Raw genomic sequence first — 69,325 nt, forward strand, 5'->3', positions numbered from 1 at the left:
GGATGGAGGGAATGGAGGGACAGTGTGGGGGTCCCTCACCCAGTGTGGGGGGGGGTCCCTCATCCAGTGGGGGGGTCTCTCACCCAGTGGGGGGGTCTCTCACCCAGTGTGGGCTCTGCTACATTGGGGGCTTCACCCCAAAGTTCTGCACCCAAGGAGTGGCCCCAACCCCGAAGTTCTTCCCTCTCTTAGAAGTGTCTTGGCCTGGAGGGATGGAGGGGATGGAGGCTGAGGGTGGAGGGACAGTGTGGGGGTCCCTCACCCAGTGTGTGGGGGGGTCCCTCACCCAGTGTGGGGGTCTCTCACCCAGTGTGGGGGTCCCTCACCCAGTGTGGGCTCTGCTAAATTTGGGGTGCCCCAAATCCTGGGGGCACCAACTGGCCCCTAAAACCCCCTCCCTGCTCCTCTGGGGGCAAACTCTGCATCCACTCCCCATCCTTGGCTGCTTCATCCAGGAGAAAAGAGATTTTAGAAAGGTCCAGAGGAGACAAGGGGGGCTCTGGGGGGGTCCTTGGGGACAGAATTCCCTGGGCAGGGATGCCCAGGGAGGGTCTCAGAGGGCAGAGTGTGCCTGGCACAAGCCGAGCCCTTCATTTGGTGCTCAGAGAGACAACAAATCCCCCCCCTGAACTTCCTCTGTGTGCGGTTTTCATTTGGGGCTTGGTTTGTTTTCTTCCTTTTCCCTTTCTCCCCCGTTCCTGCCTGATTTCCCAGTGGGATTGAGTAAGTGGGAGCGGTGGGATTCAGGGATGGGAGCCCAGCAGAGCTTGGCTGTGGGCAGGTTAATCCAGCCTTGAAATCCTCAGCTGCTGCACAAAACCTGCCGGGCTCCACCGAGCTCTGCATTTTTAAACTCTTCCAAAGGGTTTTGGAGGAGTGTGGGAGAAAGGGGAAGGAGCTGAGAGGTGAAAGGGAATCTTTAAAAACGAACCTTCAGCGTGGAGAGAAGGGTGAAAGTGCAAAGCCCAACCCCCTTCGCACACACCAGGCAATTCCAGCGAGGAAAACCCCAGGCTTGGAAACAGCAAACATGGAAATATTCCCACCCCCCCCACCCCCGTGGCCTTGGAGTCGCCTCTTCAGCTGGGTTTGTATCCAAAGGCTTGGGATTTAAAGAGTGTTCCGGCAGCATCTTCAAAACCTCATCTCTTAAAAACACAGCCACGTCTCCTTCCCTCCCTCCCTCCCAGTCCTGCCTTTCCCTGGCAGTTCGTGCGGAGACGACGGGGAAAAACTTCCCTGCAGTTTCTTTTCCTCCCGAGCAGGGGGAAGATGGTTCTCGTTATGCCTTTTTAATTTCCTCAAAGGGCCTTCATGGCACAGACAATAATAGTGGCTGTTCCCTCGTGGTGATGCCCAAACCCTTCGGTGCCACCCCGGAGGGGCAGAGCCGGAGGGTTCCCACCGAGGGTTGGCATTTGGGGGGATGGATTCGGTGGGAGAAGGAGATGTGGCTAAAAAGGGAAGGGTTTTAGGGGAAACAGAACAAATCCCAGGCAGTTCTGGGCTTTCAGGAAGGCATTTAAAGCAGATTTTTTTATTTTATTTTATTTTTTTTTAGGGTGTTGCTTTCAGGGAGAGAAAAGAGGAGATGAGCTGAATGGGAATGAATGAATTTCAAATTCAAAAAGGAGGACGCCCAGCAAAAGGAGCTCTTCTGCTTGAGGGGAATTGCAGAGCAGGAGCTGTTAAGGAAAAACTGGGAATTTTTCACAACGGACAGCAAATATTTCCAGTTGTATCCCGGAAAAAATCTTCTCGTTTTCTAGAAGGGAGGGAGAAAAAAAGTGCAAAATGCTCCAAATTGAGGGGGGGGGGGGGGGGGAAGCAAAATGAATTTAAATTTTTCTATGGGGATTTCTGCCTGAAATTTGGGAAGCTCCGAGGGGCAGAGAGACATTTGGCCACTGGGTTGGTGCCCTGGGATGTGGTTTGGGAGGAGGGATGGAAGGACTTTTGGGGAGGCAGGAAGAGGCTGAGAGTGGCCACAAACCCCAGGGAAGCACCTGGGGAGGAAAACAGGGATAAAAAGAGGCTTTGGAGAACCCTGAGGGCGTCCCTGGAGCATCTTCCCGAGGGAACACCCACAGCTCAGAGGCCGAACAGCCCCAGGAAGGCCATTCTGGGGCTTTGGGAGATGTGAATAAAGCGAGTGGAGGGTTTTTCTGTGGGGTTTTTGTCCCTCTGCCCCTGCCCACCCTCTCCCGACTCCTGGAGCGGCCCCAAGCGCGGCCCTTTTTCCTTGGGACGAGGCGGATGCAACAAAAAGGGGAATATCAAAATGATCTCGTTTCTGTCTCTCTCCGGTCTCATCTGGAACAAAGGACAGATGGGAACGAGAAAGGAAGAAAAAAATATCACCTGTTCCCATCCAGTCTTGGAGCGATCGCCGTCATTATCTCGGCAGCTTCACGTTTCCAAAGGGGCTTCATTTTTCTTTGAAACACTGGGATCTTTTTAAAAAAAAAACAAAAAAAAACAGGGAAAAAAAAACAAAACCCTTCAGGCATTTCAATCCCCCCTAAAGCAAAGGGGGTTTCCTTGTTTTTCCCCCAAGTTTAACACCTGGGAAAAGAAAGTGGGAAGGAAATGTAAGGAGAATAAAAGGCGAGGCCCCCCCTCCAAGGGCGGCTCTTCCCGCGGCTGGTTCTGCACCCGACAAAAGCCTTTGGTTTTCTGTCATTCTTTTCATTTCCTTGATGGCTCCCCCAATTGTCAAAGCCCTCAAGAAAATGCACTTTAGCTCTTTGTGCCCAAATGTAATTCGATAAACTCTTTGCAGAAACATTCTGGTTTCGGAGGCTTTGCAGCGAAAAGGGAAAAAAAAAATAAATAAAGGGGGGAAAGAAAAGAGGGGAGGGGGAAGGAGGGGAAAAGAAGGGGAAAGAGGGGAAATGAGGGGAAAGGGGAGAAGGAGGGGGAGAGGGAGAAAAAAGGGGGGAAGAGGGAGAAAAAAGGGGGGAAGAGGGAGAAAAAAGGGAGAAGGGAAAAAGAAGGAGAAAAAAGAGGAGAGTGAGGGAGAGAGAGGGAGAAAAAAGGGAGAAGAAGGGGGGAAAGATGGAGAAAAAGAGGAGAAGGGAAAAGGAAGGAGAAAAAGGGGGACAATGAGGGGGGAAAGGGAGGAAAAAAGGGGAGAATGAGGGAAAGAGAGGGAGAAAAAAGGGAGAAGAAGGGGGGAAAGAAGGAGAAAAAGGGAGAAGAAGGGAAAAAGGAGGAAAAAGGGAGAAGGGAAAAAGGAGGAAAAAGAGGAGAGTGAGGGGGAAAGGGGGAGAAAAAAGGGAGAAGAAGGGAAAAATGAGAAAAAAAGGAAAGAAAAAAGGGAAAAAATGGAGAAAAAGGGGAGAAGGGAAAAAGAAGGAGAAAAATGGAAAAGAAGGGAAAAAGAAGGAGAAAAAGGGGGAGAATGAGGGAAAAAAAGGGAGAAAAAAGGGGAGAAGGGAAAAGGGAGGAGAAAAAGGGGGAGAATGAGGGAAAAAGGGAGAAAAAAGGGGATAATGAGGGAAGAAGAGGAAGAAAAAAGGGGAGAAAAAGGGGAAAAGAAGGAGAAAAAGGGGAGAAGAAGAAAAAAGCAGAAAAGAAAGAAAAAAAATAAAAAGGAATGGGAAAGAAGGAAAAACTAAGGAAAAAAGAGGGGAAAAGGACGGGAAAAGGAGGGGGAAAGAAGGGAAAAAAGAGAAGAAATGTAAGAGGGAAAATAATAAAAGGAGAAGAAAGAAGATAAGGAAGAAAATGGGAAAAAGAAGGAAAAGAAGAGGGAAAAGAAGAAGGAAAAGAAGAAATAAAAAAAGAAGAAAAAGAAGAAAAAATAAGAAAAATAAGAAATATAAGGAAAAAAGAAGAAAAAGAAGAAAAATAAGGAAAAAAGAAGAAAAATAAGGAAAAAGGGGAAAAATAAGGAAAAAGGAAAAAAAGGGGGAAAAGGAAAAAATAAGGGAAAAAAGGAAAAAAATGGGAAAAAAGGAAAAAATAAAAGAGAAAAAGGAAAAAATAAAGGGAAAAAAGAAAAATAACAGAAGGAAAAATAAGGGGAAAAAGAAACTAAAGGGAAAGAAAGACAAAAATGAGGGGGGAAAAGAGGAAAATATAAGGGAAGAAAAGGAAAGAAAAGGGAAAAAAGGAAAAAAATAAGGGAAAAAAGAGAAAAATAAGGGAAAACAAGAGAAAAATAAGGGGAAAAAAGGAAAAATATCGGGGGAAAAGGAAAAAAAATAAGGGGGGGAAAGGAAAAAAGGAAGAAGGAAAAAATAAAGAAAAAAGGAAAAAAGGGAAGGAAAGGAAAAATAAGGGGAAAAGGAAAAAAATAAGGGAAAAAAAAAAGAAAAAATAAAGGGGGAAAAAGGAAAAAATAGGGGGAAAAGCAGAAAAATTAGGAAAAGGGGGGAAAGCCCCCCAGGAGCTGCTCCTGCAACGGGGGGAGAGACGGTATTTGAGGCTCCCTTCGAGCGCTTTAACTCCAACGCGGGGATTTGGGGAGCGCGGGGCCAGCCGGGCCCGGGGGGTTCGGGGGCAGCGAGGAGGGAGCCGGGACATTGTCCCCGTCCCCAAAGCCTCGGGGGGGATGCCGGGGGTGCAGCAGCTCCCGGTGGGCGGGGACCAGCCGGGTCCGAAGCGGGGCTATAAATGAAGCGCTGCGGCCGCCCCGGGAGCGCTCCCGGAGCCCGAGCCGGCCCCGAGCGCGGGGGCCGCTCCTGCCAACCCGCACTCGGCTTGGGTAAGTGGCAACAACAACAACAACAACAACAACAGCAAAAAAAAAAAAAAAAAAAGAAAAAAAATCATCATCTGGGTTTTTTTTTTTTCCTCCTCCTGCTTTGTTTTTCCACTTGAGGTTTGGAGAAGTGGGAGCTGCACCCAAGCGGCTCCCGGAATAGCCGCGTCCCGTCCCGCGCTCCCTGCGGGATTTCGGGAGCCGCTTCTCGCCCCAAGGGGGTTGTTGTTGTTCGCTTTCATCTGGAGGGGGGGAAAAAAACCAAGTGATGACAAGTTGGAAGTTTCATTGCAGGGCTTGAAAGGCTCCTGGGTTGGAAAAATAACAAGGGAAGCAAAGCAAAAACAAAGCCCTAAACCCAAAGCAGGGGCCTGTTCCCAAGTGGGGGAATTCGGCTCCGAGAGAGTCAAGCGGCTTCAGGGACCCCCCCAGGGGCTTGGAGGGGGAAAAGGATAAAAAAATGAAGTGGGAGAGTTGGGTTGGGAAGAAAGAAATTGGAGTTCAGGCGGGAAAAAATGGAATTGTTGGAGGGTTGGGTGTGAAAATTAAAGTCGGGGATTTGGATGGGAAAATTAAAGTTGAGGAGTTGGACGTGGAAATTAAAGTTGGGGGGTTGGATGTGACAAATTGGGGGGGTTGGGTGTGAAAAATTGGGGGGGTTGGATGATAAACTTGGGGGGTTGGTTGAGAAAATTAAAGTTGGAGGACTGGATGTGAACATTGAAGTTGGGGGTTTGGATGCAAAAATTAAAGTTGAGGAGTTGGATGTTGAAATTAAAGTTGGGGGGTTGGATGTGACAAATTTGGGGGGTTGGATGTGACATAAATTTCGGGGGTTGGATTTGACAAATTTGGGGGATTGGATGTGACAAATTGGGGGGTTGGATGTGACAAATTTGGGGGGTTGGATGTGACAAACTGGGGTGTTGGATGTGACAAATTGGGGGGGTTGGATGTGACAAATTTGGGGGGTTGGATGTGACAAATTTCGGGGGTTGGATGTGACAAATTGGGGGGTTGGATGTGACAAATTGGGGGGGTTGGATGTGACAAATTTGGGGGGTTGGATGTGACAAATTGGGGGGGTTGGATGTGACAGATTTGGGGGGTTGGATGTTGAAATTAAAGTTGGGGGGTTGGATGTGACAAACTGGGGGGTTGGATGTGACAAATTGGGGGGTTGGACGTGACAAATTGGGGGGATTGGATGTGACATATTGGGGGGGTTGGATGTGACAAATTGGGGGGTTGGATGTGAGAAATTGGAGGGTTGGACGTGACAAATTTGGGGGGTTGGATGTGACAAATTGGGGGGTTGGATGTGACAAATTGGGGGGTTTGGATGTGACAAATTTGGGGGGTTGGATGTGACAAATTGGGGGGGTTGGATGTGACAAATTGGGGGGTTTGGATGTGACAGATTTGGGGGGTTGGATGTGACAAATTGGGGGGTTGGATGTGACAAATTGGGGGGTTGGATGTGACAGATTGGGGGGGTTGGATGTGACAGATTTGGGGGGTTGGATGTGACAAATTGGGGGGTTGGGTGTGACAGATTGGGGGGGTTGGATGTGACAAATTGGGGGGTTTGGATGTGACAAATTTGGGGGGGTTGGATGTGACAGATTTGGGGGGTTGGATGTGACAAACTGGGGGGGTTGGATGTGACAAATTTGGGGGTTGGATGTGACAAATTGGGGGGTTGGATGTGACAGATTTGGGGGGTTGGATGTGACAAATTGGGGGGGTTGGATGTGACAGATTTGGGGGGTTGGATGTGACAAATTGGGGGGTTGGATGTGACAAATTGGGGGGGTTGGATGTGACAAATTGGGGGGTTTGGATGAGGAAATTAAAGTTGGGGGGAGTGGATGTGACAATTGAAGTTGGGGGGTTGGATGATAAGTTTAAAGTTGGGGGTTTGGATGCAAAAATTAAAGTTGAGGAGTTGGTTGTGAAAATTAAAATTGGGGAGTTGGATGTGACAGTTCAAGTGGAGGGTTTGGATGTGAAAATTAAAGTTGGGGCCTTGGATGTGAAAACTAAAACTGGGGGTGGTTTGGATGTGACAGTTCAAGTTGCAGATTCAGTTGCCCAAATTACAGAATTAGGAGAAATAGTTGTAAAAATTCAATGTTTTCCCACATAAAGGCCTGGGCTGGTGGAAGGTTCCCTGTCGTGGAATGAGAGGATATTAAAGGTCATTTCCAGTCCAAATCTGTGTGTGATTCCATGATATCAGGATTGGGGTGGGGTTTTCCAGGGTTTTCCAGGGACATGGAGAAATTCCAAAGGAGCTGGAGTTGGGATTTCTCTGGAATGGGGAAGATTCTGTGGGTTCTGCCTGAGCTTCACCTGCTCTGCAGGTGGTGGAGGGTCAGGAAGGGCCTTGTGGTGCATCCCAACTATCAAATCAGCTACAAAAGTGTTATCAGAGCAGGGAATGTTCATAAAGAGAAATAAAACAACAACCAGAATGAAAAAAAAAACGGGAGCAACATTCCTAGGGGATCATTATCTGGGAATCTGGCTCGAAAATTAAGGATATTTGAGTGAATTTGGGGGTTTAAAATGAAGTTTTTTAGATGATGCAGGAAAAAAAGTCTCTGAATGGGACATGAAAATTAAAAATTCCACTTGTGCATCCCCAGTTCTTCCCAATTCCCTCGGGGGGGGGGGTGGGATTTGCCTGGATAAAGACAGGAGGAGTCAGGATTTGCCTGGAGAAAGACAGGAGGAATCAGGATTTGCCTGGAGAAAGACAGGAGGAATCAGGATTTGCCTGGAGAAAGACAGGAGGAATCAGGATTTGCCTGGAGAAAGAGAGGAGGACTCAGGATTTGCCTGGAGAAAGAGAGGAGGACTCAGGATTTGCCTGGAGAAAGAGAGGAGGAATCAGGATTTGCCTGGAGAAAGAAAGGAGGAATCAGGATTTGCCTGGAGAAAGACAGGAGGAATCAGGATTTGCCTGGAGAAAGAAAGGAGGAATCAGGATTTGCCTGGAGAAAGACAGGAGGAATCAGGATTTGCCGGGAGAAAGACAGGAGGAATCAGGATTTGCCTGGAGAAAGACAGGAGGAATCAGGATTTGCCTGGAGAAAGACAGGAGGAATCAGGATTTGCCTGGAGAAAGACAGGAGGAATCAGGATTTGCCTGGAGAAAGACAGGAGGAATCAGGATTTGCCTGGAGAAAGAAAGGAGGAATCAGGATTTGCCTGGAGAAAGACAGGAGGAATCAGGATTTGCCTGGAGAAAGAGAGAAGGAATCAGGATTTGCCTGGATAAAGACAGAAGGAATCAGGATTTGCCTGGAGAAAGACAGGAGGAATCAGGATTTGCCTGGAGAAAGAAAGAAGGAATCAGGATTTGCCTGGATCAAGACAGGAGGAATCAGGATTTGCCTGGAGAAAGACAGGAGGAGTCAGGATTTGCCTGGAGAAAGACAGGAGGAGTCAGGATTTGCCTGGAGAAAGACAGGAGGAATCAGGATTTGCCTGGAGAAAGACAGAAGGAATCAGGATTTGCCTGGATAAAGACAGAAGGAATCAGGATTTGCCTGGAGAAAGACAGGAGGAATCAGGATTTGCCAGAATCAAGACAGGAGGAATCAGGATTTGCCAGGATCAAGACAGGAGGAGTCAGGATTTGCCTGGATAAAGACAGGAGGAATCAGGATTTGCCAGGATCAAGACAGGAGGAGTCAGGATTTGCCTGGAGAAAGAGAGAAGGAATCAGGATTTGCCTGGATCAAGACAGGAGGAGTCAGGATTTGCCTGGAGAAAAACAGGAGGAATCAGCATGTTAAAAAAAAAGGGATGGGATGGGAGGAAATGCTGAGAGAAAAAGGAAAGGTGATTTTTAGAAGTGACTGTTCCTTTGGGAAAAATATAATTAATATTAAATATTACCTGGATGTCCCTCTGGAATTTTCTCTGTCCATGCAGCCGAAGGGGACGGAGCTGCTTCTGGCAAAGGGCAGGGAAACAGGGCAGGAAAAAGGCCAGAGGGAGGTTTTGTTGTGCTGGGAGCAAATCCAGCTCCTCTTTGGGGTGCCCTGGAATGGCAGAACCATCCCGAGTTCCCCAGGAAGGAGGAGATCCCAGGAATGCAGCGTTTCACCTCCAGGACTCTCTGCTGCTCCCTCAGCTGGAACTGAACAGCACTGGAGCCCTTCAGGAGCTGCAGGACCAGCAGTGCCCACCCTGGGCGAGTCAAACCCCACTCAGATTGGGGGAAAAAGGGAATTTTAGTGCTTTGGGATCAGCTGGAGGGAGTTGGTCCTGGGGCAGGTCGTTCCCTCCTTGCACTGAATTCCCTGGTTTTTCCACAGCAGGGAAGTTCATGGTGCCATTTGTGGGGTCCAACCTCCCACGGAGAGTGGGATGGAGCTGGTTCATCGAGCCCCAAACCTGCTCCTGCATCCCAGCAGGATGAATTCCTGGCATTCTCCCATTCCCGACGGGAAATGCTCCTTGGGGTGCTTCTCCCAGTCCTGCTGCTGCCATCACCCCTCTCCTCTCAGGAATTGTTGCTCCTCTGGCTCTTTCTCCACCTCATTTGCAACTTGAGGGGCTTTTGGCTTTAATTGTGGGTGATGCTGGAATTCCCCAATCCCATTAAAGGTTTGGGCAGAGCTGGGAATGCCTGGCCAAGCCATGGCTGCATCCCAGGGACCTGATTTCAGCTCCACTCTGACCTTGGAAAAGCCCTTTCCTCTCTGGATTTGCCTCCAGAGGGTGGGATCGTGCTGGGAAAGGATCCCTTAAATAAACACAAATATTTTTTTAGCCTTTTCCCTTCTCCTTGAATTTCCACCAGCGGGAAAAGAAACAGGTTCTTATGGAAATGTGTGCTGGGGGCTCCTTCCTGCTCCTCTCCCAGCCCCTCAGAGAGGCATTTCCACACATTTGGAAGGAAGTGGGAGATGTTTTGGGATCTGAGCTCTGCTGCTCTTGGGATCTGAGAGCATCCCAGGGATGGATTGTCCCATGGGAAAGGGAAGAGAAGGCAAGGCCTCTCTCTTTGCTGGGCCCCAAGGTCTGAGGGTTCCAGGGGTGTTTTCCATGCTGGGGATGAGATTCCTTTTGGGAAGCTGTTTTGGGAAGGTGTTTCGGGAAGATGCTTTGGGAAGGAGCTTTAGGAAGACACTTTGGGAACATATTTAGGGAAGGTGTTCTGGGGAGGTGCTTTGGGAAGGTGTGAGATGCTCGGAGCAAATCCTTTGGGAAGGGGCTTTGGGAAGATACTTTGGGAAGGTATTTTGTGAAGGTGTCCAGGGAAGGGATTTGGGAACAGACTTTGGGAAGATACTTTGGGAAGGTATTTTGTGAAGGTGTCCAGGGAAGAGACTTTGGGAAGATACTTTGGGAAGATACTTTGGGAAGGTATTTTGTGAAGGTGTCCAGGGAAGGGATTTGGGAAGAGACTTTGGGAAGATACTTTGGGAAGATGCTTTGGGAAGATACTTTGGGAAGATACTTTGGGAAGGTATTTTGTGAAGGTGTCCAGGGAAGGGATTTGGGAAGAGACTTTGGGAAGATACTTTGGGAAGATACTTTGGGAAGATACTTTGGGAAGATACTTTGGGAAGGTGTCCAGGGAAGAGACTTTGGGAAGATACTTTGGGAAGATACTTTGGGAAGATGCTTTGGGAAGGTATTTTGTGAAGGTGTCCAGGGAAGGGATTTGGGAAGAGACTTTGGGAAGAGACTTTGGGAAGGTTTTTTGTGAAGGTGTCCAGGGAAGAGACTTTGGGAAGAGACTTTGGGAAGATACTTTGGGAAGATACTTTGGGAAGATACTTTGGGAAGGTATTTTGTGAAGGTGTCCAGGGAAGGGATTTGGGAAGAGACTTTGGGAAGATACTTTGGGAAGATACTTTGGGAAGATACTTTGGGAAGATACTTTGGGAAGGTATTTTGTGAAGGAGTCCAGGGAAGAGACTTTGGGAAGATACTTTGGGAAGATACTTTGGGAAGATACTTTGGGAAGGTGTCCAGGGAAGAGACTTTGGGAAGATGCTTTGGGAAGAGACTTTGGGAAGATACTTTGGGAAGATACTTTGGGAAGGTATTTTGTGAAGGTGTCCAGGGAAGGGATTTGGGAAGATACTTTGGGAAGATACTTTGGGAAGGTATTTTGGGAAGGTGTCCAGGGAAGAGACTTTGGGAAGATGCTTTGGGAAGATACTTTGGGAAGATACTTTGGGAAGATACTTTGGGAAGATACTTTGGGAAGGTATTTTGTGAAGGTGTCCAGGGAAGGGATTTGGGAAGAGACTTTGGGAAGATACTTTGGGAAGATGCTTTGGGAAGATACTTTGGGAAGATACTTTGGGAAGAGACTTTGGGAAGGTGTCCAGGGAAGAGACTTTGGGAAGATACTTTGGGAAGATACTTTGGGAAGATACTTTGGGAAGATACTTTGGGAAGGTATTTTGTGAAGGTGTCCAGGGAAGGGATTTGGGAAGAGACTTTGGGAAGATGCTTTGGGAAGGTATTTTGTGAAGGTGTCCAGGGAAGAGACTTTGGGAAGAGACTTTGGGAAGATACTTTGGGAAGATACTTTGGGAAGGTTTTTTGTGAAGGTGTCCAGGGAAGGGACTTTGGGAAGGCACTTTGGGAAGCTGAACTGGGACAGTGTGAGGCATTTTGGGAAGATGCTTTTGGGACCTGCTTTGAGTGAGTGTTTCAGGGAGATACTTTGGGAAGGAGCTTTGAGATGGTATTTAGGGCAGAGGTTTTGGTGAAGGCTCTTTGGGATGCCCGTGTGAGTCGCTTGGATTTCGGAGGACCCTTTGGGAAGGGGCTTTCAGGGGGAGACTCTGGGAAGGTGCTTCGCGAAGATGCTTCGGAGAGACGGTTCGGGCCGAGCGGGGGAGACACCCTGAGGGGCGGAATGGTCTCGGGGGTAGGACGGGGTGGGATGGGGGTGGGATGGGGGTGGGATAGAGGCGGGATTGGGGCGGGACGGGGCGTTGCGGGGCCCCCGCCACCTGCCGCCTCCTGCAGTACCAGCGGCCGCCACCGGGAGGGGCCGTTGGGCAAAGAGTGAGCGCGATGCGGGGGGTGCGGGGGATGCGGGTCCTTCCCTCGGGAATGGGGGGGCTCCAGGAGAAGGGGGGACGCGTGGATGGCAATGGGAGAATGGGGGAGTGGAGGGGGGGTGTCCCTGCAGCGGGATGTGCCCATGGCGGTGGGAAGTCTGAGCGTTTGGGGGGTCTCTGTGCGGGGATGCACCGGGAGAGGGGGCGGCCAGGATGGGGCGGTGGGACCGCCTGGATGAGATTCCCAAGGATCCAGGGATGCTCCGGAGGGCTTCGCGCCCCGCGTAAATCCCCGCACCGGGATGGAGTGGGGGGGACGCGGAAAAGGGGGCTCAAGGCCTGCCCCCCAAAAGAGAAGGAAGGTGGGGGGACACCCCCGAGCGCTCGGGGGTCGCAGCTCCGGGATGGGGGGCTCGGCCCCCTCCCTGCGCTCCCACCGCGCTCCCGGCGCGCCCCAGACCCGCAGCGGCCGCGGAGGCGGGCGGGGGGCGCGGGGCAGGGTGGGGGGCGAGGACAAGGGGGGAGCTCAATGAACTTTTGTTTTTCCTGTAATCTGAAGCAAATGCTCGGGCGAAGCGGCGGAGCAGCAGCCCGGATACCTGCCCAGCGCTGCCTGCAGCGAGGGGAGGGGGCTGCGGGGGGATCTGGGGAGGGGGCGCAGCCTCCTGGGCAAGCCTGGCATAAAGCGGGACCCCCCAACCTGGGCATCCGTGTCCTGGAAAGCACCGAGCAGGGGAGGGGCTGGAATAGCCCCCATACCCCCCAATAAAATAAAATAAAATAAAATAAAATAAAATAAAATAAAATAAAATAAAATAAAATAAAATAAAATAATAATAAAATAAAATAAAATAACAGAAAATAAAATAAAATAAAATAAAATAATAAAAAATAAAATAAAATAAAATAAAATAACAGAAAATAAAATAAAATAAAATAAAATAACAGAAAATAAAATAAAATAAAATAATAAAAAATAATAAAAAATAAAATAAAATAAAATAATAAAATAATAAAAAATAAAATAAAATAAAATAAAATAAAATAAATAAAATAAAAAAATAATAAAATAAAATAAAATAATAAAATAAAATAATAAAATAAAAAAATAAAAATAAAAAATAAAAAATAAAATAAAATAAAAAATAAAATAAAATTTAAAAAATAAAATAAAATAATAAAATAAAATAAAATAAAATTTAAAAAATAAAATAAAATAATAAAATAAAATAAAACAAAATAGGGGTGTGTGGAATAGAGCAAATCCCCCAAAATGTTGTGGGAGTAGCGAGTAAATCATTGCAGGGGGGGAGTGATTACCGGGAGCAAATAATTGGGGGGTGGTTTGCCGGAATTAATGCAATAATTGGGGAAAGGGGGTCATTGCAAGGGGTCAAATCATTGCAGGGGGTAAATCCTCAGGGGGTAAATCACTGAAGGGGCAAATCTGCAATGGGGTAAATCATCCAAGCATGAAAAGGAGGGGGGGTCAGAATCCTTGTTTGGGGGGCGGGCGGGGTGGGGGGGAATCATTGCAAGGAGCAAGTTGTGAAAGGGGCACATCAGTGGAGGGGGGAGTTATTGGGGAGGGGTAAATTAATTTGGGGCATGGGGGTAAATCATTGCACGGGGCAAATTATTGGGGCATGGGGGTGAAAGGGGAAAATAATTAGAGGGTAAATCGGGGGGAGAATCATTGCAAAAAGGGGAAATTATTTGGGGCAATTCTTGTGGAGAAGAAATTATTGCGGGGCGGGTCGTTAAGGGTTAAATATTGGGGGGTCATTGGGGGTTAAATATTGGGGGTTGTTGGGAGGGGGTTTATTTTGGAAGGGGGACATTAAGGGTTAAATATTGGGGGGATGTTGGGAGGGAGGGTCATTAAGGGTTGAATGGTGTGGGATCATCATGGGGGGATCATTAAGCATTAAATATTGGGGGGCTCATTATAAGGGCTTAAATATTGGGGGGATAATCATGGGTTAAATATTGGGGGGATCATCGCACGGGGGAATAATCAAGGGTTAATTACTGGGGGGACCCTCACATGGGGTGAATAATTAGGGGTGGGGGGTTGGGAATTCTTGTGTGTGGAAAATGATGGGGATGGAGCTGGAATTGCTGCAAGGAGCACACCAAGGGTTAAATATTGGGGGGATTCTGGCAAGAGGAAATAATAAAGGGTGAAATATTGGGGGGATTGTGGCAAGAGGAATAAAGGGTTAAATATTGGGGGGATTGTGAAAAGGGGAAATAATAAAGGGTTAAATATTGGGGGGATTGTGACAAGAAGAAATAATAAAGGGTTAAAAGGGGGGGAAAGGGGGTTGTTGCCACGGGGAAATGATCAATGGTTAAATATTTGGGGGGATCGTGGCGAGGGGGAAATAATAAAGGGTTAAATTTCGGGGGGGGGGGGGACATCGCAAGGGGGAGTCATTAAGGGTTAAATATTGGGGGGACCCTCCCATGGGGGAAATGATAACGGAGTAAATCCCGGGGGACCCTCGCGCGGGGGGGAACGATCGAGGATTAAGTATTGGGGGGAACGATCGAGGATTAAGTATTGGGGGGAACGATCGAGGATTAAGCACTGGGGGGAAACGATCGAGGATTAAGCACTGGGGGGAACGATCGAGGATTAAGTATTGGGGGGAACGATCGAGGATTAAGCACTGGGGGGAACGATCGAGGATTAAGCACTGGGGGAAACGATCGAGGATTAAGTATTGGGGGGAACGATCGAGGATTAAGCACTGGGGGGAACGATCGAGGATTAAGCACTGGGGGGAAACGATGGAGGTGGGAGGGCGGCTGGGAATCCTTGAGTGGAACCCGATGGCAGCGAGGGGCGCAGCGAGGGTTAAACCTCGGGGCGGCGGGAGAAGCATCGCGGGGAGGGCGCTGAGCAGCGCTCGACTCTCTCCGCAGGCCGAAGGTACCGCCGGAGGAGGAGGAGGAGGAGGAGGAGGAGAAGAAGGAGGAGCGGAGGAGGAGGAGGAGAAGGAGGAGGAGGAGGATGAGGCCGAGGAGCGCGGCGTGACCGAGCCGCGGGCGCGGGGCCAGCACTCGCACGCTCCAGCGCCGCGTCCCCGGCGCGCCCGCCCCCCCCGAGCCCCGAAGTGCGGGAGGGGTTGCGGGGGGAGCAGCCGCGCTGGCGGCCGGCCCAGCCCCGGCTTCCCCGCCTCTATATAAACACACATTTGACTTTCTTTTTTACTCGAACTGAACATTGGAGAGGGGCTTTGCCCGGCAGCCCTGCCTCCCTCTTTTACTGAAGTCTGTGAAACTCCGGGGCTAACAAATAAGCGGCATACAGAGAGATATATATTTATAGAGAGATATTTATATATGTATAGATAGAGATACAAACCGACCTGTCTCGCTCCGTGTGTGTAGATACATATATATAGCTATTTAATTCTTCCATCTCTCCAGGTCGTGGCTGAATTATTTTAAGATTTTTTTCAACATTTTTTTTTAAATCTCGCTCCTTTTTTTGAATTCTTTTTTCTTTCTTTTTTTTTTTCCTTTTCCTTCTGGTGTGTGTGGCTTTGCCTTGAAAGCGAGCGAGAGCCAGAGCATCTGCATTTGGACTTTTTTAGGGTCTTTTTTTTTTTTTCCACTCCAGGGTTTTTCTTTTTTTTTTTCTTTTTTTTTTCTCATTTTTGACTTTTTATCCTCGACTTTTTGGCTACTCAGTCGCCCCCACCCCCTTCTTTTGGGGTGTCTCTTATTCTTTTTTCCTTCTTTATTTTTCCTTTCCCCTCTCTTTTTTGTGCAGTGGATTTTTTTTTTTCCGCCCGTGTCACTCTGTCAAGTTTATTCCAAACAAGAACAAAGTTTTCAGAGAGAGGCAGAGGAGAAACGGCTTTTTGCCCTTTTTTTTTTTTTTCCTTTTTCCCCCCTTTTCATTCTTTCCCCCTCTTTTCCTCCGCTGTTTTTCCAACCTGCCAGCGGAGAGGGGGGCGAGCCCGGCCCCCCTCGCCAAGGACCCCCCAGGCAGCTTTTAAAGTGCGCTCCGCAATCGCCCCTTTTTTCGTGCGTGCGTGTTGTGTGTGTGGGTGCGAGTGTGGTGCCTGTCAAGGGGCTGTTTCTCTCCCCACCCTCCTCCTCCTCCTTCTTCCAAATATGCTTTTTGCAAGTTTTGATCTCGTCTCGGCACTGGCTACCCTCGCCGCGTGCTTGGTGTCACTGACTTTGCTGCTGGCCGTGTCCCAACAGCTGTGGCAGCTCCGCTGGGCTGCCACCCGCGACAAAACCTGCAAGCTACCAATCCCTAAAGGCTCTATGGGATTCCCTTTAATCGGAGAAACCTTCCACTGGCTCCTGCAGGTAAGGAGGATTCCCTTCGCTCCCCTCCCTGGAGGTGGGTTGGGATCGGCGCTTTTTTTTTTCTTTTTTTTTTTCTTTTTTCTTTTTAGGGCTTTTAAAAGATTTTTTTTCTTTCGGCTTTTTTTCCCCCCCTTCTTCTTTTCCTTTCGATTGCATCATGCGGGCTCTCGGGGAGGGAGTTGGGGCCGGGAGGCCGGTGTTGGATGCGGGGCACGGAGGGAGCCGAGCCGAGCTGAGCCGAGCCGAGCCGAGCCGAGCCGGGCTGGGCTCTCCCCGCGCTGCGCTCCCGGCTCGGCGTGCGGGGCTGTCCCGGCTGGGGCTGCCTCCAAGGCTCGGGGTCGCCCCCAGGCTGCCGAATCCCTCCTTCCCTTCCCCTTCTCGGCAGAAATTCTCGCCGAACAATCGGTTGGTGCCGCCGGAGCCGGGGGTGGGAGGCAGCCCCGGGGGGGGATGTGGCCGGCGCGGCGTGGGGGTTCCGCTGGCGTGTTCCCCCCGTGCCGTGGGCTCTGTCCCGTCCCGTCCCTGCTCCCCGGGCTGCTCCCGGAGGGTTCTCACCCCACCCGGCTCGGCTCCCACCCTGGGGGAAGCCCGCGGAGGTAATCGGTAGATTAACCCGGGATTAACCTCGCTAAATGCCGAACAGCGGCGGGCGGAGCGGGATCCCCTCGGCCCGCCAGGCGGGAAGGCGACTGCCAAAAAACCAGCAAAAATATAAAACTAAAAGAGGAGGAGAGGAGGCAGGAGGCGAGCGGGGGGTGCCCCGCTCCGGGGGGAGCCGCGGGCAGGGCTGGGGGCACCCGGGGGAGGGGAGGGGGGGTCGCAGCATCCCCAGGAGGGAACCCCCGAGGAGAACGAGCCCGAGGGTTTCCCACTCCCTCCTCCCGGAAAAAACAATCCGAATAATTATACTAATCAAATGGGAGCCTGGCGAGGATGCTCCCGCCTTTCCCTCCTTGCCGGAGCCGGCGGCGGGGCAGGGCAGGGCAGAGCCCGGTCCCGGCGGGGACAGCGGCGGCGTCTCCCGGTGTCCCCTCCCGGCGCCGGGGAAGCCCCGACACGGCGGCCCCGCTGCCCCGCCGGCCCCCGGCGCCGAAGGGGTTAACGGCACGCTCTCAATGGGGCTTTATTTTTTAAAGAAATTTATCAGATTTTTACAGGGGGACCAGAAAAGGGTTCTCGCTTTTCCACAGGCTCCGTCCAAACAGAGTCCAGGGCTAAAAATACAAAATTTTGTATAAATTGGACTCCATTCGAAACTTCTGCCACATAAAGGTCCTCTTTGTGCTGCCCTGGAAATGGTGTACAAATAACTCTTTATTAATGCCACAAAAAGGACTTTAATTATATTTACGCAGATCAAGAAACAGGGTCACCTGAACATCTGAAACTCACAACCGCGCTTTTGTTTCAAAATAAACACACGCACTCACACCCCAGCGCGGGGCTGCGGCGCTCGCAGCTCCTCTGACCCGCTCGGGATGGCGCTTTTTGGGGGGACCCCCCCGCTATTCCTGCCCCTCCGGCCGCCTCTTTGCCGACAAAAACCCCTGGAGCATGTGGGAAAGTTATTAAAGTCCCTGAAATCTGGAGATTTACTTAGGCAAATTGGAGCCTTTCGAGTAAAATCAGCCGGAGCGAGAGAGGGAAAAAAAAGAGAGAGAGACAAAAAAAAAAGAGGGGAAAAAGAGAGAGAGACAAAAAAAAAGGAGGGGGGGGGAGGGAGACGGGGAGGAGGGAAGAAGGAAAAAAGTAGGGGAGGAAAAAAGGAAAAATATGTTATAAAGTGACAGAATAAGGAGGAGGAGGAAGAGAAGGGGGGCGGAGGGCACCGACCCCCGCCGGGCTGCGGGAGGAGAGGGCGGGCAGTGCCGGGCGCCCCGTCGGAGGCGTGTGGCACCCCCGGGGTTTCCCCCGCTGCCCCCACCCCATTGCCACCCCCCCGGCCCCCTCCCCAACCACCCCCCCTGCACCCCCCCCGAGCTCCCCTCGCCGCGGGCATCCCCATGGAGGAGGTGTCGTGGGGTAACCCGGTGCCCCCCGCGCCCCGACCCTTCCCACCCCGCAGGGCTCCTGCTTCCAGTCCTCCCGGAGGGAGAAATACGGCAACGTGTTCAAGACGCACTTGCTGGGGCGGCCGCTGGTGCGGGTGACGGGCGCGGAGAACGTGCGCAAGATCTTGATGGGGGAGCACCACCTGGTGAGCACCGAGTGGCCGCGGAGCACCCGAATGCTGCTGGGCCCCAACACCGTGGCCAACTCCATCGGCGACATCCACCGCCACAAGAGGAAGGTGAGTTTTGCCACGTGAGACGGGCGGGGTGGGCGTGGGTGTGTGTGGGGAGCGCGAGTGGGGTGTGGAAACCCCTTCCCTTCTCCCCTTCTCTCCTTCTCCCCTTCTCCCCTTCTCTCCTTCTCTCCTTCTCCCCTCCTCTCCTTCTCCCCTTCTCCCCTTCTCTCCTTCTCTCCTTCTCCCCTTCTCCCCTTCTCTCCTTCTCCCCTCCTCTCCTTCTCCCCTTCTCTCCTTCTCTCCCTCTCTCCTTCTCCCCTTCTCCCCTTCTCTCCTTCTCCCCTTCTCCCCTTCTCCCCTTCTCTCCTTCTCCCCTTCTCTCCTTCTCCCCTCCTCTCCTTCTCCCCTTCTCTCCTTCTCTCCTTCTCTCCTTCTCTCCTTCTCTCTTTCTCCCCTTCTCCCCTTCTCCCCTTCTCTCCTTCTCTCCTTCTCCCCTTCTCTCCTTCTCTCCTTCTCCCCTTCTCTCCTTCTCCCCTTCTCCCCTTCTCTCCTTCTCCCCTTCTCTCCTTCTCTTCTCTCCTTCTCTCCCTCGTTTCCCCTTTTCCATTGTCTTTACCTTCCCTTCTCTCCATCATTTCCCCTTTTCCATTGTCTTTCCCTTCCCTTTCCTTTCCCCCCGGACCCCCCGTGCGTGGCGGGTCCCGCGTGGGCTCCTCCCGCGCCGTGTCCGCGCTCGGTGCCTTTGAGGAATTTAAAGGGGCGATGGGGAGGAGCGAGGGGGCCACACGGGGGGCTCTGCTGAGGGCGGAGGTGTTGCCCCTTTGCCCCCTCCATCACAATTCCCCCCGTGATGGGTGACACGCGTGGCAGGGGCCGAGGGGAGCGCGGTCCCGGCGGGCTCTTAAAAGGGCGATGAGCCGGCGAGCAGAGGGTGGGCCCCGAGGGCAGAGGGGTCCCCGGAGTGTGTGTCCCCCTACCCAATTTGCAGGGAGACCCCTCAGGGTTGGTCTTGGTGGGGGCGGTCTGGTGGTGCTGAGCGTTGGATCTCGGGGGATTTGGGGCGCTGGGGGGTCTCGGGGTGAAATGCAGGGGAGGGATTGAGTTGGTTGTGGGGGGTTGAGACCCTCTTGTGCCACCCCCTCGGTGGGTTTAGGGTAAGACCCCCCCCTTGCAGTCCCCAGGGCAGGAGGTTTTGGGGGTGCTGAGCCCAAGCAGATGTGGGGGTGGCGGTGCCAGCGGTGCCAGCCCGGGGATTTTCACAGCCAGGCTCTTTCCCAGCTGGATCCAGGCAGGGAGTGGATTTGGAATGAGGGAGGTGCGTCCCACCCCCGTCTCTGCAGTTGGAGACAGCACTGCTGGCACAGCCAGCGCGGTCCCCAAAGCCACCAGACGTGCCACCAGACGGCCCATCCCTGCCCCGAGGCCAGGTCCCCTCTCGGCTCCGGCAGGATTTCCTATTTTGGTGCCTATAAAATCCCTTACAAAGCCAATCTCTCCCTCTGTTCTCCTGGGGGAGGTGACGGGAAAACAAACAGCACATGACACCCATTAGTCACATTTTTTACAGCCGGGACTCGAGTGACACCACAAGAAACACCATCACTGTCAATCCCTACCCTGGGGCCTGGACAAACTCAGTGCCTGCAATTTGGGATTTTTTTCTTAAGGAAGGAGATATTTTTTTCCAACCTTGCTGTCCAAGAGAAAGAGTGAGAGTTCCTGGGGTTTCCTCCACCACGGAGCACAGTTTGGGGCAGGAGGGGGGTATGGGGAGTGGTGCATTTTCCTCGGCAGCAGCTTTGGCTCCTGTTTATGTCCCATCAAGGGAGGGTTGAGCAGCACCAGGCAGCGATTTGAAGGTTCCTCTGTGCTCCTTCCCTGCTTCTTTTATCCTTTTGCACAGCAAGATTATTATTTCTTGCTGCTGAAAAGTGGCCTTTGGTTGCGATGGCCTCAATAAAACCAAGGAATTCAGCCCTGAGGAACAGACAAAAGGGAGGCAAGGAGAGTGTGGGTTCTGGGAATGGGCCCATGGAAAAGGGAGGCCTGAGCTCTGGAGGGATCCTGGTGGGTTTGTAGGTTGTCCCACAGCTCGGGTATGGAGTGCCAGCTCCAGCAGTGCCAGCAGCACAGAGCAGGGAGAGCCTCCCTCCCTCCATAGTTCTACCTGATGTTCTCCCTTTGGTGGTTTTCCCTAGTGGGAATCACATCCCACCCTAAGCTGGGAAACCCACTGCTTTTGGAATTTTCAGAGTCCAAAAGCTGGTATGGATCTCCTGATCCTCCTCCTCAAAACCCTTTTTCCTTCCTGAGTAGACAATAGATACTGGGAAGGAATTGGTGGCTGGGAGGGTGGGCAGGCCCTGGCACAGGTTGGGCAGAGAAGCTGTGGCTGCCCCATCCCTGGGAGTGTCCCAGGCCAGGCTGGACAGGGCTTGGAGCAGCCTGGGCTGGTGGGAGGTGTCCCTGCCCATGGCAGGGGTGGCACTGGGTGGGCTTTGAGGTCCCTTCCCACCCAAACCATTCCATGATTCTGGAGCTCCTCTGGGCTGGAGCCAGGCTGGGAGAGCTGGGGGGTCACCTGGAGAAGAGAAGGCTCCAGAGACACCTGAGAGCCCCTGGCAGGGCCTGAAGGGGCTCCAGGAGAGCTGGAGAGGGACTGGGGACAAGGGAGGGAGGGACAGGACACAGGGAATGGCTTCCCACTGCCAGAGGGCAGGGATGGGTGGGATGTTGGAAAGGAATTGGTGACTGGGAGGGTGGGCAGGCCCTGGCACAGGTTGGGCAGAGAAGCTGTGGCTGCCCCATCCCTGGGAGTGTCCCAGGCCAGGTTGGACAGGGCTTGGAGCACCCTGGGCTGGTGGGAGGTGTCCCTGCCCATGGCAGGGGTGGCATTGGATGATCTTTAAGGTTCTTTCCAACCCAAACCATTCCATAATTCTATGGGGTTTGGCATCACACAATCCCAAACTGGCAGGGATCCTAATTCCTGTTTAAGGATTGTCTCAAAGCCTCCTGGGAACAGGTGCTCCCACAAAACCCTGGCCCAGGATGACCCTTTCTCCTGCTCACACCCCTTTGCTGCTGCTTTGAGCTCCAGCAAAACCTGAGAGCAAACACTTTCCCTGGATCAGCAGCGCTGGGAATGCTCCAGGAGCTCCTTATTCCTTAAGCTTTCCCTTTCATTGTCATGAGATTGAGGACTTGGGGCTCAGCTTTGGAAATCAGGGGATTATTCTGATTTCTTCACTTGATCTCCTCTTAATTACTGCTTTGGGGGGATGAGCATCTCCTGCATCAGTCACCTCCTTCCCTGCACAAACCATCCCTCTCCCAGGACCCAGAGCTGTGCACACAGAGATAAGGTGAACCTGCTTCTAATGGGGAGAAAAGAGGTCATTTTGTTCTTGTCCAGGTTGAGATGACCAGATTAAAGCTTTTGCCAGGCCAGGTGCCTTTTCCCTGCCTGTGCTCATTAACCCTGAGCTTTTGTTGCTGTGAAATGACACGTTGCCTTTTAACTCTCCCAGCTCTCATGTCGAGGCTCTGGGAGGTTCAAGGAGAAAGAACTCAGGTTGTATTTTAGATTTAAGCTCCTTCCAGGTACAAGTTTTTTCTCTGTACCTTCCCCATGACCTACCAGAGAACCGAGTGAGGAACTTGCAGCGTTTTTCACAAAATTCACCAACTTCCACAGTAAGGATTTGAGTCTTAAGAGAAATATTAAAGGAATCAGAGCAGTCTGAAAGCTCCAGGCAGAAGAGCAGCAGGATTTCCTGGGGAACCTTTTCAGTTTAAGGCATTGTGGGGCTTTCTGAAGCAGCAGTTCCACCCACCTCCCAAATTCTGGTCTTTACCTCATCTCTGATCTTGGGACCATCCCTTGTTCTTTTCCCCTGCTCTGATCTGGCCTGGAATGGGGGTGTAATATCTCACAAGGCACAGAATTTCAGCCACCACAAGGAAGGGTGGAGAGTGAAACCTTTTTCTCACCCTCTTCTGTCCCTCCAGCCCTTGGGGTCATCTCTAAATCTTGCCCAACCAACCCCTCCATGGCCAACACCTGTGATAAGTCCTTGTCATCTTTCCAAAACCTGGTGGAGCTGCATTTATTTGCAGCAGCCCTGGCAGACACTCTTTCATCATTCCCTGGCAAGCGAGCCGTGGTCTCCTCTTGATGGGACAGATTGTCACTGAGATGTGAAGATGAGCTCCAGCAAAGAGCTTGAAACCCAACATGTTCTTGCAGGAGGTTTCTGGGTGCTTGCCAGAAATCAGCTGCTTTGCTGCCCATGTGTTGTGGAGCTTTCCAAGAGGAGTTTCAGCTCCTCAGTGTAACTTGGGGATCAGCAAATTGCAGCTCTTGGATGTGCTGTAGGACACTTTGGGAGAGAGCTGGGTTGGATGACTCAGTCTCTGAAGTTTCCTCTCAGGTTTGAGTTCCCTGTCTCAGCTACTTCTCAGGATCTTGCATGGATTCATCATCCTATTCCATGAAGTGGGGGACCATCCTTTTCCCTGGGCTACCAGAAGTGGTAATCCCATGGCTGTGGATAAAGGACTTGGAGAAGCAGGTGTGGGAGATGCTCAGGAGGAACAAAGCCATGTTTCCATGACTGTCCCATGCCCAGTTTGTTACATCTCCCCTGCAGGAACCTGTCCAAGTTCATAGAAATGGGAGAAAACCCCTCCCTTTTGGGAAACGAACTCTCCAATGGTTAGAGAGGGTGTGGAGTCAGCTTGGAGCAGGAATGGGGTGGGATGGAGGGTGAGGGCAGGGCTGGGAGTAGGGATTGCCTGGCCAGGGGGTGACCTGGTTGCAGATGTCACCCCTGTTGGCTCCATCCTTGGCCTCAGATGGAGTTGGGAGATAAGAGCAGTTTAGGAGGAGTAAATAAAAGCAACTCCAAACTCCTCACCCTCCCTCCTGTGATAAATCTCTGCACAGAGGTGGTTGCTGCTGATGGCTCATGGAGTTTATGTTGGTGTTGGAGAAGGACCTGGGCCATCCCTGCAGCTTCTCCTTCCTCCATGGTGGGATTTCTGCCTTGAAATCACCTCACAGGTTCCTCACAGGTTCCTCCAAGGTTCCTCACAGGAGTAACCATCCTGCTCTGACTGAGCATGGACACATGTTTGGCTTTTGGTGGCAGATCCCTGTCCCTCCTCAGCACATGAAGGACACAGATCATCCCCTGGGCTCAGACATGACGTGTCCCATGGAATGGGAGCCCTCCTTGGGAAGGGCTGACCAGGGCTGGGGCCTGGCTGAGGGTGCTCCTGCTCCACTCCCCGGTGCTCTCCTCATCCTGCTCTTGTTTTGGTGGCCCAGCTGTGTCACCTCTGCCATGCCCTGGCCCATCCTGAAGGGCAGTTGTGGCCAGGTGGGGGTTGGTCTCTTCTCCCAGGCACTCAGCAATAGGACAAGGGGGCACGATGGGCTCAAGCTCTGCCAGGGGAAATTGAAGTTGGAGAGCAGCAAAAACTTCTTTGCAGAGAGAGTGCTCAGGGATTGGAATGGGCTGCCCAGAGAGGGGGTGGATTCCCCATCCCTGGAGGCTTTTCAGCTGAGCTTGGCCGTGGCACTGAGTGCCATGATCTGGTGAAGGGGCTGGAGTTGGACCAAGGGTTGGACTGGATGATCTGGGAGGTCTTTTCCAACCCAATCCATTCTGTGATTCTGTGGATGTGGCACTGAGTGAGAATCCACCACATCTTGATCCAACCCCACTGTGATCACCAACCCAGGGCACTCTGTGCCCTGGGCTGGTGATCACAGTAGGGTTGGATCAAGGGTTGGATTGATGATCTTGGAGGTCTTTTCCAACCCAATCCATTCTATGATTCTGTGATTCCATGATCCTGGCTCTTCACTTGATTCTTTTCACATCTTGCATAGACATCTCCAGCTCCCATTTCCACCCCCAAATCCCTGGTGAAATCAGTGCAGTCCCTCCAGATTTTGGGGGTGTCCCTGCCTGGATTTGGGATCTGAGGTGTAGGGAGGGCAAAGCAAAGCTGCCCTTAGGCCTGGACTGGTAGAACAGGCTCAGGTTTTATGGGCTGTAAGGCCAGTGGGGAGCTGGAATTCAGCAGAGATGGAGCCACTGCTGTGCCTGGGAGGGACCTCCCCATCCTGGGGGAGAAGGAAATGGGAATTGGAAATGGCCAGGACTCAGAGCCTGGGGCCAGGAAGGAGATTCCCAGGGCAGGAAGGTGAGACTCAGCCTTTCCTTGGGATCTTCCAGCCTTGGCAGGGGCTGTGCTGGCTCCCAACACAGCAATCCCAAAATAGGCACAGCTGCCTTAAAAAAAGGCAAAGAAAGACTAAAATGAGAGTTCTCTGTGGCCAGGGGAGACATCCCAGAGCTGGAGCCTCCAGGAGGAAGCAGACAGTGGAGTGGAGAAACGGCCTGGTTTGTCTCACTGTCCAAAACTACATCATTCATTAACACACCACAATTAATGTTCTGCCTCCGAGGCATACAAGTGTTGAGCTTATTAGCACCAAGTAGAAAGGTCTGAGGCTTTAATATCGTTTGCAAGAGGATTAAGAACACAAAAGGGGCCATAAATTTACAGGCAAATATAAACCAGCTGCTGTGGGCAGGACTGGGGGGAGGGAGGGAGGGAGGGAGGGATGGATGGATGGATGGGGGAGAGAGAGGAGGAGGAGGAGGAGGAGGAGGAGGAGGAGGAGGAGGAGGAGGAGGAGGAGGAAGCAGCAGAGGGAAGGTACCTCTCACTGCAAAAAACATGAACCCCGTTGTTAAGAAGGTTTTTAAGTGATTTTAGGGGTTTTTTTTCATTTCTATTGGAGGGAGGGAAGGACCAGGATGAGGAGAGGGATGGGAGGAGGAGGAAGGAATAGGAAGCAAGGGGAAGGTACCTCTCACTGCAAAAGAAAAAATCCATGAACCAGGTTGTTAAAAGAGTTTTTAGTGTTTTTAGGGTTATTTTTATTTCCATTGGAAAGGGGGGAAAGATGGGGATGGAGAGAGGGGTGGAGGAGGAAGGAGGGATGGGAGGAGGAAGGAGGGATGGGAGGAGGAAGGAGGGATGGAAGAAAGAAGGAGGGATGGGAGGAGGAAGGAGGGATGGGAGGAGGAAGGAGGGATGGGAGGAGGAAGGAGGGATGGAAGAAAGAAGGAGGGATGGGAGAAAGAAGGAGGGATGGGAGGAGGAAGGAGGGATGGAAGAAAGAAGGAGGGATGGGAGGAGGAAGGAGGGATGGGAGGAGGAAGGAGGGATGGGAGAAAGAAGGAGGGATGGGAGGAGGAAGGAGGGATGGGAGAAAGAAGGAGGGATGGGAGGAGGAAGGAGGGATGGGAGGAAGAAGGAGGGATGGGAAAAGGAAGGAGGGATGGGAGGAGGAAGGAGGGATGGGAGGAAGAAGGAGGGATGGGATGGAGGAAGGAGGGATGGGAGGAGGAAGGAGGGATGGGAGAAAGAAGGAGGGATGGGAGGAGGAAGGAGGGATGGGAGAAAGAAGGAGGGATGGGAGAAGGAAGGAGGGATGGAAGAAAGAAGGAGGGATGGGAGGAGGAAGGAGGGGTGGGAGGAGGAAGGAGGGATGGGAGAAAGAAGGAGGGATGGGAGAAAGAAGGAGGGATGGGAGGAGGAAGGAGGGATGGGAGGAGGAAGGAGGGGTGGGAGGAGGAAGGAGGGATGGGAGAAGAGAAGGAAGGAGGGGTGGGAGAAAGAAGGAGGGATGGGAGGAGGAAGGTGGGATGAGGAGCAGGGAAATGCACCTTTCACTGCAAAAAAATCCATGAATCAGGTTTTTAAGAGGGTTTTTTTATTGCTTTTAGGGTGTTTTTCATTTCCTTTGGATGGAGGGAAGGACCAGGATGAGGAGAGGGATGGAGGAGGAGGAAGGAGGGATGGGAAGCACAGAAGGCCATGAACCAGGTTGTTAAGAGATGGGGTTTTTTAGGGTTTTTTAAGTTTTTTCTGCCTTTCCATCCAAACCTGCCATCATACCCTGTAAATCCCACAGTGGAAAAGAAACCCACCCCTGCCCTCTGAGCCCCCCAGACTGTGCCAGTCAGCTCAGGTGGGCTGGGTCCCAGCTCCAGATTCGTGTGCCACCTCAGGCTGCTGCCCTGGGAGCTTCAATCCCTGGGAACAAGCCCCTGGATGCAGGAAAAGGCTCCCACTGAGGGAGGAGGGCTCTGCTCCAGGGCTGGGGTGAGGGTTTGGTGGCTGGGCCACCTCAGGGACCTCAGACCAAACAGCCCTGTCATGTACAGGGGTGTAAATCCAGAGTAATTCCCAGGGATTAAAAAAAGAATAAAGCAGAGCTCAGGAGCTCCTGGCTGGGAGACAAATTCAGTGGGATTTTCATGTGCCTTCCCCCCCAAAATGCCCTGAGAGCTCAGGGAGGAGCTGGGCTGGGACCCCCTGAGCTGAACAGCCTCAGGGTGGGATGTTCTGCCTTCCTGTGTCCTCCAGACTGGAAGTTTCTGAGGGCCCTGTGAGGCACAGAGAGGGTGAAACCCCTCCTGGAGCTGGATCCAGGCTCCACTTCAGAGCAGGAATGGGGGATCCCAGGAGCTAATCCTGGAGAGGGGAGGGAGATTTCACACTCAGGGTCCATCCTGCACTGTGTTTCCACAGCTTTGTGATTTACTCCACCATTCTCCATCCTTCCAAGCACTGGGGTTTGGAATGTCCTGTGGTTTGGAATGTCCTGCTCATCCCTCTGGGAAACGAGGGCTTTGGGACAACGATGTTGCTCTCAGGTGGCACTTCTGCCACTAAATATCTGTCAGCTTGTTCTTCAGCTTCCTCCTCCTGAAGGAAGGAGAAGAGGTGGCCTTAAACTGGGATCATCTTTCTGGGTGGCCTTGGGGTCACCTCAGCCCTTGTTGTCTCCTCCCTGGGCTTAGTCTGAAGCTCCAAAGGGCTTCAAACCCCACTGATGGTCTGCAGGAGCTCCTGTGTCATGGGCAGGGCTTTGGGACAACGATGTTGCTCTCAGGTGGCTCTTCTGCCACTAATTATCTGTCAGTTTGTTCTTCAGCTTCCTCCTCCTGAAGGAAGGAGAAGAGGTGGCCTTAAACTGGGATCATCTTGTTGGATAGCCCTTGTTGTCTCCTCCCTGGGCTTAGTCTGAAGCCCCGAAGGGCTTCAGACCCCACTGATGGTCTGCAGGAGCTCCTGTGTCATGGGCAGGGCCATCTCTGCACTGTCACAGGTGTGTTCATCCCCACAGAGGTCTTGCAAGGCCTCACTCAGGGGTTTGGTGTCAGAGCTGCTGGAGGAAATGTTTCTCCAAGCTTTTTTCCCCAATTTCTGCCAGGAGACCACTCAGGCTCTGGAAGGTGTGTGTGTTCCTTTGGGATGGGGTGGGATGCATCATGGAGGGGGTGAGATGCTCCTGAGGTTCTTTCTAAGCCTGGCTTTGTCTCTAGGAGAGTCCTTGCTCTGGGTTACTCAAACCCTTCCCTTGGTGCCCTCTCTGCTCTCCAGGAAATGTGTTGTGTGAGGAAAACGGGATTTTTTTCCTCATATTTCCCTCCCTTGGCTCCGTGGTAGTGGATGGGACACTGTCCTTGCCTGGGAAAGCTGCTCCTCCTCTTTAGCTCTGGGAAGACTCTCCATCTCCACACCACAGGTCTGGGATTTCCAAACCCAAGCTCATCCCAGGGAGCTTGGAACTAGATGGTCTTTAAGGGCCCTTCCAACCCAGACCATTCCATGATTCTGTGATCCCACCTCACCCAAGCCCCTGATCCTCAGAAATGGCTGCTCTGGCCTCACCTGCTGGGGTTGCAGGATGTTCCTTCTCCATGGCTCCAAGGACATCAGGCAGGCAGTGGGGGTGTGTCTTGTTGTTCCTCCTTTTGCCCAGCTGATCCCACCTTTCTGATCCCTTCTCTCCCATCCATTGAGGTGACACCTTCTTTTTCCCCACTGTGTTTGACTCCCTTCTTGAGGAGAAGGGACAGCACAGAAGGGGAATTTTACTCCCCACAAACACCCCAGTTCTCCATGAATAGATGAGGGGAGGACACCTGGAGCAGCAATTCCAAGCTGATGAATCCCAGGATCTTCTGGTGTCCCCATGAACTGGGCTAAGAAGCCTGACCTGGTTGTGTTTCACTGGAGCTGTTGGAGACACCAGGAGGTTTTGCAAGGGGGTGTTGAGCCAGATCTGGGGTGTCCTTGCTGTCCCTGGGCACAGCAGCCTCTTTACCCCAATATCCTGAAAGGCTTTGGGATCCAAAGTGAAGCCTCCCATCCATGTGGAGGGTTTGTGGGAGAGATTCCTGGACATGGAGTTTTTGAAAGGTGGGAAAATGCGACTCTTGGGCTCAGTTTTGCTCTGAGCTTGACAGGAAATCAGAACCACTGGAGTTTCCATACCCCCTTTTTTATAAATCATTGAAAAATGAGGGATCTGGGCAACCCTGAAAGGTGCACAACCATCACAATGTGACCCAAGGATGCTGAAATTATCTTTATTTTTTTTTTCCAGCATGTTTTTTTTTTGAGAACTATTCAGATTTTGTTCCTTTTGCAAAGTCACACCGTTCTTTTTCTTCAGCCTGGACACTCTGGGGTTACCCTTTGGAGACAGGTTGGAGGGTTCCTGAGGCTCTTTCATCTCTCCCTGGCTGTGTTTGTTGCCTTCAGCTCCTCCAGGACTCCTCACCTGTGCCCTGTGTGCAGTGCTGGGCTTTGCTGGGCAAACCCAGAATTCCTCCTTTTGGGTGCTTGGGATCTGAAACTTGGCTTTTCCCTGTCCCTGGGCCTGGATTCTTCCCTGAGGGAGCATGGCAGGAGAGCCTGGAGCAGTCCAGGTGTGCCCTGTTTTCAGGACTGGGAGAGAAGGAATCAATTCTTTGCTGTGAGCAAAGGCAGAACCTTTTATAAACAGGTGTCAGAGTGTCCAGGCAGCAACAGGGTTTGAGGAATTCCTCTGTAATTTGTGGTGCCCTCCCAAATATTTTGGCTGTGTTTTCCTTTGTCCCTGCCCCCAGTACCAGGACAGCTTCTTACCCACAAACCTTCTCATCCCTCTCCAAAAATATCAGGGTTTCTGAGCCCTTTGGAGCGTGGGCTCCGTGTCTGATGCTGGAGAGAGTCAGGAGAATGTGGCAACAGGACAAGGCTGGGACAAACACCCTTGAAATGCTGGAGGAATTAGTGTGTCTCCAGATTGAGGTGTTGCTTTGGATGCTTCCTGACACATCCTGGTGGCCAAACCACCAGCAGGTGCCACATTGGTTCGTGAAAACCTTTCCATGCTCGTCGTGCCTTTGTTTGCTCGGCCCAGAGTGGGCTGGAGGGGATGCAGGTGGCTCATCCCAAATCCCGAGTTTTCCTCCTGGAAGGGAGGAAATTCATGCTCAGTTCCCTCTTGGCTGTGCTGGTGTGCCAGGTGGGATAGAGGGGCTTGCAAATCCTGGATGGCAGAAGGCAGGGACTGATGTTGGTGCTTGGAGTGGGAAGGCTTGGCTGGCACCAAGGAGGGCAACACGCTGGAAAACATCATCCCTTTCCATCCCAGCCATGAAATGAAGCCTTTTCCATGCATGAAAATGCTGTATGGAAGCTCATTGAAATCCCTGGAATTCCCTCTCCTCCATGTTGTGGGTTAAGGATGGGGCTGGGGGCAGTTTGCTGTCACATGGAGCTGGAGCTGAGACACTGAGAGGGAATTTTCTGCCTTAGGAAAACCATAAATCTTGAAATATCCTTTTTCCACTGCGAGGCAGATTGGGAAGGTTCCAGCCAGGCTCGCTGGGTGGTGGTGGTGTCTCCCTCAGTGGGGCAGGATGTGCTTAAACAAATGCCCTTGGATAGAGCAAATCCCCCAGATTTGGCTCTTTGGGGATGTATCACAATGGGAAAAAAGTGGAGGCTCTTCCCAACATCCCCAAAAAGTCCTGGCAGTGCTGGGAGTCCACGTGGCCGGGGAACCCACCACAGCCAGGCTGCTGCATAGAATCCTAGAATGGATTGGGTTGGAAAAGACCTCCCAGATCATCAAGTCCAACCCTTGATCCAACTCCAGTCCCTTTACCAGATCATGGCACTCAGTGCCACGGCCAAGCTCAGCTGAAAACCCTCCAGGGCTGGGGAATCCACCCCCTCTCTGGGCAGCCCATTCCAATGCCTGAGCACTCTCTCTGCAAAGAAGTTTTTGCTGCTCTCCAACTTCAATTTCCCCTGGCAGAGCTTGAGCCCATCGTGCCCCCTTGTCCTATTGCTGAGTGCCTGGGAGAAGAGACCAACCCCCACCTGGCCACAACTTCCCTTCAGGCAGTTCCAGACAGTGCTGAGGTCACCTCTGAGCCTCCTCTTCTCCAGGCTGAACACCCCCAGCTCCCTCAGCCTCTCCCCACAGCACTTGTGCTCCACTCCCTTCTCCAGCCTCGTTGCTCTTCTCTTCTCACTTGGGTTGGAAGAGACCTCTGAGATCATCAAGTCCAACCCTTGGTCCAACTCCAGTCCCTTTACCAGATCATGGCACTCAGTGCCACGGCCAAGCTCAGCTGAAAAACCTCCAGGGATGGGGAATCCACCCCCTCTCTGGGCAGCCCATTCCAATCCCTGAGCACTCTCTCTGCAAAGGAGTTTGTTTTTCCTCGGTGTTACCAAAGCTGAGCATCCCCTTAGAGGTGATTTTACCTCTTGGTAGCTCAGGAACAACCTTTTCCTTGCCCCGATTTCCTTGGCTTTGCCGGGTGTGCTCCTCGAGCAGCCGAGACCGTCGGCTCGACCTCACTAGAGGGCGCAGGGATTTTAGGCTAGAAACGCGCGGGGAGGTTCGTCGGGGAAAAGTTGGCTGCCTCTTCCTCCTTTTTAATCAACTGGAAAAGATGCAGGGTTGAACTGGAGGTGACTGGAAGGGGATCCAGACTTGTGTCTGGCCGGGGAAGGATGTGCTGACATGTGGGATTAGGCGGCGTGGAGAGCAGCGGCGGCGAGCGGGCGGCACGGGGAGCTGCGGGCCCGGCAGACGGGGGGTGCAGCCAGCTGGAGGAGCCTCATGGCAAAAGGAGAGCTCAAGGAAGAGCAAACAAATGGAAAAAAATCCCCCCTTGGCTCCCCAGGGCTGAATGCTCTCCCTTTTTCAGGCTAGGCAGGTGTTGTGGTGACCTCTTTGTTTCCTGAGGGTCCTTCACTCTGTGTCTTCCTTGGGGCAGACTCTTTCCTCTTCAGAGCTTGGCTTGGTGTGGAGGGTGTGGATCCATCCCTGGGATGGTTCCCTACACCACAGCAGCAGGTTTTTTGCACGTTGGGACCAGAGGCGTGTTGTCCTTTTTTCAGGGAGTCCCCAAGCACTTCACCCGTGGGAGATGCTGGGCAGAGTCAGGAAGGATGAGGTCAGGAATGCCAAGGGCCACCTCCATGGGGATGGTGCTCCAAGCAGGGCTGCAGCCTCGGTGCTCCCAAAGCAGAGGCTGTTCCCTCCTTAGCTGGGAAACTGAGTCACGGGAAGCATTTGGGAAAAGTGGGATGACCCACTGGGAGCCTCCTCAGCCTGTATGAACAGCGGGATGGGGACAGCAATGTCCCCTCACCACCCCCTCCCAGAAGGTCTGTCCCAGCTCTCCTCCAGCCACCCCTGCCTCAAACCCCGTGTCCTGCTCGCATCCCACAGGACCCATCCCTTTCCCAGCTCCCTCCACGCCTTCCCCACCCACCCGAGCGGCTCAGCTGTAGCACCTCCAGCGCTTCTCCCCCGAGCAGCCGCTTCTCCACCTCCTCTGCCTGAGCATCGCTGCCCTTTCCAGGCTTAAAAATAGCCCGTGGAGCGCAGGGAGGAGGCGGCGGCCGCCCCGTCTCGCCGCCCCGCTGTTCATTCACTCGTTCATTCATCCCTCTCCGTTCATTCATGCCTTGGGCTCTGCGCGGCCAGTCGGGCACGGCATCTGCCTGAGCCTCTCGGGCTCCTGGAGTTTCCCTGCCCTGGCCCTCGTGCCACCCGAGGGACCCTCCCGTGTGCAGAGTTTCCCTCGGGGCGGCCCCGGTGGAGCCTCCTGCCCTGGGCTGGCACGGGGAGGGGTGGCCAGGGGTGTTATTTCACCAAACAACCTCCCGGTGAACGATGTGCATTAGCGATGAGGGGTCGCAGCCAGGAAAATATTACCTTTCCCTTTGAGTGCTGACTGCGGAGGAAATTCTCACATTTACAGCTCCGGCGAGCCCGACGCTCATGGAAAGAGGGGGCGGCTTCGCTTTGGCTCCTCTGCTCGGGTTAATAAGTTGGCAGCCCCCCCACCTCGCCCGGTGATCCCCCACCCCACCACGGGGCACGGCCACCGGTGGAGGCTCGGCCAAGGCTCGCAGCTCCCTCCTGGAATGCTGTTTTCCTTCGTTTTTCCCGGCGGGCTGGCGTGTGGCGCTGCGTGTGTGTCCTCCCCGTGTGTGTGTGTGTGTGTGTGTGTGAGTGTGTGTAGGTTAATCAAAGACAAACAAACAGCCCTCTCGCTCCGGTGCGCTCCGGGAGGGATGCGGCGGGAATGCCGATGGAAGCGCGTGCTGCGGGAAGGGACATTCCTGGCATTGCTGAGCTCCTCGTGCGGCTCGCGGGCCCTGGCCCAAATTGGAGGAAGGACCTGGGGAGGCCCATTCCTGCTCAGTGTTTACTCGCAGAGACTAAATTAATACTGTCTGCTGACACCAGGGTTTGGTGTTTTTTTTTTTTTTCCCTCGGTTTCTCAAGGAAACGAGCTCAGCCTCTGCCTACGTGCACCTCTCTCGTCCCAGCTCGAGCCCCTGTTTGAGTTCAGCCAGATTTCACGGGGATCCTGAGAGCTCCAAATAATTAGTTGGCTTAATTTTTACATCTATTAAAAGGGTGGTGGACGGGTAGGAGAGTTTAATGCCTGTCGCTGAGAGAAAACCTGTGCGTGTCTGTGCAGGCACAGAGCAGGGTGAGACACCCCAGAATCCCAGGGGAGGGATGGATTAGTAGCACCCAAATCATGGGATGGATGTAACTGGGATCTGGGAGACAGGGAGCTGTGGGAGAGCTGGCTCTGTCCGTCCTGCTGGGTGTGAGGGAAGCATTTCTTCCCATCTCTGATTTGCTCCTTTACTGCCCGTTCTTTGTGATGCTTCAGGGAATGGAGGGTCTGCCAGCTGATGTTTCTCCGCTGGCCCTTTCTGGCAGCTCTTTTAGGACTTGGGGATTCTGGGTGATGAGTTCTGCATGATGACAGATCTTGTCAGCACAGGACACCTGTTTTTTCCTAGAGGAAGCAGCGAGTGATGTGTTGGGGAGGTGTAAAAACCTCTCCTTGCTCCCTTGTGCAGGTTTTCTCCAAAATCTTCAGCCACGAGGCCCTGGAGAGTTACCTCCCCAAGATCCAGCTGGTCATCAAAGACACTCTGAGGGTCTGGAGCAGCAACCCCGAGCCCATCAACGTGTACCACGAGGCCCAGAAACTCACGTTCCGCATGGCCATCCGTGTCCTGCTGGGCTTCCGCATCCCCGACGAGGAGCTCGGACGCCTCTTCGAGGTCTACCAGCAGTTCGTGGAGAACGTCTTCTCCTTGCCCGTGGACCTGCCCTTCAGTGGCTACAGGAGGGTGAGAGTCTCAGGCTGGGTCCTCCACCAGCCCCAGTGGGGGATTATTGGGGTGGTGGGTAATCTGCACCTCCCCAGGTTCCTGGTGGGATGTCTCCTCCCCCTCTGACCTCTGGGAATGAGTCCATTTTGGGTTGCAAACCCTGGTTAAGTGGAGAAGAAAGATCCATCCACTGAGTGCCTTGATGCAGAGCACAATCAGGACTTGCCCAAATTTAAGGCACATTTTTTCCTCACTTGGTAATTTTCCTTTATTTTTGTAGTTTGTGGGACTCTTCCCCTTTTAATTCCCTCCTGTCTGTCCCTGGAGCAAAACAGACCTTCTAATTCCAGGAACTCTTCTAGTTTTTTGATGAATGGTGTAAAATGAAAACGTACCAAGAATCACAGACAAAAAAACAAACCTGTATTTTTTTTCATGGGGCATTTTGGCTACAGAAATACGAGAGGTTTAAAATTTATTTTTGTGATATCACTGCATTTCTTTTAAGTGATATTTTGCCATGTGAACGAGTCCAAGCACTTGCAGGAGAAGGTTAACCCGGTGCAGCTGCACTTGCACAGGAATTGCTTTACTGAGCCCAGGTGATAAAACATCCTGGGAAACGCTCCTGGGAAGAGGATCCTTTGGGATGAATTGAGTTCCCTTTGATTTTCCCAGGGAGTGCCACACATGCCAGGGTGAGGCAGGGGCCTGTGAACTGGGGCAGAGCTGGGGCTCCCACACCAGACCTGTCATTTGCACGTAGGTGCTGATTGCTCTTGCCTGTAATCTCAGCTCCTCGGGGTTCACTCCTGCGCCCAGGGGACGACTCGAGCATCTTTGTGCTTCTCTTTGAGCGTCTGCAATAGCAGTTTTATTACTTAGACCTGTTGTCCCGAGCATGTCTCCAGCTCCTGGGCGTGCTGGTGGGGCTGGTGGTGGGGCTGGCGTGGCCTGAGGGTTTCCTGCTCCACAGGGAATCCGAGCCCGTGAGACGCTGCAGAAGGGGCTGGAAAAAGCCATCCAGGAGAAGCTGCAGAACACGCAGGGCAAGGACTACGCTGATGCCCTGGACATCCTGATAGAGAGTGGCAAAGAGCACGGGAAGGAGTTAACCATGCAGGAGCTGAAGGTAAAGATCTGCCCCGTGGTCACCTTGAGCTTGCTGAGCTCAGGGATCCCCAAAGAGCAAAGCTGAGCTGCCCCAAGGTGGGATTTTTGGAGCAGACCTGAGACAATCAGGGGATCTCAGTGTGAATCCTGCTCTGGTGGATTATGGTGCCAACAAACCAGTTGCTTTATTTATATTTGCAGATTGTCCTCAGCCCTTTCTAGAAATGATTTCATAGAATCCTGGGGTCAGTAAGGTTGGAAAAGACCTCCAAGGTCATCATGTACAACCTTTAACCAAACCCTCCATCCCCACTAAACCATATCATGAAATGGTTTGTGTTCTGAACACTTCCGGGGTGGGTGACTCCACCACTGCCCTGGGCAGCCTGTTCTAATCCTCGGACACTCTTCCAGTGAAAAGATTTTTCCTGATAGCCAACCTCTGGTTTCCCTTTAAATCTGCATTGCACTGGAGTAATAAACCCAAAGGAAATGGGAAAAATAAAGAATGCCCTGGTACATGTTCCTACAATCCAACCTGAACCTCTCCTGGCACAACTGAAGCTTTCAGCCTTGGCCACCTTCATCCCTTGCCCCAAACACTTCTGTGGTGGCTCCTTTGCAGGGCACATGAGCCCTCAGCAGGTTGTTATTGAAGTGGGGTCATGGCAGAGGTGGACATGATGTGCTGTCTGCAGCCATCCCTGGGGTTTTTCCTCCAGTCTGTGTGGCCCTCAACATCCTCTGAGGCTCTGTGGGAAGCTCCCCATGGTGGTTGTCCAAGCTCTTTCTGCACAGGGACTGCTCTTGTAGTTAGACATGCCCAAGCTGTGGCTGCCCCATCCCTGGGAGTGTCCCAGGCCAGGTTGGACAGGGCTTGGAGCACCCTGGGCTGGTGGGAGGTGTCCCTGCCCATGGCAAGGAGTAGAATAAGATGATCTTTAAGGTCCATTCCTACCCAAACCATTTATGCTTCAATGACCAGGCTGGAGAGCTGTTGGGGTGAGAATGCCCCATGACAACCTCTGTGGCTGTCCCTTGCCATTCCATGGGCACTGCCCTACCTGCCTGATGCCTGAAAAGTCTGTAAGAAATAGTCCAAGCCAAATTTTGGAAGGAGATAAAAGGGTAGTGACTTTAGTGAGCACCCAGGCTCGCCCAGGAATACCTGGACAAGTTCTAATTTCCATGGCTTTTATAATATGATCCATCCAATCATCACTTTATACATTTTCAGTTCAACCTTTTTCCCACCCCTGTGCCACTCCCTCAGGAATTGAGTCTGGGGTCGGTGACACCCCTCTCTTCATCAGTCCTCTTCTTCCTTGGGCTTTTGGAGTTCTTCCAGTGTTCTGACTTCTGGATCACTCATTTATGTCTCATTTTGATATTCTTCAATCTTCTACCTCGAAAAAAAAGACTAAACAGCCGAGGAATTGGAGCTCACAGTTCTGGGACAGGGGGAGCGATAGAAAGACATTAAACCCAAGCTGCTGGAAATGTTAACACACTAAATCTACTGTGTTCCTAAAATCTATAAAATGTGAAAATCAAAAATCAAAACTCCTTCTTGCATCATGCCCATGCCCCGGGTCTTACCCTGGCCCTTCCCTGTTGTTACAGTAAAATCAAAAGTGAGCAATTCAGATCTATGGAAAGTCCTGTGAGACTGAGCTCAGCCAGAGGCAGCAAAGAGCTCAGCTGTTGCTGGCTGGTAGGGAGGTGGTTTAATCCCCAAGAATTCACAGAGTAGAAATTCCCAGGACTCTGCAGGTGCAGGAAAACAGCCAGGATGAAATAATATAAACATGGGACTTGTGAGAGATGGGGTTTAACCAACTGAAGTTTCTGGTGTGGTGCTGTGTCCTAACCCCATATAAACCAGGTGCTTTGTGTGATAAAAGGTCTTCACTATGAATCTGTGATGGGTTTGATCCGTGGCTCCCTCAGTAACTGGGTGTAACTAAGGACGTGGATATTACAAAGAATTCCACACGTGTTTTCCAGGTAACAGAGGAGGAGGGGAGATAGGAGGGAGTTTAGTCTTCCTGGTTCCAGCAAGGCTGGGGGCAGCAGGAGGAGCCTGGACAGTCTGTTCTGTTTCTGTTGGTTTTTCTAGCCCGGGACGTGGTGAGATTGTATCATACCTGTTCTCCTTTCCTGAAGTCTTTAATTGTATTTGTCTGATTCATTTGGTTTGCTTTGGGTTTGTTTCCCCCTTATTTCTTGTTAACCATTTTTCCCTCTCCCCTTTTCCCCCTTTTTTTCCCACATAGTGTGTACAAATTGCATATGTGGTTGCAAATGTTAGAAAATATAATTTCTTTTGAATTCAGTTCAGTTTCTTTTGAGTTCTTTTCTTTTCAGTTTTTTTTTCCCTTTTCAGTTTTTTCTCTGGGGGGAGGGAGGAGGCAGTCCAGGGTTGGTAAAAAAACAACCTAGGCCGACCTGAGACAGGATCTCATAGATTGGACCCTGAGATCAGCTCAGATGGTTAAAACTTGGGTGTAATAATGCCAAGGTCATGGGTTCAATCCCCTGTGTGGGCCATTGCCTTAAGAGTTTGTCTTAGGTTTGGCTTAGCTTCTTACCAACCTTGGACTGCCCTCTCCTTCCCCCCTGAGTCCTCGTAGCAAAGGAAAAAAAAAACTGAAAAGAGAAGAACTCAAACTGAACTGAATTAAAAAGAAATTATATTTTCTTGACGTTTGTAAACACATATAATCAATGTGTACACACCACGTAGGACCCCACCCCCAGGGGAAAGGGAAAAGGGAAAAAGGGAAAAAAAACCAAACAACTTGTTAACCAGAAAAGAGGAAGAAACAAAACCAAACTTAAATAAATGAAAGAGACAAATGCAATTAAAGGAGAACAAGCATGAAATGATCTCCCCCACATCCCAGGCCAGGAACACCACAAGAACAGAACAGACCATCCAGGCTTTGCCCACACCCAGCTCCCCGGAAGAAGGAAAACTAAACTCCTCCTCTGTTACGTGGAAAACACGTGGGGAATACTTGTGACGTCTCCTTCCTTGGTTACACCCAGTTACTGAGGCAGCCATGGATCAAAACCATTACAGAGCTGGACTCGATGATCCTTCTGGGTCCTTCCAGCTCAGAACAGTCTGGGATTCTGGGATTCTGTGTGAAGTCCAGTCCCTCCACCGTTTATTTTTAGTTTCCTTCACTTCCCTCCTGTTATGGGTTCACCCAGGTGGGCCTAGATTCAGGCTCTGAAGTTTGGATTAGGCCAAAGCTGTCAGCTGACCTGAGCTGGGCTGAGCTAACAGCTGACCTCTTCTAGCCAGTAACTTTATATTCCATACCACATTATGGCATCATCTCCAGGGAAGTAGGAACCAGTGTGGGAGTGGTTAAGGCAGTCTCTTCTCAGCCCTCCTCTTGGGAGGACACACGATGCTGTCCCAGGGGGGATGGAGAGGACCAGGCCCACCACTGGCTCACAGGGTACCTCAGGAAAGTAAAATGTGCCATTCTGGGTCTCTCCTTTCTGCTTGGGTTTGTCTCCCTGGGTAATAAGCTTCTTCTTAAGTAATGTGTAGTTAGGACAGTAGAATTTGTGTGTTTGTTATGAAGTTGAGGTGGGGAACTTGTTGTTGCAGACTTGTGTGAGTGTATATTTGTACTCTCTTCTAATTGTCTCTTTCTTTCTGTGAAAAATATATGTAGATTTAGTATAAATGCAGTTTGAAGTGTTTTTTTTTTCCTTTCCCCTCTCTTTTCCTCCCTTTCCCTGGTGTTAGGAGGGAGGCTTTTCTCTCTGTGCTTGGGGGGGTTGGCAGTTGCTTATCTCAAACCAAGACACCTCCTCTTCCAGGACGGCACCCTGGAGCTGATCTTCGCCGCCTACGCCACCACGGCCAGCGCCAGCACGTCGCTGATCATGCAGCTGCTCAAGCACCCGCGCGTGCTGGAGAAGCTGCGCGAGGAGCTGCGCAGCAAAGGCATCCTGCACAACGGCTGCATCTGCGAGGGCTCCCTGCGCCTCGACACCATCGGCAGCCTCCACTACCTGGACTGCGTCATCAAGGAGGTGCTGAGGCTCTTCACGCCCATCTCGGGCGGGTACCGCACGGTGCTGCAGACCTTCGAGCTGGATGTGAGTCTGCAGGGAGGGGAGGGCGGGCAAGGGGCTCTGCTCGGTGGGGAACAGCGACCCAAGGTGGGAAGTTCTGCCCAGGCAGGGTTAGGTTGGGTATTAGAATGAGGTTGGGTATTAGAATGGGGTTGGGTATTAGAATGAGGTTGGGTATTAGAACGGGGTTGGGTATTAGAATGGGGTTGGGTATTAGAACGGGGTTGGGTATTAGAATGGGGTTGGGTATTAGAATGAGGTTGGGTAAGAATGGGGTTGGGTATTAGAATGGGGTTGGGTATTAGAATGAGGTTGGATATTAGAATGGGGTTGGGTATTAGAATGGGGTTGGTTATTAGAATGGGGTTGGGTATTAGAATGGGGTTGGTTATTAGAATGGGGTTGGGTATTAGAATGAGGTTGGGTAAGAATGGGGTTGGGTATTAGAATGGGGTTGGGTATTAGAATGAGGTTGGATATTAGAATGGGGTTGGGTATTAGAATGGGGTTGGTTATTAGAATGGGGTTGGGTATTAGAATGGGGTTGGTTATTAGAATGGGGTTGGGTATTAGAACGGGGTTGGGTATTAGAACGGGGTTGGGTATTAGAATGAGGTTGGGTATTAGAATGAGGTTGGGTATTAGAACAGGGTTGGGTATTAGAATGAGGTTGGGTATTAGAATGGGGTTGGGTATTAGAACGGGGTTGGGTATTAGAATGGGGTTGGGTATTAGAACGAGGTTGGGTATTAGAATGAGGTTGGGTATTAGAATGAGGTTGGGTATTAGAACAGGGTTGGGTATTAGAATGAGGTTGGGTATTAGAATGGGGTTGGGTATTAGAACGGGGTTGGGTATTAGAACGGGGTTGGGTATTAGAATGAGGTTGGGTATTAGAATGAGGTTGGGTATTAGAATGAGGTTCTTCCCCCAGAGGGTGGTGGGCACTCAAAAGGCTCCTCAGGGCAGTGGGCAAGGTCCCAAGGCTGCCAGAGCTCCAGGAATCATAAAATCATAGAATCAGTTGGGTTGGAAGAGACCTCCGAGATCATCAAGTTCAACCCTTGGTCCAACCCCACTTTGATTGCTAGATCATGGCACTCAGTGCCATGTCCAGTCTCACCTTAAAAATCTCCAGGGATGGGGAATCCACCCCCTCTCTGGGCAGCCCATTCCAATCCCTGAGCACTCTCTCTGCAAAGAAGTTTTTGCTGCTCTCCAGCTTCAATTTCCCCTGGCAGAGCTTGAGCCCATCATGCCCCCTTGTCCTATTGCTGAGTGCCTGGGAGAAGAGACCAACCCCCAGCTGGCCACAACTTCCCTTCAGGCACTTCCAGACAGTGCTGAGGTCACCTCTGAGCCTCCTCTTCTCCAGGCTGAACACCCCCAGCTCCCTCAGCCTCTCCCCACAGCACTTGTGCTCCACTCCCTTCTCCAGCCTCCTTGCTCTTCTCTTCTCACTTGGGTTGGAAGAGACCTCTGAGATCATCAAGTCCAACCCTTGATCCAACCCCACTGGGATCACTCTGGCACTCTGTGCCCTGGGCTGGTGATCCCAGTGGGGTTGGATCAAGACATGGTGGATTCTCTGTCCCTGGAGGTGTTTCAGAGGACACTCAGTGCCACCTCCAGTGCCTTCTCCAGCCTCGTTGCTCTTCTCTGGCCCCGCTCCAGCCCCTCAAGATCTTTCCTGAACTGGGGCCCAGAACTGAACACAACACTCAAGGAGTGTTTGGGTGATGCTCTAGGTCACAGAGTGTGACTCCTGGTGATGGTCCTGTGTAGGGCTGATGATCCTCATGGGTTCCTTCTAACCCAGCATATTCTGGGATCCTGTGATCCCTCCATTGTGCAACTGCACCGTGAGCTCCCCAAACCAGCCTCTTGCACAGTGTTGCAAAGCTTGCCTGAGCCTGGCTTAGATGAGACCTCAGAGAGGATAAATGAGGTCCTGCTGGTGGTGGGGGATGGATTTGCTGTGGTTCCAGCAGGGATCTGGCACATGGCAGGGGAAGGGATGCACTGGAGCTGTTGAAGAGGAGACGGGTGTGATGCTTCAAAGCAGGACCCGTGACAGCGTTTGACGCCAAAATCCAAGCTGGGGTGTGACAGGGGAAAGGTTTACTGCAAAGGGCATCTCCAGGCTGCTGGATGACAGGGAGATTACTCACTGCCACGGCTGGAATTTCCTACCAGCAAAACAAAATCTGGAGCCGGGGCTCGTCGCTGTAAATCCTCCTAATGCAGCGGTTTGAGTCAGAAACCTTTTAAAGTGCTCAGGGGATGATAAATCCGCCCCGTTTCTCCTCGCCCAGGCCCTGACGTGCGTTCTGGGCGTGTGGTGCTGACAGGCAGCAGGGTGTGGGGTGCTCTGGGATGCTCTGGGAGGGCTGGTTGGCACGTGGGGCACGGCATGGACGTGGGAGAAGATGCTTCCCTCTGCCTGGTGGCAGTGAAGCACCACGGGGTTCCTGGTAGGAACCTCTTGCCAGTGACCACAAAGCAAACAAACAGCGGTGGATCATCCCGTGGGTCCCTGGAATAGAGGGAGGAGGAAACCCAGGATTCCCCTCTCCCAGCCCTTGTTGCTGTGCTCTCTGGTTTCCCTTTAAATCTGCAATACACTGGAAAAATAAACCCAAAGGAAATGGGAATAAGCAGGGAAAACTGTGGGTGGTGATGCCCTGGCACAGGTTCCTACAATCCAGCCTGAACCAGCCCTGGCACAACTGAAGCTTTCAGCCTTGGCCACCTTCATCCCTTGACCCAAACACTTCTGTGCTGCCTCCTTTGCAGGGCACATGAGCCCTCAGCAGGTTGTTATTGGCAGTGGGGTCATGGCAGAAGTTGATGTTGTGCTCTCAGCAGCCACACTCAGGGTTTTTCCTCCATTCTGTGTGGCCCTCAGCACCCTCTGAGGCTCCATGGGAAGCTCCCCATGGTGATTGTCCAAGCCTTGTGTCTGCACAGGAACTGCTCTTGTAGTTAGACATGCCCAAGCTGTGGCTGCTCCATCCTGGAAATGTCCCAGGCCAGGCTGGACAGGGCTTGGAGCACCCTGGGCTGGTGGGAGGTGTCCCTGCACATGGCAGGATGTTGGAACTGGATGATCTTTAAGGTCCCTTCCAACCCAAACCATTCCATGATTCTATGATTGATTGGACCAAAACAAACCCCCTTTGTCTCCTCCTCCTGCTCCCTCTCTCCCTGCCATAGACTTGACCCTCTCTGCTTTTCCCTCCACCCTTTCCCACTTCTCCACAGGGTTTCCAGATCCCCAAAGGCTGGAGTGTGATGTACAGCATCCGGGACACCCACGACACGGCCCCGGTCTTCAAGGACGTGGATGTCTTCGACCCCGACCGCTTCGGGCAGGGCCGGAGTGAGGACAAGGACGGCAGGTTCCACTACCTCCCCTTCGGAGGAGGAGTACGGACCTGTCTGGGCAAGCACCTGGCCAAGCTCTTCCTCAAGGCCTTGGCCATCGAGCTGGCCAGCACCAGCCGCTTCGAGCTCGCCACCAGGACTTTCCCCAGGATCACTCTGGTGCCCGTGGTCCACCCGGTCGATGGACTCAAGGTCAAGTTTTTCGGACTGGATTCCAACCAGAACGAGATCCTGACGGGCACAGACGCCATGCTGGGGGCAACCGTGTAACGCCCACACCGGCGGCGCCAGGGACGGGCGGCCGGGGGGAGCCCGAGGGGTGGGGTGGGGGCGAGGGATGGACAGCAGGGGAGGAGAGAGGGCTGAGGAGCTTCTCCAGGACGCAGAGCCTCCGGACTGACCGGGACTGCCCCGAGCGCTTTGCTCTCCCCGCGGGTGCCCAGAAGGTCCGTGGTGTTGTCACACATCTCGTTCCGTCCGCGAGGAGGAAGACCCGCAAGACCCAAGTCGAGCTGGGGTGTCTGACCATACACAGTATCTAAATATTATAAATCTCTCTCTATAAATACCTATGGAACTCTTCTGCTGCCAGGAGGAGTGCTGGCCAAGGCCTGGCTGCGGGCGAGGCGCTGGGCATCGGCCGAGGATCGGGGGTCTGGTGTCCCACGGCGGCTCTCAGCCGACCTCTGATCTTTACTTTAACAGTGTTAAATTAGCTGGTGATAACAGTGTTTTTTGGACGGGTTCTGAGGGTTTTTTCATTCATTTGTTTGGTTGTGTTGGTTGTTCTGGGGCATTGGTGGCTTTCCTTGGTGAGGAGCAGGCAAGCGATGCCCGTGCCCGGCCGCTCTCCCGCTGGTGCCGGGGCGGGTTGGGAAGGGGAGGGCTCTTATTTTGGACCGAAAAACCCTGTGGTGTCTTGTCCAGGGCTGGACAAGTTGTCCCTCTGAGGCCTTGGGCATAGCTGCATTTTGCAAGATGCATTTTGGGGCTCTGGGTAGAAGGGAATGTGCTTTGTTTGTCTTGTTGAGTTTCCTGCTGCTGCTACACGGCCCATGTGCACCGTTCCCTTGGCACAGCCCCTTGCCAGTCGTGCCAAGGCACCTCTTCTGGGGGCATCTCAGAGCCTTTGCTCTCCCTGGAGGTTCAGGCACCAACCTGTGACCCAACACAGCTCCAGGAGCTCCAGGGAGCTGAGCAGAGTCGAGCTGCTCCTTTGGGTGGGTCCTCCTCTCACACAGGAGGTGTTGGCATGAAAGGTGATCTCTCCAAATAAGCCAACACACGTTTGCCTCATGTCTGGGTTGTGTCTGGTGATGGCAGAGCTCAGTAGGAAGGAGAGGGCTCCATGTGAGCTGCCCATTCCATCCCACTGCTGTCCCAGAAGGAGGGCCCTGCTCCAAAGCTTCCCAGCACAAAACGGTGGCCACCAAGAGGCATCTTGCATTTGATTTGCTGGGTGGGTTTATTTCAGTTTGATTTTTTGCATGCAAGAGGCATCTGGGTTGAGTTTGAGGTGTGTGGGTTGTGCTGAAAGGAAGGAAAAGCCCCCTGAGTGTCTCAGCAGGTGTTTGGTTCAGACCAGAGCCAAGCACCGGGCTGGGAGATCCCTTCTTGTCTTGAGGCATCTCTGCCCAGCCTCACCCCTCTCCCATCCCACCCCACCCCACCCCATCCCACCCCACCCCACCCCACCCCACCCCACCCCACCCCATCCCATCCCATCCCATCCCATCCCACCCCACCCCACCCCATCCCATCCCATCCCATCCCATCCCATCCCATCCCATCCCATCCCATCCCATCCCACCCCATCCCATCCCATCCCATCCCACCCCATCCCACCCCATCCCACCCCATCCCATCCCATCCCATCCCATCCCATCTCATCCCATCCCATCCCATCCCATCCCACCCCTTCCCTCTGAGGTGGAAAGGACAACACAAGGCCCATGGCTGAGACCTCTCCTGACCATGGTGGGAAGAGGCCTCACCCCTGGGTGGGCAGCTTGGCTTTCAGCTCTAGAGGTGTCCAGAGACGTCTGAGGGGTTGCAATGAGGAGGGCGAAGGGGCAGGTGTGGGTTGCCAGGTTGCTTTGCAGGTTGTGCTTTGGACGAGGTGGTGCCTCTTTGGAAGGTTGAGGGAAGTGAGAAGGGAGTTCTGGGGAGGGCCCTTGCCAGCCCTTGGTGGGGGCAAGGAGGAGGGAGGCAGGTTTGGAACCAGGGGAAGCCCTTGAGGTCAGATTGCCGTCAGCCAAGCTGCCAACACCCCCAGGAGCATCCCAGGGGATGGTGGCCACACACACCGGGGTGTACACCTTGATTGAACCTCAAAGAACCCCCTCAGTCTTCCAGGAGATGCCATTCCAATCCCATCCACAGCTTGTCTGCTGGTTGGTAAGATGTCCAACCCAAAAGGAAGGTCTCAGGAGCCTCTGTGTGCACCACATCCCTGAAAATGAGGCTCGGGTTGTTTTCCAGGCTGGAAAATTTGAGTAAATCACCACTAGCTGAGACTTCAGGTTGTTTCCTTGTCCCTGATGGAGAGAAAACTTTCCTGGTGATGAAAGGAGGTTGATTGCAACCAAAATCCCAAAGGGCAAAGGCCAAACAAAATGCAGGAGGGAGGGAGGAGTCTCCCAGGGGCAAACATTTAGGGAGAGGTGAGTGGCACATGGAAGTGTCCATGGTCTCTGTGGATGACGAACCCTGGCAGGACCTGGGGACAGGAGAAAGAGGTGGATGGTCTGGAGGGTGAAAACCCATCACCAGGTGCTCTCCAAGATCCCCCATCTCCATCTGAGACCTGTGCTTGGGATGGAGGAGGCTGGGAAAGGGGAAAAGCTGGAAAGGGGAACGGGCAACAAGACTCCAAGGTCTGGTTAAAGCTCCAACAAACAAAGTCTTTGGGTAGACTTTTCCAGAAGGGCTCGGTCCAGCTTCTTCTGGGGGGGAACCAGGGGAGGGCTTGGCTGAAATGTTCCTTTTAACTTCCAAGGTGATTACAAAGTGAAAACCAAACATGCTTTTGAGTGAGTGGTTGATTGGAGAGCGGTGATGTAAGATGCAGACATCCATTATATACATATTTACATCATGTGTATATATAATGTTTGTGTGGGTGAGTCTTTAATCCAGGCAGAAGTTAAGTCAGGCTTTGTTTTTCCATTCCTAACTAATATAACTTGACTAAAAAAAAAAAAGGAGAAAAAAAAAAAAAAGAAAAAGTTGCTGCAGTGGGTTTGCAGAATAAAGCACTTTGAATCTCAGAATTGTTTGTTTTTTTGGGGTTTTTTTTGTTGGTTTTTTTTTCCTTAGCACAGTCCAATTTGCTATAATATTATTTTATACACATTTTTTTTGGTCTGTCTTTATAAACTATTATAAGTACTATTTTTGTTATAATTCAAAATAGATATTTAGTATAAAGTTTTGCTGTTAAATATTTGTTATTTAGTAAAATATGATTTTTTTTTTCTCTTTATTGTAAACATTGTCTGGGAAAAAAAAATATTAATATGTTTTATCACATTTGTTTTTAATATTAAAAAAAAAAAAGAAAAAAGCACTTGTGGGGTTTTTCGTTATGAAATTGGTGCCGTGTGAACGTGTCTCAGTCATGTGGTTTTTAATATGTATATAATATTAAGTGTTGCATATTAAAATGAATGTTGTGTATTTGGTGATCTCAAAATAAAAAGAAAAAAAAAAGAATAAATAATCCATGGGGGTGTTTGATGGAATTCCGTAAGAAAAAGAGTCGCGTCTCCGAAGTTTTTGCTCCACGTCCATTTGCATCTTCTCTTGGAGGGTTTGGGGACTCCTGGTTTGGGGTTTCAGAGGAACAGCCCCTTCCTGGGAACTGGGAAAGTGGCACTTTGGCAGCCACTCCTTGGTCACCACGAGCAAGGTGGATCCTCACTGGGTGATAATGGACCCAAATCCAGGAAATTGAACTTAAAAGGAAGAATTTTTTTTTTTTTTATGGGGAGGGTGGTCAACTGTTCAACCAGAGATGTGGAGCCTGGAGATGCTCAGAGCCTGCCTGGATTGGTCCTGAGCGACCTGACCGAGGTGCCACAGCTCTGAGGTCCATCCCCAGGGTCTGGGGAGCTCCAGGACACCCAGTTTCTGCCCACAGCTTTTCCCTCTTCCCAACAAGAGAGAGGAGATGAGCTCAGTTGGTTAAAACTTGGTTGGGATAACACCAAGGTCATGGGTTCAATCCCCTGTGTGGGGCATTGACTGAAGAGTTGGACTCGATGGTCCTTGGGGGTCCTTCCAGCTCAGAATAGTCTGGGAAAGGGGAACATTCCAGCTGGGAGTGTCCTGGTTCTGGCCCAGGACACCACCATGGGCTCCAGAACATGCTCCTGGTTGTGTGGGATGGACCAGACCAGGCAGGACACACTTCCCAAGGGCAGACCAGGTGGGAAGGACCCTGGGATGGGCAGCAGGTCGGGTGGGAGCAGACAGGTTGGCCCCAGCCCTCCCATCAGCTCCCACTTGGGCTTCTCCAGCTCCTCAGCAACCCCATGTCCAGGAGTTTTCTGGGAGCAGGGATTGCTCTGAGCTTTTTAAACCAACATTTTAGGAACTTTTGGCCCTGGGTGGGAGGACAAAGAGCTTTCTATAAGATGTGACAGGACAAGCTACTGGTGGGAGCTTCAGCTGCAGCTGTTCCAGAGTGGAGACGGGGTGGGCTGGGAGTAATTAGGTAATCACTGGAGTAATTGGCTTCTGTCTCCTTCCCCTTTGCCCCATAAATAAAGCTCTGGCGGTGCCCTGGCTGTGCTGGGAGTGTTGGAGCAGGGGCTGGTGCTCCTCAAACCCTTCCTGTGATGACCTCCAAAGGCAAGTGAGGGCTGGAGGAATTAATAGAACTGTGCAGTTGGCTGGAAAATGTGAGTGTGCAGCCCCAGGCCGTGTCCCTTCGGAGCAGCCCGAGGATCTGAGGCTCCTTCCCGTCCCTCTGGAGCTTTGTGGCTCTGCTCTCTTCCTGCTCCTGCCTCTGTCCTGCCAACAACCATTTCATCAAAATCCCAGCATGTGCTCATGCCCATCCCAGGTCCTGTCACCTCCCCAGCCCCTCCTTGAGCTGAAGGGGCTGATGTGTCTGAGCTGAAGGGGCTGATGTGTCACCTCCTCCCCTTCCCTTTCCAACCCCCCTTTGCCTTTATAATTCCCTATTTCATAGCAGGGAAGGTCATTTCCTTTTGGGATTTCTTTTCTCCCCCCTCCCTTTGCTTCCATTTCTTTGCAATTCATGTGTGATTTATGGCTCTCAGCGAAGAGCTGCACCACCCCTGGAGGGAGATGATGTGGCTCTCTGGGCTCCACCAGGAGCAGGGAGCTGGTTTTTTTGGGTGGCCTCACGGGAGGTCACTCGGACTCCGTGTTCTTTCCACCCGGCCCCGGCCCCGAGTCTCACGTTACTCACTTGGTTTTAACTGCAGCTGAACTCTTGGAAAGTTTCTTTTTAAAGGTCGTGTGTGAGAGCACAGAAAAGGTGTGTGAGTGTGTGTGTTTTTGCATCAATGGGCTTTTGTTTTTTCCCCTTTTTTTCTCTTTTTTTTTTTTTTTTCCCTTTCCCCTCTGAACACCGAATGGAATTTTATATCTGGAAACACAGAATGGTCTCGCGTCCCCTGGTTCTGCTTGGAATCTTTAACCTCCAAAGCTCAACCCCAGGCCCTTCCAAGGGGATGTTGAGGCAGAATTCAGTTAAAAGGAATTGTGTGAACTGTTGGGATATCACTAAATAACATTTACAGGAATTATTTCAAATGAGATGGGAGAAAATGATGCATTTCCAGGTGGGGTTTTGTACCTTTTTTTCTAGATGATTTTTAGGGGCCCTGGAAGATCCCCAGCTTTGGTTTTAACTGGGATTTAACCACCTTGGGTGCCTGTCTGGTGCTGGTCCATTAATGGAATGGAATAAAATAGAATATTTTCGAAGCCAAAGCTCTGAGAAGGTTTAAAACCCCTGTCAGTGACTAAAGAAGCTCCAAAAGGGCTGGAGAGGGACTGGGGACAAGGCCTGGAGGGACAGGACACAGGGAATGGCTTCCCAATGCCAGAGGGCAGGGATGGGTGGGATATTGGGAAGGAATTGGTGTCTGGGAGGGTGGGCAGGGCCTGGCACAGGTTGGGCAGAGAAGCTGTGGCTGCCCCATCCCTGGGAGTGTCCCAGGCCAGGCTGGACAGGGCTTGGAGCACCCTGGGCTGGTGGGAGGTGTCCCTGCCCATGGCAGGGGTGGCACTGGGTGGGCTTTAAGGTCCCTTCCAACCCAAACCATTCCAGGATTCTGGAGCCCCTCTGGGCTGGAGCCAGGCTGGGAGAGCTGGGGGGGTCACCTGGAGAAGAGAAGGCTCCAGGGACACCTGAGAGCCCCTGGCAGGGCCTGAAGGGGCTCCAGGAGAGCTGGAGAGGGACTGGGGACAAGGCCTGGAGGGACAGGACACAGGGAATGGCTTCCCACTGCCAGAGGGCAGGGATGGGTGGCAGGACATGGGCTGAAGCTGCACCAGGGGAGGGGCAGGTTGGACATGAGGAAGAATTTCCTCACAGAAAGGGGGGTTGGGCATTGGAAGGGGCTGCCCAGGGAGGTGGTGGAGTCCCATCCCTGGAGGTGTCCAAGGAAAGGCTGGAGGTGGCACTTGGTGCCATGGGCTGGTCTCCAAGGTTGTGTTTGGCCACAGGTTGGACTCGATGATCTTGGAGGTCTTTTTCAAGCCAAATAATCGTGTGAGATGGAAGATTAAAGAGAAATCCTTGTCTGGGAGGGTGGGCAGGGCCTGGCACAGGTTGGGCAGAGCAGCTGTGGCTGCCCCATCTCTGGAAGTGTCCCAGGCCAGGTTGGACAGGTCTTGGAGCACCCTGGGCTGGTGGGAGGTGTCCCTGCCCATGGCAGGGGGTTGGAACCAGCTGATCTTTGCAGTCCTTTCCAACCCAAACCATTCTAAGGAGGGTTCACACCCCAATTTTAGACCTCTGTGGTGAAAACATCAAAGTTGGACTTCTCAGTGCATCCAATTCCCTGCTGGAATTCTCGATAGAAAGTGTCTGAAACCCTAAAATACATCCTAATGTATCTTCCCAAGTGTTGTGATCATAACTTACAGTACCTTGATGTTCTGTCTGTACATTTAAAAATGATTGACTGTGGCAGCAAAAAGGCCTTAAAGTGAGGGAAAGGCAAAAGCCTTTCTGGCAAATATTTCTTGTTGAAGGTCTCCCTCTGCACTTGCACATGAGAGGTTTGCAATTTATCCCAGGTAGAGATGAACATTTCCCTTTACAACAGGTGATCACCCCCCCAATCCTCACTCACAGCATCTTCCTGACTGTTGATTTGTTGATTTTCATCCATGTGGGAGTTTGAGATGGTAAAACACAAATGATAAAGGGGGAGCTCAAGAACTGTACTAGAGGGAGGGAGGGTCAGGGAAACTCTGTGGCTGAAACCTCCATGGACTGTGGGTTTTTTTTAAGTACATCTGCAGTGGAGAGACACAAAACTGGGGCCTGGAGGGTGGGTTTGGCTCCCACAGCCCTCTGAGGCTTCACACTTGGTCACTCTCTGGGTGGCTTTGAATCATCGTCATCGAATCACAGACTGGTTTGGGGTGGAATGGACCTTAAAGACCATCCAGTTCCACCCCGTGCCATGGGCAGGGATGCCACTGACTGTCCATCACCAACACCAAGAGTTGGTCCTTTCACAGTGGGACAGTGAAGGTCAGGATGAGGGTTCCACGATGGAGACTTTGGGAAAGGGCTGGATCAGACTCTTCTCAATCAGCTTCCCAATATGGAATTAAATTAAGGTGAGGCTGAATCCCAGGATGTGCTGAGCTGGGAGGGACCCCCAAGGACCATCCAGTCCAACCCTCAGCCCTGCACAGCCACCCCAACAATCCCCCCCTGTGCCCCAGAGCATCATCCCAACCCTCCTGGAGCTCTGGCAGCCTTGGGGCCGTGCCCACTGCCCTGGGGAGCCTGGGCAGTGCCCACCACCCTCTGGGGGAAGAGCCTTTCCCTGAGATCTCACCTGAGCCTGCCCTGGCACAGCTCCAGCCCTTCCCTGGGTGCTGTCCCTGCCCTGGCACAGCTCCAGCCCTTCCCTGTGCCCTGTCCCTGCCCTGGCACAGCTCCAGCCATTCCCTGTGCCCTGTCCCTGCCGTGGCACAGCTCCAGCCCTTCCCTGTGCCCTGTCCCTGCCCTGGCACAGCTCCAGCCCTTCCCTGTGCCCTGTCCCTGCCCTGGCACAGCTCCAGCCCTTCCGTGGGTGCTGTCCCTGCCCTGGCACAGCTCCAGCCCTTCCCTGTGCCCTGTCCCTGCCCTGGCACAGCTCCAGCCCTTCCCTGTGCCCTGTCCCTGGTTCCACAGAGCAGAGATGGAACTGCAGACCCAGATGAGTCTCCCCTCAATCTTTTCTTCTCCAACCAAACAAGCCAAGTGCCCTCAGTGTCCTCACACACTTCTCCTCAGGGCCCTTCCCCACCCTCCTTTGGACACTCCCAACAGCTTTACATCTTCCTTACATTGTGGTGCCCAAACCTGCCCCCAGGGTCAAGGTAGGGCCACTCCAGAGCAGAGCAGAGTGGGACAATCCCCTTCCTTGACCACCACCTGGAATCCCACACTGATGTTGAGGAGTGAGGACTCTAAAACCCAAACATTTCCTGAGCCTTTGAGGCAGCAGCTCCAACAATCAATTCCCTCACACTAAGAAAATTTCCTTTTAATGCTCTAAGAGCAACATCCAAATGGCCTCACCTGTGTCCTCCAGTCCCTGTTCCTACTCCATGTTCTCCTCCAGCACTCAGCAAAGTCAATGCTTGTCTTTCTTCAGCCTCTTGGAACCTGGGCCAGGCCTTTAGGGGCTTTTTTCCCTCATTATAAATATATCCACGTGTATTTGTTCTGCAGTATCGTGTTTGGCTGTTTGTTATGGCATGACCAGCTCCTCTTGCAGCGTGAGGAGCACAGTTTGATCTGGCATGGGGGCTGTGTTTAGTCTACATTCCCATACACCTTCTCCTTGACCAATATTTGTCCAATTACAGCTTTGTTTTGCTCTTGAGGGAAAGGTTGTTCTTTGGATGTGCTTTGGATGGTGGTGAACACGTTGAGCAACCCCCCCCCCCAAGAGCCCAGATTTGCTTCTTGGGTGCTCAGGAAATGCAGGGCCAGTTGTTGGACCCCATGGACCAAATTCCTGTCTCTGCTCATGGCCAGGAAGAGATTGAGGGAAAGGAGTTATGTTGGGGGTTGTGAACCTGAGCCAGCTGTGCCCAGGTGGGCAAGAAGGTCACTGATACCTGGTTTGTGTCATAGTGTGGCTACAGGACCAGGGAGGTGTTTGGCACTCTCTGCTGGCACTGCTGAGGTCACACCCTGAGTCCTGTGTCCAGTTCTGGGCTCCTGTGACAAGAAAGTCATGGAGGGGCTGGAGGGTGTCCAGGGAAGGGAATGGGGCTGGAGCAGCTGAGGGAGCTGGGGGGGCTCAGCTGGAGCAAAGGAGGCTCAGGGAGCACCTTCTGGCTCTGCAATCCCTGCCAGGAGGGGGAGCCGGGACAGGGGGTCGGGCTGTGCCCCAGGGCACAGGGACAGGAGCAGAGGGCACGGCCTCAGGCTGGGCCAGGGCAGGGCAGGGGGCACAGCAGCAGGAATTGCTGCATGGAAAGGGTGGGCAGGCACTGGCAGGGGCTGCCCAGGGAGGGTTGGAGTGTCCAGCCCTGGAGGTGCCCAAGGCAGGACTGGCCGTGGCACTGAGTGCTCTGGGGTGGGGGACAAGGTGGGCATCGGACGCAGGGTGGGCTCCATGGGCTGGGAGGGCTTTTCCAAGGTGGGCATTGGGCACAGGGTGGACTCCAGAGGCTGGCAGGGCTTTGCCAAGGTGGGCATTGGGCACAGGGTGGGCTCCATGGGCTGGGAGGGCTGTGCCAAGGTGGGCATTGGGCACAGGGTGGGCTCCAGAGGCTGGGAGGGCTTTGCCAAGGTGGGCATTGGGCACAGGGTGGGCTCCATGGGCTGGGAGGGCTTTGCCAAGGTGGGCATCGGGCACAGGGTGGGCTCCAGGGGCTGGGAGGGCTTTGCAAAGGTGGACATCGGGCACAGGGTGGGCTCCAGAGGCTGGGAGGGCTTTGCCAAGGTGGGCATTGGGCACAGGGTGGGCTCCAGAGGCTGGGAGGGCTGTGCCAAGGTGGGCATCGGGCACAGGGTGGGCTCCATGGGCTGGGAGGGCTTTTCCAAGGTGGGCATCGGGCACAGGGTGGGCTTCATGGGCTGGCAGGGCTTTGCCAAGGTGGGCATCGGGCACAGGGTGGGCTCCAGGGGCTGGCAGGGCTGTGCCAATCTCAGTGTTTCTGGGACTCTCTGTGTACGGAGGTTAAACCAGATGACCTTTAATGGTCCCTTCCAGCCCAAACTACTCTATGAAAGGTTGATAGAAATGGGGTTGGTGCAGATGGAAACTTTCTGGCTAATCCTTAGGTCAGGTCCATGTGCACTTTAGGGAGGTCCTGGCCTGGTGGAGCACCAGGATTATTCTGTAGTCACTGATGGACCTGGTCCCCACCAGATTTTCTTGTCCTCTTCTGAAGTGGGTCTTCCTCTGCTGGTGTGGCTTGTAAAGCACTTATGGAGTGAGGGCTCTGGGTGGGGAAGGGGAGGGAGCAGGGCCAGCAGAGCTGCTGGTTGAGCTCCAAGGGCTGGGCTGGTGACCACAAAACCGCAGAGCCTCATCCCAGGCCCAGTGGAGGATGGCGTGGGTGTCCTGGGCTGCCACCACGTCCTGGGGCTGGACACCACGGCATCATTTCCCAGCCCAGAGCTCAGGCTGTGGCTGTTCTGAGCCATCAGCTCCTCCTGCACGAGTTTATTTAGAAACAGAGACCCAGCAGCAGCTGAATTGCTTTTGCAGGAGTCTCATTAAGGCCTTATTGCATCTATTAATAAAGCAGAACGTTTCCTCTGCTGGATGGTGATCACTGGGTGGGTGCCCTCGATGGGGACCTGGTGGACCAATCCAGAGCCAGCCAATTAATGGATCAGGTTACTCTTATAGAATTACCCAGTGTTTGTCCATGGAAAACCAGAGAAATGGAGCTGGAGAGAGCCCAGGGCCATCCTGCTGGTGGAGTTACCTGCTGGGAGGGGACAATTTATGGGAAAGGCCCTCAGGAGCAGTTCATGAGGCTTTACAGGGCTTGGGATGTTGGAGATGTCTGAGACACCCAGAGAGGTTTCATGAGAGTGTCAGTACCTGCTGCTGCTGATAAAGCACTTGAGATCCACCAGGACTAATTAATCAGGGAGTCCTTTCTCCCTCCCCTCTCCAGAACCGCCCATGCCTGTGACAGGTGCTGGTCCACAGTCCCTTCTCTCTCCCTGGGGTGAGGTGACCACTGCAGGTCCCTTCCACTCCAGGTTCTTCAAGGATTCCTTCAAAATGGAGTTTAACTGGGAACTGCCCCACTCTCCTCTCTCTCCTGCTGGGTTCTAAACCATCCCTAAGTCTGTGTAGATAAACTCCACAGGGCTTTGGTCCATGACCATGGGTGGATCTGGTGTAACCCACCCCAAGGCAGGACAGAAAGGTGCATTTATGTGCAAAGAAGCCTCTCCCTGCACACAGGACATGGCTGGGACACACATCCCACCTGCCAGGGCTTACCTGGACCCTGCTGAGCTCCTCAGTGCCTCAGTTTCCCCCTTTGCCCTGTGGGAGAGTCCAGCAGGTCCTGCTCTTGCAGGTGGGAGAGGTGGGGCAGGTCTTGGAAGGGGATCAGCAGTTTGGTGCCCAACCCTCTCTCTCAACCCTTCTGTTAATTGGGGCAACATCCCCCTCTGGGAACATCAGACTCTCCAAGCCAAAAGGGTGAAATTTTGGTGCTTTGACCCCAAACTCACAAATGAAATCCATAAATTTGAATCTGTTTCTACTTTTAAAATAAGCCAGAAAAGGGACTGGACAACTGAGTTTTGAAGCCCTTCCAGACCTGCCCCTGAGCTCTGCACAAACATTGTTTTATTTCTATTGACCTGCTGTCAATTTTCATTTTAGAGTTTTCCATTAAAAATAGAAAAAAAAAAACAACCAATCAGGCCAACATATTTCAGGTGGATGAAGGAGAACCCAGAGCTGGTTTCTGGACCATCCCTCAGTCCTTCTGAAGATGGGAAGCTCAGGAGGAAGCAAAGCATCCTCTTCTCCAGGTATAATCCCAGGATTACTGGGAGCTAATATTGATTTCCTTCTCATTTTGATGGGATGTTATCAAGCCACCTTAGACATCCTCTCCTGGTCTCACTTCTTAATGGGAATCATGGAATCATTTAGGTTGGGAAAGACCCTTAAGACCAAGTCCAACCATTCCCCAGCACCCAAACCCACCATTAACCCACATCCCCAAGTGCCACATCCACAGGGCTTTTAACTCCTCCCAGGAATGAGGACTCCACCCCTGCCCTGGACAGCCCATTCCACTGCCTGACCACCCTTTGGGTGGAGAAAGTCTTCCTGATGTCCAACCTAAACCTCAGCAGACAAGGAAGAGGCCAAGCCTTGTGAAGACCCAACGTAAGTTCTTTTCAGGGGATATTTTATAAAGCCCAAGTTATGGGAATTTCACTAAGGCTGAATTCAAAGTCCCTGAAATTCTTTTTACTGAGTGACATGACGGTGAAAGAAAATAATCTGGTGGTCTGATGGGTGATGGGGTGGAAAACTTTGCCCAAAGGAGTTCCTGTGGTCAGCAGAGGTGAGTTGGTGCCCCTGGTTTATGGTTGGCACAACTCCACCTAAATCTCAGCCACTCTCAGTACAACTGACCTGGTCTTGCCCAGTTTTAGGACCTGCCACTTTTGGGTCTGCATCCTCCCCTCTGGAAACCCCTTTATCCTAAAATTGTCCCTATAAAATCACAGGAGGAATAAGGAATTTTGAGTCTCATGTGGGTTCTCAGTGAGTCTCATCTGGTTTTTTGAGGGTGATAAGGTTAAAGAGAAGAGTTTTGCTCTACTTAAGCAATGTCTGCTCTTCAAAGAACTGCTGCCAGAGCAAATTAGGGAGATGTTTTTAAGAGGAGGGTTTATTAAATTGAGCAAGCCCTACATGTGCAGGGGCAGGCTGGGGAAATGCATCTCTGCCAACTCCCACAGCCTTCCAGATCCATCAGGTTTATGGCCAGGAAGGGACATTAAATCATCCTGTCCCATCTCTTGAACACACACAGGGCTTAAATGTCACCCTTCTACCTCTGGGTCAGGCCCTGCCATATGAACCCAGCACCTCTTCCAGGAGAACTTCCCATCCAGGGAAACTTCCCATCTTGAGGAAATCAGGCAGTGGAGAATCCATCGCTCCCCTCCGCGCTCTGGCTGCTTCCTCACCCTCCCTGGCTGTTCTACCTGGAATTTGTCTGACTCTCAGCCATTCATTCTCCTTCTGCCTTTCACCACCAGGCTAAAGAGTCCTGCAGGACCCACTTTTCCCCTCTTGGGGTGTCATCAAACCAGTGCTGGGTTTCACTGTTGGATGAGCTGAGTGGAAGTCACTGAGCTCCTGATGCCTCTTGCTGCTTCATGAATCATTTCCCTCGGTGTTTTCCTCCCAGTCATTCACTGACACATCTTTTTAAAAGTATGGGACACAAACTCTGCCCAGATTTGCCTTGCCCATCTTGGTGGTGGAGAAAACACTGAGGAAAACTCGTCTCCCCCAAACATCTTCATCTGTAGATCACATTCAGTCTCTCCCTCGCACAGGTTTGTGATGGGGACCCATGACCAGGTGATTTGGCTCCTTTGGACCTTAAATCTTTGGTGGAGTGGCTGTTTTGGGGAGATGTTGTGGCTGCCCCAACCCTGGGAGTGTCCCAGGCCAGGTTAGACAGGGCTTGGAGCACTCTGTACTGCTGGAAAGTGTCCCTGCCCGTGGCAGGGGGTCAAACTGGATGGGATTTGAGGTCCCTTCCAACCCAAACCATTCCAGGATTCTGGAGCCAGGCTGGGAGAGCTGGGGGGTCACCTGGAGAAGAGAAGGCTCCAGGGACACCTGAGAGCCCTTGGCAGGGCCTGAAGGGGCTCCAGGAGAGCTGGAGAGGGACTGGGGACAAGGCCTGGAGGGACAGGACACAGGGAATGGCTTCCCACTGGCAGAGGGCGGGGATGGGTGGGATATTGGGAAGGAATTGGTGGGTGGGAGGGTGGGCAGGCCCTGGCCCAGGGTGGGCAGAGAAGCTGTGGCTGCCCCATCCCTGGGAGTGTCCCAGGCCAGGTTGGACAGGGCTTGGAGCACCCTGGGCTGGTGGGAGGTGTCCCTGCCCAAGGCAGGGGTGGCACTGGATGGGCTTTACGGTTCCTTCCAACCCAGCCCATTCCATGATTCTGAAGCCCCTCTGGGCTGGAGCCAGGCTGGGAGAGCTGGGGAGTCACCTGGAGAAGAGAAGGCTCCAGGGACACCTGAGAGCCCCTGGCAGGGCCTGAAGGGGCTCCAGGAGAGCTGGAGAGGGACTGGGGACAAGGCCTGGAGGGACAGGACACAGGGAATGGCTTCCCACTGCCAGAGGGCAGGGCTGGGTGGGATATTGGAAAGGAATTCTTCTCTGTGAGAGTGGTGAGGGGCTGGACTGGAATTCCCAGAAAAGCTGTGGCTGCCCCATCCCTGGGAGTGTCCCAGGCCAGGTTGGACAGGGCTTGGAGCACCCTGGGCTGGTGGGAGGTGTCCCTGACAATGGCAGGGGTGGGATGGGATGGGCTTTCAGACCCTTCCAATCCAAAGCATTCCATGATTCCGTGTCTCCAGCACCTCTGCTCTGTGGGGAGTGATGTGGGGTCTCATCTCCCAGACTTCCAGCTGGCTCCTGGTCCTGCCTTGTTCTTGTTGCAGTTCCTACTCCTCCCAGGCCTTTAAATGTTGTGGGGAAAAGTGAATTTGCCAAACCTGGTTTATTTATCTGTGAGTTATCAGAAGGAAAACGTGGACACAGACTGGGATTGGCGGAAATCCAGGAGAGGATGGGCGAGAAGATGGTGCCATTGGGCCAGAAATTGGTGCTTGATGACATGGGAGATGTTCACCCTCATGCTGTGCCCCCTGAGGAACCTGGATCCAGGAGGTTCTCCAGAGCTTCTCCATTGGCAGAGCAAACCAGCTGGATGCTCCCAGCAGGAAGGTGTGTGCTGATGTCCCAGATGATGTTCTCCAGCTCTATGGTCAATTTGCCTCCCCTACATCACAGTTTAGTCACCACAACTTGCACAAACCCATGAGAATTAACTTTCCAGCAGGCTGGAAAATCCTATTTTTCCTTCAGGAAAGCTCTTCAGGTTCATCCATGCTGAGGACCTGCTCCTGTGCTGGGAAGGGATACAAGAGGATGGATAAAATCCATTCATCTCTTTGGGGAAACAACAGTTTAATGGACAAATCTTTGTCATGCTTGTCTGAGGGTGGATGAAATCTCCACCATGGTGTGGATTTCATGAAGCTCATTTCTGGAGCTCAGGAAGTGGCCAGAGAAGGTCCAGATCATTGGGAATATTTTCTCACCCAGCTCCAAGAGGGGAAAGGAGCAGGCAGCAGGAGCCAGAGATGCTCTGCAGTGGGGCTGAGAACCCCAGGGAGGTTCACACAGAAGAGAGGTGGCTTCTCTGTGAATTAAAAGAGGGGAAAACCCAGAAACTGGATATGGTCAGCCCCATGGGGAGGACACCTAAACACAGGGAAGGTGCAGAGGAGTTTCCATGAGCCCAAAACACCAGCTGAGTTCAGAAATGCCACTTGTCCCTCCAGAATGAACTCAAGGAATGTCCTCCCTTTGCAGTTGTGGTTTATTTACTGTCTGGGTGCTACAGTTGAGGTGGGAAAATATTCCAGGTTTGGCTGACCCTTGTGCTTGGAAAGAGAGGGTCACACCAGCTCTGGCTGCATTTTTATGGATCTCCAGCTGTGGGAGAGGAGTTAATGTGCTGGTGGGATAAATTCCTGCAGTGATGAAGGGGAATGTCCCAGCAGTTCCATCAGCAGCCCTGGGAGTGTTCAAAAAACCTGTGGATGTGGCACTTGGGGACGTGGGTCAGTGGTGGCCTTGGCAGTGCTGGGGGAAGGTTGGACTGGATGATCTCAGAGGGCTTGGTTGAAATATCCAGGGCTAATTTTAAGTGTGAAGGTGCAAAGATGGCAGGTACAAGCCCAACTTCTGGAACATAAAACTCTCATTTCCCTCATTCTGCTCCTTCCAACAGGGTTTTCCCTTCTGTTTTTTTTTTTTTCCCAAACACCTTTGACCCCTCTCAGCGGTGCCCCAGGAGATTTCAGGCCTCCAAAATCCTCAGCTTTGTCATCCCTTGCAGCTGGTAGAGCATCCCATGGTCATGAACCCTTAGAGGGGGTGTCCTAATTGTCCCCTTCCTATCCCATGAGTCAGGCAATGGCTCCCAGTCCTGCCCACAAACCTGGAGAATGTTTTGGTGCCCCAACATCCTCCGAGCTGTTTGGTTTATTCTCAAGGAAAACAAACCTCTCCAAGGCATGTTAAAATAAGGTCTCAGCGTGGCCACAAAGTCCAGCCTGAGAAGGCTGGGAAACCCCAAGCTGAACTGTGGTTGTGTGGTTTCCATGTGAGTCCTTTTGGTGTGGAAATGGTGTTCCCGTCTGGAATGACACGGCAGGAGCCCATCAAAGGGCAGCTGTTCCCTCCCCGAGCAGCTCTTTAATAACCCATTTGCAGTTTGTTGACCAAGAGCAGCTGCAGGTCACAAGTTTTAGGTCAGTGGTTGGTCCCAGCTTTGTCCACCTGAGGCTCCACAAGTGACCTTGACCATGGAGATTGTGCAAATATGGAAAAAGTTGTCGGCACAGGGAGGCAGCAGCACTTTGGAGAGGGGAAATGTAAGAGGTTGGAAATTCTTAGAGGGTTGGGACACTCCTCCTGTGGGGAAAGGCTGGGAGAGCTGGGGATGTTCAGCCTGGAGAGGAGAAGGCTCTGGAGAGACCTTGTTGCAGCCTTTCAGTACTTGAAGGGGCTCCAAGAGAGGTGGGGAGGAGTTTTGGACAAGGCACGGAGTGACAGGACAAAGGAGAGTGGATATAAACTGACTGACAGTAGGTTCAGATGGAATATTGGGAAGGAATTGCTGGCTGGGAGGGTGGGCAGGCCCTGGCACAGGTTGGGCAGAGAAGCTGTGGCTGCTCCATCCCTGGGAGTGTCCAAGGTTGGACAGGGCTTGGAGCACCCTGGGCTGGTGGGAGGTGTCCCTGCCCATGGCTGGGCTGGCACTGGGTGGGCTTTAAAGTCCCTTCCAACCCAAACCATTCCAGGATTCTGGATCTCTCTGGGCTGGAGCCAGGCTGGGAGAACTGTGGGGTCACCTGGAGAAGAGAAGGCTCCAGGGACACCTGAGAGCCCCTGGCAGGGCCTGAAGGGACTCCAGGAGAGCTGGAGAGGGAGTGGGAACAAGGGATGGAGGGACAGGACACAGGGAATGGCTTTCCACTGCCAGAGGGCAGGGCTGTGTGGGATATTGGGAAGGAATTTCTGGCTGGGAGGGTTGGCAGGGGCTGGTACAGGTTGGGCAGAGCAGCTGTGGCTGCCCCATCCCTGGGAGTGTCCCAGGCCAGGTTGGATGGGCTTTGGAACACCCTGGGCTAGTGGAAAGTCACCCTGGGACAGTGATTAAAAGAGCATTTTCTTCTGCTCAATGTCTGTTTTGGGAGTGTTTGTGCCAGGACTGAGTCTCCTGGTGATGGGGCAGGTGGGGTTTGCAGGAAGAGGAGCCTGACCCTGCACCCCCATCCCAACCTTGGTGTTCTCGGGGAGAGACTTTCCCAAGGCCCTGCTCTGAGTGGGGATGGTGTGTCTGTGTGTCTGGAGTGCCTCTCTCTGTGTGACTGTTCTTCTTGCTGGTGCAATACCAGGGGACCAGGGGCTGCCCAGCACTGTCCCACCCGTGGGTGAGGGTGCTGGGGACACCTCCCATGTGCCTGTGCTGGCGTGTGCAAGGAACACGTGACACCGAACACGCTTGTGCACGTGGCTGGGTCTGTTGGGCACTCCTGGATCCTTTGGGGGGTTGCTGAATTGGGCAGGGGGTTTGTGCAGCTAATCCTGGTTGCACCCATCCAAGAGCTGCTGGAGCTGGACTCTCCCTCTGGGCATTGGCCTGTGGTGCCCTTGGCTGTTCTACCCTTGCTGTCACCAGGGCGGGTTCCACAGGGCACCAGTTGGGCCCTATGCCCTCCAACATCTTCATAAATGACTTGGATGCAAGACTGGAGGGGGGTCCTGAGCACCCCTGGGCTGGGAGCTGGCCCTTGGCTAAGTCCCAGTTTGAGGAGTGTTTTGGGATGGGGTGGGTGTGGTTTGATGTGGGGGTTTTGTGCTGATACTGAGCAAGTTTGCAGGTGACACAAAGCTCAGAGGAGCTGCTGGCTGGGGCAGCCTCACCTGGAATGTTGGGACAGTTTGGGGCAACACAATATTCCAAACATACTGAGCCACTGGAGAGTGTCCAAAGGAGGGCAACAAAGGTGGGGAAGGGCCTGGAGGGGAAGAGGGGGAGGACACTGAGGGCACTTCCCAGGCACTCAGCAATAGGACAAGGGGGCACGATGGGCTCAAGCTCTGCCAGGGGAAATTGAAGTTGGAGATGAGAAAAAACTTCTTTGCAGAGAGAGTGCTCAGGGATTGGAATGGGCTGCCCAGAGAGGGGGTGGATTCCCCATCCCTGGAGGGTTTTCAGCTGAGCTTGGCCGTGACACTGAGTGCCATGATCTGGTAAAGGGACTGGAGTTGGACCAAGGGTTGGGTTTGATGATCTGGGAGGTCTTTTCCAACCCAATCCATTCTGTGATTCTGTGATTTGTGTGTTCAGCTGGAGAAGAGGAGACTGAGGGGAGACCTCATTGCAGGTCCAACTTCCTCAGCAGGGGCAGAGGAGGAGCAGGCCCTGAGCTCTGCTGTGTGGGACCAGGGTCAGCACCCAGGGAAGGGCTGGAGCTGTGCCAGGGCAGGGACAGCACCCAGGGAAGGGCTGGAGCTGTGCCAGGGCAGGGACAGCACCCAGGGAATGGCTGGAGCTGGGACAGGGCAGGGACAGCACCCAGGGAAGGGCTGGAGCTGTGCCAGGGCAGGGACAGGGCACAGGGAAGGGCTGGAGCTGTGCCAGGGCAGGGACAGCACCCAGGGAAGGGCTGGAGCTGTGCCAGGGCAGGGACAGCACCCAGGGAAGGACTGGAGCTGTGCCAGGGCAGGGACAGCACCCAGGGAAGGGCTGGAGCTGTGCCAGGGCAGGGACAGCACCCAGGGAAGGACTGGAGCTGTGCCAGGGCAGGGACAGGGCACAGGGAATGGCTGGAGCTGTGCCAGGGCAGGGACAGCACCCAGGGAAGGGCTGGAGCTGTGCCAGGGCAGGGACAGCACCCAGGGAATGGCTGGAGCTGTGCCAGGGCAGGGACAGGGCACAGGGAAGGGCTGGAGCTGTGCCAGGGCAGGGACAGCACCCAGGGAATGGCTGGAGCTGGGACAGGGCAGGGACAGCACCCAGGGAAGGGCTGGAGCTGTGCCAGGGCAGGGACAGCACCCAGGGAAGGGCTGGAGCTGTGCCAGGGCAGGCTCAGGTGGGATCTCGGGGAAAGGCTCTTCCCCCAGAGGGTGGTGGGCACTGCCCAGGCTCCCCAGGGCAGTGGGCACGGCCCCAAGGCTGCCAGAGCTCCAGGAGGGTTGGGATGATGCTCTGGGGCACAGGGTGTGACCCTTGAGGATGTTCCTGTGCAGGGCTGAGGGTTGGACTGGATAGTCCCTTCCAGCTCAGGCTATCCCCTGTTTGTGTGGGTTGTTGGATCCAAACTCTGCCGCTGGATGTTGGATCTGTCCCTGGGCACCGGGCTCTTGGCAGTGCTTCCCTGCTGCCCTCTGCAGGCAACCACCCCATTCCCGGCTCAGCCCACCCCGCATCCCCTGGGAAACATTCCTAACCTTGCTGGCCACGCTTGCCCCCTCCCGGGACCCCAAAATAACCACGGTCTGTCCAGCCAGAGCCCGAGGGCAGCCGGGCACTGCGGCAGCCGTCGGAGCCAGTTGTGCCAAAGGGCACCGCAGCTTCCCGGGCAGCTCTGCCAGGGTTTGGCTGCGGCCGCCGGGGCGGTGCGTGGGATGTAGAGATGTGAGTCAGCCCGGGAGCGACTCCTAGGGCTTGGCACACGCTGCCAGCGGGGAATCGGTGCCCGCTGGGTGAGGGTGGGGGGTGCGGGCGCTGCCCCAGCCGCCAAGGTGCCTTCCAAGGGGGAGAGCTCCTGGAGGAACGCGGTTGGCGCTGCGGTGATCGCTGTGGGCAATGCCAAGCGCTGCTCTCAGAGAATCACAGAACGGATTTGGTTGGAAAAGACCTCCCAGATCATCAAGTCCAACCCTTGGGCCAACTCCAGGCCCTTTACCAAATCATGGCACTCAGTGTCACGGCCAAGCTCAGCTGAAAACCCTCCAGGGATGGGGAATCCACCCCCTCTCTGGGCAGCCCATTCCAATCCCTGAGCACTCTCTCTGCAAAGAAGTTTTTGCTGCTCTCCAACTTCAATTTCCCCTGGCAGAGCTTGAGCCCATCGTGCCCCCTTGTCCTATTGCTGAGTGCCTGGGAGAAGAGACCAACACCCAGCTGGCCACAACTTCCCTTCAGGCACTTCCAGACAGTGCTGAGGTCACCTCTGAGCCTCCTCTTCTCCAGGCTGAACACCCCCAGCTCCCTCAGCCTCTCCCCACAGCACTTGTGCTCCACTCCCTTCTCCAGCCTCGTTGCTCTTCTCTTCTCACTTGAGTTGGAAGAGACCTCTGAGCTCATCAAGTCCAACCCTTGATCCAACCCCACTGGGATCACTCTGGCACTCTGTGCCCTGGGCTGGTGATCCCAGTGGGGTTGGATCAAGACATGGTGGATTCTCTGTCCCTGGAGGTGTTTCAGAGGACACTCAGTGCCACCTCCAGTCCCTTCTCCAGCCTCGTTGCTCTTCGCTGCTTTGAGAAGCTTTGCCACACACTGGCTGGACCTGAAGCTTTCTCTTCCCTCCGGGCAAATCCAGGTCACAGCCTGGTTTGCAGGATCTGCCTCCTGCTCCAACATCACCTTCAGGAGCCAGACCTGGAAACTGGGCTGATCCCTTCAATGCAGTGCCAGCCCAGGTTGGGGTGAGGGTGTGGAGAGTCTGGCTCTGACCTGGAGCAGCAGCATCTCAGGAACCAGGACCTGCAGCACCAGGACATTTATTAGAGGCAGTTCCAGACACTGTGACCTGATGGGATCCAGAGGAGCCCAAACAAAACTCCACGGGACGTTTGGGTTCTGAGTGCGCTGAGGAAACCAGGACATAAAAAAGGAGGAAGGACTTGAAACCCACCCCGTTCCTGCAACACTTCATTTTTTAGTTTCTTGGGCAGGGTTTCTATTTGGCATCTAATTAATCTCCAAAGGCACAAAAATCACGCAGTCTTGCAGTTCCACAGTGCCCTTTACCTGGGACTTTGGAAACACCTTGTTAGGAAAACGGGCTTTGCAATTATCTTGAGTGTCCAGATGGAAAAACTGAGCGGGGCTCTGTGTCTGTGCCAAGGCTCTCCCGCCAGTCGGTGGCAGAGGTGCGAATGAGGTGGGAAAGGCACTTCACAGAAAATCCCGGCTCAAGGAGAAGTGCAAGGCAGGATCACAGCTGAGCTTTCCAGGAGCAGCGCCGGCTCCGGCCCCGTTTCCCAGGGCTCAGCCTCACACTCCATAACTGTTCCAGAACTCCCCAGCAGCTCAGTAACACCACAGTGGCTTCATTTGTGGCTGCAAGTGGAGCTCGGGAGCCCTGATTGATGGGACCTGACTGCCCACCAGAGCCCACAGCCCTGGGTAAGGAGAACACCCCCTTCCACAGGACCTGTAAGCTGGAGGTGGGTTTGGGCTCCAGCAGGATGAGAAGATCCACCTTTTAGGCCTGGGGGGTTGACCAGGCACTCAGCAATAGGGCAAGGGGGCATGATGGGCTCAAGCTCTGCCAGGGGAAATTGAAGTTGGAGAGCAGCAAAAACTTCTTTGCAGAGAGAGTGCTCAGGGATTGGAATGGGCTGCCCAGAGAGGGGGTGGATTCCCCATCCCTGGAGGTTTTTCAGCTGAGCTTGGCCGTGGCACTGAGTGCCATGATCTGGTAAAGGGACTGGAGATGGACCAAGGGTTGGACTTGATGATCTGGGAGGTCTTTTCCAACCCAATCCATTCTGTAATTCTGATTCTATGACCTTCTAGGACTTGAAGTTCTGCATTGGTCACTGGGGTTGGATGCATCAAGTTTTCATGTATGTGGTGACTTTTTGTGGGTGAGTATCAAAGCTCTGCTCAGTGGGATGAAGGATGGGCTTGGCATGAGGGGTGGTGGGTCTGGGATGAAGGACGGGCTTGGCATGAGGGGTGGTGGGTCTGGGATGAAGGACGGGCTTGGCATGACGGGGGTGGGTCTGGAATGAAGGACAGGCTTGGCACAGGGACAGAGCAGTGAGCAGCCCCTGCCTGAATCCTGCTGAAGTGCTGCCTTTGCTGGTACCTTTGCACAGGTAGGAGGTGACTGCAGCTCTGGCAGAAGCCGGCGGCATGAAGGGTATCAGAGCTCTGCTCCAGCTCATGGAGATCTTGTGGAGCTGAGGGAGATGGGGAAGCAAAGAAGCACCCAAAGCTTTCTAAACCATCCACCTCTAAGGGAGGGCAAAGGCTGCAGAAAGGAGGGACAGCACAAGAAAGGGTTTCAGGAAAGCTGAAATGCCAGATCTGGGGTGGTGGGTCTGGGATGAAGGACGAGCTTGGCATGAGGGGTTGGTGGGTCTGGGATGAAGGACAGGCTTGGCACGAGGGGTGGTGGGTCTGGGATGAAGGACAGGCTTGGCACGAGGGGTGGTGGGTGTGGGATGAAGGATGGGCTTGGCGTGAGCGGGGTGGATCTGGGATGAAGGACGGGCTTGGCATGACGGGAGTGGGTCTGGGATGAAGGACAGGCTTGACACGAGGGGTTGGTGGGTCTGGGATGAAGGATGGGCTTGGCACGAGGGGTGGTGGGTCTGGGATGAAGGATGGGCTTGGCATGAGGGGTGGTGGGTCTGGGATGAAGGACGGGCTTGGCACAGGGACAGAGCAGTGAGCAGCCCCTGCCTGAGTCCTGCTGAAGTGCTGCCTTTGCTGGTACCTTAGCACAGGTAGGAGGTGACTGCAGCTCTGGCAGCAGCCGGGGGAGCGCCAATTGGAACCAGATGTCAGGAAGTGCGAGGCTGCGGGAACGTGTGGAAGGGCCCCCCGGCCATGGCGGCGCAGCCCCAACACTGGGGTCATTCACCGAGCAACCAACGGGGTCTGGCCCCTTCTCCACCACGGGATCCACCTCCAGGAGCTGCCCTGGGAAGGGCTGGCACAGGGAACCAGCGAGCTCCAGGTGAGAGGTGGGATGGATGGACCTGGGGTTGGCTCCTGTTGAGTTCCGAGGGCTTTGCCTCAGGCTGAGAGCCACAGCTCGGGAAAAAAGGAAAACTAAGGGAAAAGAGGGGCCAGGAGTTCTCCCTCTCCCTCAGCTTTGTGCTGGAACATCCAATAGAGCCTGGATGAGTTTTGGCTTCCACCTTTTCTCTTGGGGAGTGTTGTCTGTTGAACCATCAAGGCAATGAGGTTGTGGTGGGTCTGTAGATGTTCCAGGCCTTGAACAGGACTCCACTGAGCAGATTCTGTGGATCATCTGAAAGTTATGGTTGAAGCAAGAATATCTGGGGGAAATCTCCTTGTCTGGCTGTGGTAGGAGCTCAGACAGTTTGGATATGGATATTCTTGATGCTCCCACAATCATGACCTTCCACTCTGCCTTTGTTCTTTGCAGCCACATGTTCCTCCAACTTCTTTGCATGGTCCAGAAACCCTGTGAGGACATTTTGGGGAAAGACTCTCCTGTTTATTTTCATGCATAAACCTCTAGGAAAGATGGGAGAAACCAGTTCTGAGGCTGGAAATGTTGGCTTATGCTTTCTAATTGTTTTTATTTCAGTTTTCGTTTCTTCTCCACTCTTTCTGCTCTAGAGAAAGTCCCTCAAAATCTCAGCAATCACCTCCTTGGAAGTGTTCAAGGCCAGGCTGGATGGGGCTTGGAGAAAGATGGTCCAGTGGAAAGTGTCCTTGATGATCTTCAAGGTCCCTTCCAGCCCAAACCAGTCTGTGATTCCACGATCTTACCCCAGACCAGTTTTGGAAGCTCAAAAGGGTCCAATATTTGTCTTCCTTTCCAGGTGTTTAACACTGCAACCCTCTGACATAACCTGAGCTTTCCACCCCCTTGATCTGCTGCAGAAGGAGAAAGGGGGAGTGACAAACCCACCCCATGGAAAAACATTTTTGCCTGTGAATATTTGGAGAGCCACCACCAGTCCCAGCTGCTGAGCACTCACCAGCAGAGACAGGTGCTGCTGTGGGGCAGGAGAAAGATGTTTTATAATAAATTAATGTTTGATATTAAGTCTTTCTCAAGCTGTTTCAGGGCCCCTGAGGTCACTGGATGGTGCTCCACTGAGATCCAGAAGATACAAGACCTGGAGATGGTCTCCAGGTGAGTCAGGATTTGTTGGTGTGGCCACAGAAACCTGTTCTCAATGCTGAGGAACACCATGTGGAGGGATGGAGGTTTGTTGGACATCCTGAGACCTGAGCTCATGGAGCCACCAGAGTCTGGGTGGGTGTGTTAGCAGCGTCCTCCTCCAAGGAGACCCTTCCCAAGGGAAAATATCCTGGTGGAAATCCCCGGAGGAAAGGGATTTGTGGCTGTGGTTGGGGTCTGCAAGGTGGATGTTTGAACCCAGAGCAGTCCCTCCCTCCCTGCCTGCTTTACACCCCCCTGAGGTGTCTCACCTGGGCAGGTGATGCTTCCCCTCCTGTGGCTGCCAGCCCTGTCTGAGGCAGTGATTTGGGCTCCGTGACCTCCAGATGTTCTTCCCAACCCCATCTGCCCCAGGAGTCCATGAATTCTGACCAATAATGGCCTCAATGACCAGGCCAAGGGCCAGCTTGGCTTTGCCCTCCAGGCTGCCAAGAGCAGGAGCTGGGCCTGAGGGGCTGCTCTGCCCATGGACAGACCTCCATTCCATCCCTGCCATTCCAGGCTCTCTGGGAAGCAGGAAAGGGGCAGAGCAGCTGGGCTGGGCCCCAGAACTGAGCTTGCCCACACCTGGCACTGGATCCACCCTGGCAGAGCCCCTTCCTGCATCCCCTGCAGTGCCAACACCCCCCTCTGCCAGGGGGTTCTGCACAGCCCCAAGTGGGCCAGGAGGGCTCTGGGAGCTGGGCTTGATCCCAGGAAGAGCCTGAGCAGGTTTGGAGCTGAGCCTGAGTGTCTGAGGGGACTTTTCACAGCCCAGAGAGGGCAAAAAGCCACTCCCTGCCATCTTTGCAAAGAAGGAACCCAAAATGAGCTTCTGTGGGGAAACCAGAAGCCAAGACAGACTTTAGAAGACCTTTGGAGCCATTTCTTTAGTCCAGAAGGGATCTGGAATGGTTGGAGGGAGCAAAAGGATGCCCAAATTGGGGGACACTTTTCACTGTTCATTGCATTAGGCTCAAAAATGGAGCAGATTGGCTGAGATTTGCCCAAGTGCTGCAGCTGCCTGAGGATACAGGGGCAGAGTGGTGGGATTGAGGGATGTCTGGGCAGAGTGGTGGGACTGGGGGATGTCTGGGCAGAGTAGTGGGACTGGGGGATATCTGGGCAGAGTGGTGGGACTGGGGGATATCTGGGCAGAGTGGTGGGACTGGGGGATATCTGGGCAGAGTGGTGGGACTGGGGGATGTCTGGGCAGAGTGGTGGGACTGGGAGTTATCTGGGCAGAGTGGTGGGATTGGGGGATATCTGGGCAGAGTGGTGGGATTGGGGGATGTCTGGGTAGAGTGGTGGGATTGGGGGATATCTGGGCAGAGTGGTGGGACTGGGGGATATCTGGGCAGAGTGGTGGGACTGGGGGATATCTGGGCAGAGTGGTGGGATTGGGGGATGTCTGGGCAGAGTGGTGGGACTGGGGGATGTCTGGGCAGAGTGGTGGGACTGGGGGATATCTGGGCAGAGTGGTGGGATTGGGGGATATCTGGGCAGAGTGGTGGGATTGGGGGATGTCTGGGTAGAGTGGTGGGATTGGGGGATATCAGGGCAGAGTGGTGGGATTGGGGGATATCTGGGCAGAGTGGTGGGACTGGGGGATATCTGGGCAGAGTGGTGGGACTGGGGGATATCTGGGCAGAGTGGTGGGACTGGGGGATGTCTGGACAGAGTGGTGGGATTGTGGAATATCTGGGTAGTGTTGGGACTGGGGGATGTCTGGACAGAGTGGTGGGATTGTGGAATATCTGGGTAGTGTTGGGACTGGGGGATGTCTGGACAGAGTGGTGGGATTGTGGAATATCTGGGTAGTGTTGGGACTGGGGGATGTCTGGACAGAGTGGTGGGATTGTGGGATATCTGGACCGAATAGTGGGATTGGGGGCTATCTTGGCAGTGTAGTGGGACTGAGGGATATCTGGAGCAGGATACACAGGCAGGAGTCAGAATGGTGGGATTGGGGGATATCCGGGAAGAGTCGTGGGATTGAGGGATGTCTGGGCAGAGTGGTGGGATTGGGGGATATCTGGGCAGAGAGGTGGGATTGGGGGATATCTGGGCAGAGTGGTGGGACTGGGGGATATCTGGGCAGAGTGGTGGGACTGGAGGAAATCTGGGCAGAGTGGTGGAACTGGAGGATGTCTGGGCAGAGTGGTGGGACTGGGGGAAATCTGGGTAGAGTGGTGGAACTGGGGGATGTCTGGGCAGAGTGGTGGGACTG

At 53.2% G+C, this 69,325-nt stretch overlaps 2 protein-coding genes across 2 annotated transcripts; both read left to right on the forward strand.

Moving 5' to 3' along the window:
• Positions 1 to 14,550: 14,550 nt before the first annotated feature.
• Positions 14,551 to 14,949, forward strand: LOC139672666 (C-type natriuretic peptide-like). Its single transcript, XM_071557112.1, has one exon. The coding sequence runs from the start codon at positions 14,551 to 14,553 to the stop codon at positions 14,947 to 14,949; it is 399 nt and encodes a 132-aa protein (XP_071413213.1).
• CYP26B1 (cytochrome P450 family 26 subfamily B member 1) lies at positions 14,780 to 46,129 on the forward strand. Its single transcript, XM_071557092.1, has 6 exons — positions 14,780 to 16,089; positions 18,155 to 18,379; positions 33,593 to 33,868; positions 34,827 to 34,982; positions 38,807 to 39,088; positions 42,329 to 46,129. Exons 1-6 carry the CDS (start codon positions 15,886 to 15,888, stop codon positions 42,719 to 42,721), a joined length of 1,536 nt encoding a protein of 511 aa, XP_071413193.1. The 5' UTR covers positions 14,780 to 15,885; the 3' UTR covers positions 42,722 to 46,129.
• The last annotated feature ends 23,196 nt before the right edge of the window (positions 46,130 to 69,325 follow it).

The sequence above is a fragment of the Pithys albifrons genome, chromosome 5 (genome assembly GCF_047495875.1).
Source record: "Pithys albifrons albifrons isolate INPA30051 chromosome 5, PitAlb_v1, whole genome shotgun sequence".
Taxonomy (NCBI): Eukaryota; Metazoa; Chordata; class Aves; order Passeriformes; family Thamnophilidae; genus Pithys; species Pithys albifrons.

Bases quoted from the DNA above. Each gene is read 5' to 3' on its own strand.
- CYP26B1 (XM_071557092.1), top strand. From the start codon at position 15,886: ATGCTTTTTGCAAGTTTTGATCTCGTCTCGGCACTGGCTACCCTCGCC. The intron at 18,380-33,592 runs GTGAGTTTTGCC...TCCCTTGTGCAG, and splicing joins TCCACCGCCACAAGAGGAAG to GTTTTCTCCAAAATCTTCAG. The intron at 34,983-38,806 runs GTAAAGATCTGC...CTCCTCTTCCAG, and splicing joins TAACCATGCAGGAGCTGAAG to GACGGCACCCTGGAGCTGAT.
- LOC139672666 (XM_071557112.1), top strand. From the start codon at position 14,551: ATGGAGGTGGGAGGGCGGCTGGGAATCCTTGAGTGGAACCCGATGGCA.